Raw genomic sequence first — 72,089 nt, 5'->3', positions numbered from 1 at the left:
CTTCCGTCAGGAAAAAGATACCAAAGTTTGAGATCATGTACCAACCGACTCAAAAACAACTTCTTCCCTACTGCTATCAGACTTTTGAATGGATCTACCTCGTATTAAGTTGATGTTTTCTCTACTCCTTTCTATAACTGTAACATTATATTCTGCAGTCACTCCTTCCTTCCCTATGTACGGTATGCATTGTTTGTACAGCACGCAAGAAACAATACTTTTCACTGTATACTAATATATGTGACAATAATAAATCAAATAAAATCTTTGCTCTGTGCCTTTGGAAGGGCTGGGTCCATGACTGCCATGCTTGTGTTACTAGTCACTTTCTCTTTCGGTTCCTTGCATGATGCTGCTTGCTACTTGCGACTGTTTCCGTTGCTGGCTTGTTGGTGGAACTTCAATGGGACTGAAGAAATTGAAGAATGATTCTTTTGGCCCAGTTCTTGTCGCTGTTCTTGGTGTGCTCCGACCTCTGTACTTTGATTTTGTTCGAATTGTTCTGACTGTTACATTTTTGCCCTCTCTCCCGTCGACTGTGCCGCCTGTGCAGCCGTGGTTCAGCAAAGAACGATTTCAACGGCCGTCAGTCCAACTGATACACTTTAGTGATCACCTCATTTGTGAAATAATCATTAGGCCCGAATGTAAAGTCCAGAGTGAAGCTCCACGGCTTCCCATGCCATGTCCATTTAAGACTCACATCTCGCAGAGGCTGTAATACAGGTTCATCATGATCTTGCATCATGCCATTGAGTGAATGCACGTTCTTCAAGACTGTTAACCAGAATTGCGGAATGCTCACCGGCAGTTCCGTCCCTTGTCTGGTTGGATTCCTCCACTAGGATTTCTTCTGAATCTTCATACGCCGTGCACACCGAAATGCCTTGCAGGGATCCACAGTGCTCAGGTGACCAGCCATCTCCTAGGACACATAGTCACTCGACTAGATTCACATGATTTCCTACCAAGTACTGAGTTCACATCCACATCTCCAATGTGAAAGAGTATTGTGTGCCTCATTCCTGCCACCGAGAGCACTAATTCAAAACCTTCGAAGGTCCACAGAGTTCTAGTTCTGAAGGATATCATCAGCCCTGGCTGATCAGCGAAGCCCCGCTGCACGTTTAGCTTTTGCAAAGCAGATAGACTCACAAGGTTGGCTGTCGCTTTAGGGTCACGTATGAAAGAATTATTCAGTATCACCATCGATTTTAATGTGGACATAAAGGTTTTCGGAGCATTCTTATTATCTTCAGTGTTTCTTAAGATTTTGTTTTCATCTTTGTTTTTCAGACTGTTCTGGTTCCTCGCCACGATGAGATCGATGAAAAACTGTTCTTCTGTGTTCATCTCATCAACTGCATGCCCCACTCGTGCATGGTCCATCGTAGAACATGCAAAACATTGTTTTCCAAACTGCCCAACACGGCCGCACCTGGAACAAACTTTTCCAAAGGCCAAACATTGCCGTGGGCCACACTTCTGCCACAAGATGGCGGCGGTGACAGCTCTTGTCGGCCGCTTAAAATGGCCGCCCGCTCTGAGACCACATTTCTTCGTGACGTGCATCACAGCACTAATGGAACTGGCTGCTTCTTCCACGTTGGCACCAAAGTTATTCGATCAGAGTGCGCCTATTCTCTGTGCAGCCATCTCGCTCACCTGGAAAATCTTCATCGCCTTTTCCAGCACCAAATCTTCCTCTCACAATAATATCGCCTGAAGCGTATCATCAGCTATGCCAAAGACAATTCGGTCGGGGATTAACAAAGATTTCAGATTGCTGAAGTTGCATGACTGGGCCTTCAGCCTCAAATCTGTGACAAAACTGTCAAATGATTCACCAGGCCTTTGGGTACGCATATGGAACATGTATTCAAACGTTTCCTCCTCATTATCAAACCCAAACGAGTTATAGAGTTCGAGCGCTTGTGGACCTGCCACTGTTAACAGCAACGCGATTTGCTTTCATCAGGCTGGGCCTGTAGGTCCAAGGCCGAAACCTACAGTTTGTACTGCTCTTTGAACAGCTGCCAGTTCTCATCTACGTTACCGGACATCTGAAGCTGGTGGGGGGCCCTCAGACCGTCCATCTCCAGCTTCAGCATTTTCTTACACATTGGGTCGCCCCAGGCTACAGTTCATCACACTGGTCTTCACGCCGAATCCTAACGTTATCACTGCCGTCGTTATCTTTATATCTCCAGCACTCGTGTCACCATGTTGTGTTTGGTCTTTTATACCTCACAAAGGAATCCACCAAACACTTTGACTTATCCAAACCAGAATCTTTTATTGAGTCTCTTGTTACAGAGCACGTTATTATGGAATCTGCTTATTACGCCTCTGGAATCTGCACCTAGCACTGACCATTCATTTGTATGTCTGTCTTATTAAGATGGCTGGATGTGTCTCCTCTTATATGGGAGTCATTGGTCAGATGGCTTTGGTCTGAAGACCACATGGTGTGTCTACACCACCACCTGCTGGTTGGAGGTTGCACACAATCTATGATAAAGCCCATGAGCATATCACCACACCAGGGAGTACAGGAGGGGGTGTCAGCAACCATCCAGCATCTGCAGGTGCCGTTGGAGGAGTCCAATTGCTTGCAGAGGCAGGAGGTGGTGGCGACCATACATGCTACCCAGGCCAACACTGCACGACTGGTGTCCACACTGCAGGCCTCGGGGACGAAAGTATCAGCTATTTGGTCAAGTTGTCTGTAGCGCACAATGACTTACGAGAGAGCCGAATAGAGATGAAGTCAATGAGGCTTTATTAAGCGTGACTTGTTCCCCACAGTTCAGCAACAGACTGGAGCGGCGGGGAGAAGCCCGGGTTCTTATACTCCGCCTTCAGGGCGGAGCTAGGGGTCAACAGCCAACCAGGACCCGGGATCTGTCAGCCAATAGCATCACGGCTTCACAGTCCCACATGACCCCTAATACATACTACCACATTCACCCCTTGTTAAAAATGAACCCGGCGGGGTGGTGGTTCGCATGGTGGTAGGGGTTTACAAGGCTGGTCCTGGGAGGAAAACATTTTTGGCATGTCATTACAATCTTAGCCCTACACTGGGCTATGTACAAGGTTTGTGAACTATTTACAATATTCGTAAGAGGAAAAGAACATTTTCGTTACAGTCCAACAACATTCATGTGTTACACCGATGCCACGAGTCGAGCGGGCGGTCTGGTCTTCCTTGTCGATCGCCTCAGCCCCAGTGGTGGTGCAGGTGCTTGTTCCAGCGTTGTCGTCTCTGGGAGCGTTTCGGTGTCTGTTTCTGTTTCACTCCTGGTCGGACACGGGAGGAGGACCGATCCTCCCGGGAAGGGGGCGGTCGCGGGGTGCGCCGGTGGCAGGGAGGGGGTGATCGGTGTCGGGGGGGTGTGCGTGTTGCCAGCGGGCGCCAGGTCTCGCAGGGAGACCATGTCCTGTCGGCCGTCGGGGTACGCCACGTAGGCGTACTGCGGGTTCGCGTGGAGGAGGTGAACCCTCTCGACCAACTGGTCCGACTTGTGCGCCTGCACATGTTTCCGGAGCAAGATGGGTCCTGGGGCCGCCAGCCAGGTCGGCAGCGACGTTCCGGAGGAGGACTTCCTGGGGAGGACAAGGAGGCGCTCGTGAGGCGTTTGGTTAGTGGTGGTACACAGCAGCGACCGGATGGAGTGGAGAGCGTCCAGGAGAACCTCCTGCCACCGTGAAACTGGGAGATCCCTGGACCGTAGGGCCAGTAGGACGGTCTTCCAGACCGTACCGTTCTCCCTCTCTCTCCGTTCCCCCGGGGGTTGTAGCTGGTCGTCCTGCTCGAGGGTATACCCTTGCTGAGCAGGAACTGGCGCAGCTCGTCACTCATGAAGGAGGACCCCCTGTCGCTATGGACGTATGCGGGGCAACCGAACAGTGTGAATATGGTGCTAAGGGCTTTAATGACTGTGGCCGCTGTCATGTCAGGGCAGGGGATGGCGAAAGGGAAACGGGAGTACTCGTCCACCACGTTCAGGAAGTATGTGTTGCGGTCGGTGGAGGGGAGGGGCCCTTTGAAATCCAGACTGAGGCGTTCAAAGGGGCGGGAAGCCTTGATCAGGTGCGCTCTATCCGGCCTGAAATAGTGCGGTTTGCACTCTGCGCAGATGTGGCAGTTCCTGGTGACTGTACGGACCTCCTCCACAGAGTAGGGGAGGTTGCGGGACTTTATAAAATGGTAGAACCGAGTGACCCCCGGGTGGCAGAGGTCCTCGTGGAGGCCTTGGAGACGGTCTATTTGTGCGTTGGCACATGTGCCGCGGGATAGGGCATCGGACGGCTCGTTCAGCTTTCCGGGACGGTACAAGATCTCGTAGTTGAAGGTAGAGAGCTCGATCCTCCACCTTAAGATCTTGTCGTTTTTAATTTTGCCCCGCTGTGCATTATCGAACATGAAGGCTACCGACCGTTGGTCAGTGAGGAGAGTGAATCTCTTGCCGGCCAGGTAATGCCTCCAATGTCGCACAGCTTCCACTATAGCTTGGGCTTCCTTTTCCACTGAGGAGTGGCGGATTTCTGAGGCGTGGAGGGTTCGGGAGAAGAAGGCCACGGGTCTGCCTACTTGGTTAAGGGTGGCCGCTAGAGCTACGTCGGAGGCGTCGCACTCGACCTGGAAGGGGAGGGACTCGTCGATGGCGCGCATCGTGGCCTTTGCGATATCCGCTTTGATGCGGCTGAAGGCCTGGCGAGCCTCTGTCGACAGGGGAAAGGTAGTGGTCTGTATTAGCGGGCGGGCCTTGTCTGTGTACTGGGGGACCCACTGGGCGTAGTATGAAAAAAAACCCAGGCAGCGTTTCAGGGCTTTTGAGCAGTGCGGGAGGGGAAATTCCATGAGGGGGCGCATGCGTTCGGGGTCGGGGCCTATTATCCCATTGCGTACTACGTATCCCAGGATGGCCAGCCGGTTTGTGCTAAAGACGCACTTTTCCTCGTTGGATGTGAGGTTCAAGGCGTTAGCGGTCTGGAGGAATTTGCGGAGGTTGGCGTTGTGGTCCTGCTGATCGTGGCCGCAGATGGTTACGTTGTCGAGATACGGGAACGTGGCCTGCAACCCGTGTTGATCAGCCATTCGGTCCATCTCCCGTTGGAAGACCAAGACCCCGTTTGTGACGCCAAATGGGACCCTTAGGAAGTGGTATAGACGCCCGTCTGCCTCGAAGGCTGTGTACTTGCGGTCACCCGGGCGGATGGGGAGCTGGTGGTAGGCGGACTTGAGGTCCACGGTGGAGAAAACCTTATATTGGGCAATCCGATTTACCAGGTCGGATATGCGGGGGAGAGGGTACGCATCTAGCTGTGTGTACCTGTTGATGGTCTGGCTATAGTCTAAGACCATCCTTTGCTTCTCCCCGGTCTTTACTACTACCTTCTGGGAGGTGAGTAGTGTATTTAAAAAGCTCTTACCCTTACAGGAGCAGCCCTTTGGATTTCGGCGGCAGCGGTGCGCAGGGGCCTTCTTGGAGGTGAGTAGTGAATTTAAAAAGCCTTACCTTTACAGGAGCAGCCCTTTGGATTTCGGCGGCAGCGGTGCGCAGGGGCCTTCTGGGAGGTGAGTAGTGAGTTTAAAAGCTCTTACCTTTACAGGAGCAGCCCTTTGGATTTTGGCGGCAGCGGTGCGGAGGGGCCTTCTGGGAGGTGAGTAGTGAGTTTAAAAAGCCTTACCTTTACAGGAGCAGCCCTTTGGATTTCGGCGGCAGCGGTGCGCAGGGGCCTTCTGGGAGGTGAGTAGTGTATTTAAAAAGCTCTTACCTTTACAGGAGCAGCCCTTTGGATTTCGGCGGCAGCGGTGCGCAGGGGCCTTCTTGGAGGTGAGTAGTGAATTTAAAAAGCCTTACCTTTACAGGAGCAGCCCTTTGGATTTCGGCGGCAGTGGTGCGCAGGGGCCTTCTGGGAGGTGAGTAGTGAGTTTAAAAGCTCTTACCTTTACAGGAGCAGCCCTTTGGATTTCGGCGGCAGCGGTGCGCAGGGGCCTTCTGGGAGGTGAGTAGTGAGTTGAAAAGCTCTTACCTTTACAGGAGCAGCCCTTTGGATTTCGGCGGCAGCGGTGCGCAGGGGCCTTCTTGGAGGTGAGTAGTGAATTTAAAAAGCCTTACCTTTACAGGAGCAGCCCTTTGGATTTCGGCGGCAGCGGTGCGCAGGGGCCTTCTGGGAGGTGAGTAGTGTATTTTAAAAGCTCTTACCTTTACAGGAGCAGCCCTTTGGATTTCGGCGGCAGCGGTGCGCAGGGGCCTTCTTGGAGGTGAGTAGTGAATTTAAAAAGCCTTGCCTGGTCCCGTGTCTGTTCTTCTTTTCTGTTTTATTTGTTTTTATATAAGGCGGGAACCGGAAGTTCGACCTCTGGCAAGTCCCCCCCCCCCCCCCGCAACCAATAAATTCTGGTGGAGAGGAAACCCGAGACACTACACGTGTAGTGTCTCCCACCCGCCCTCCTCCTCTAACCTAATAATAAGACCCATTGGTGTAAGGTAAGTGCCATATTATATTATTATATTATTAGCATTGTGCAGGTCAAGGATCGGAGGTGGAGGAGCAGTCTCTGTCAGCGAGAGAACCTGAGAACATCTCAGACACTCAGAAGGTAAGAAGGTAAGTAAGTGATTTTTACTTTTATACCTTTTTTCAAATTGTGTGTGTCGGGGGGAAACTGAAGTGACATCACAGAAAAGCTGTGGCCAGAGTGGCTGGTTGGGATTCTAACCAAAATTTTAAAAAAATTTGAGTATTTGGGAACTAATTAAACATAATAACTTAATTATAATTTAGAGGATGTCTAAGCCAGAGATCGGAGAGTATTATAGTTAGCTATCGCATTTCTATTAGAAATCTAGTGCTAGGAAACAGATAGTTGACAGTAACTTTGCAATTTAAAAAAAAAGTATTTGAAAAAAAAAAGACAAATTTTAATTTTAATTAATTGACGCAATGTCAGTTAGAGGGGTGCTGTGCTCTGACTGTGAGATGTGGAAGGTCCGGGAGGCTTCCAGCGTCCCGGATGGCTTCATCTGCAGAAAGTGCACCCAACTGCAGCTCCTCACAGACCGCATGGTTCGGTTGGAGCAGCAATTGGATGCACTTAGGAGCATGCAGGTGGCGGAAAGCGTCATAGATCGCAGTTATGTAAATGTGGTCACACCCAAGGTGCAGGCAGAGAAATGGGTGACCACCAGAAAGGGCAGGCAGTCAGTGCAGGAATCCCCTGTGGTTGTCCCCCTCTCGAACAGATATACCCCTTTGGATACTGTCGGGGGGGATAGCCTATCAGGGGAAAACAGCAGCAGCCAGAGCAGTGGCACCACGGCTGGCTCTGATGTTCAGAAGGGAGGGTCAAAGCGCAGAAGAGTAATAGTAATAGGGGACTCTATAGTCAGGGGCACAGATAGGCGCTTCTGTGGACGTGAAAGAGACTCCAGGATGGTATGTTGCCTCCCTGGTGCCAGGGTCCAGGATGTCTCCGAACGGGTAGAGGGAATCCTGAAGGGGTAGGGCAAACAGGCAGAGGTCGTTGTACATATTGGTACTAACGACATAGGCAGGAAGGGGCATGAGGTCCTGCAGCAGGAGTTCAGGGAGCTAGGCAGAAAGTTAAAAGACAGGACCTCGAGGGTTGTAATCTCGGGATTACTCCCTGTGCCACGTGCCAGTGAGGCTAGAAATAGGAAGATAGAGCAGACAAACACGTGGCTAAACAGCTGGTGTAGGAGGGAGGGTTTCCGTTATCTGGACCACTGGGAGCTCTTCCGGGGCAGGTGTGACCTGTATAAGATGGACGGGTTGCATCTAAACCGGAGAGGCATAAATATCCTGGCCGCGAGGTTTGCTAGTGTCACACGGGAGGGTTTAAACTAGTATGGCAGGGGGGTGGGCATGGGAGCAATAGGTCAGAAGGTGAGAGCGTTGAGGGAGAACTAGGGAATAGGGACAGTGTGGCTCTGAGGCAGAGCAGACGGGGAGAAGTTGCTGAACACAGCGGGTCTGGTGGCCTGAAGTGCATATGTTTTAATGCAAGGAGCATTACGGGTAAGGCAGATGAACTTAGAGCTTGGATTACTACTTGGAACTATGATGTTGTTGCCATTACAGAGACCTGGTTGAGGGAAGGGCAGGATTGGCAGCTAAACGTTCCAGGATTTAGATGTTTCAGGCGGGATAGAGGGGGATGTAAAAGGGGAGGCGGAGTTGCGCTACTTGTTCGGGAGAATATCACAGCTATACTGCGAGAGGACACCTCAGAGGGCAGTGAGGCTATATGGGTAGAGATCAGGAATAAGAAGGGTGCAGTCACAATGTTGGGGGTATACTACAGGCCTCCCAACAGCCAGCGGGAGATAGAGGAGCAGATAGGTAGACAGATTTTGGAAAAGAGTAAAAACAACAGGGTTGTGGTGATGGGAGACTTCAACTTCCCCAATATTGACTGGGACTCACTTAGTGCCAGGGGCTTAGACGGGGCGGAGTTTGTAAGGAGCATCCAGGAGGGCTTCTTAAAACAATATGTAAACAGTCCAACTAGGGAAGGGGCGGTACTGGACCTGGTATTGGGGAATGAGCCCGGCCAGGTGGTAGATGTTTCAGTAGGGGAGCATTTTGGTAACAGTGACCACAATTCAGTAAGTTTTAAAGTACTGGTGGACAAGGATAAGAGTGGTCCGAGGATGAATGTGCTAAATTGGGGGAAGGCTAATTATAACAATATTAGGCGGGAACTGAAGAACATAGATTGGGGGCGGATGTTTGAGGGCAAATCAACATCTGACATGTGGGAGGCTTTCAAGTGTCAGTTGAAAGGAATACAGGACAGGCATGTTCCTGTGAGGAAGAAAGATAAATACGGCAATTTTCGGGAACCTTGGATGACGAGTGATATTGTAGGCCTCGTCAAAAAGAAAAAGGAGGCATTTGTCAGGGCTAAAAGGCTGGGAACAGACGAAGCCTGTGTGGCATATAAGGAAAGTAGGAAGGAACTTAAGCAAGGAGTCAGGAGGGCTAGAAGGGGTCATGAAAAGTCATTGGCAAATAGGGTTAAGGAAAATCCCAAGGCTTTTTACACGTACATAAAAATCAAGAGGGTAGCCAGGGAAAGGGTTGGCCCACTGAAGGATAGGCAAGGGAATCTATGTGTGGAGCCAGAGGAAATGGGCGAGGTACTAAATGAATACTTTGCATCAGTATTCACCAAAGAGAAGGAATTGGTAGATGTTGAGTCTGGAGAAGGGGGTGTAGATAGCCTGGGTCACATTGTGATCCAAAAAGACGAGGTGTTGGGTGTCTTAAAAAATATTAAGGTAGATAAGTCCCCAGGGCCTGATGGGATCTACCCCAGAATACTGAAGGAGGCTGGAGAGGAAATTGCTGAGGCCTTGACAGAAATCTTTGGATCCTCGCTGTCTTCAGGGGATGTCCCGGAGGACTGGAGAATAGCCAATGTTGTTCCTCTGTTTAAGAAGGGTAGCAAGGATAATCCCGGGAACTACAGGCCGGTGAGCCTTACTTCAGTGGTAGGGAAATTACTGGAGAGAATTCTTCGAGACAGGATCTACTCCCATTTGGAAGCAAATGGACGTATTAGTGAGAGGCAGCACGGTTTTGTGAAGGGGAGGTCGTGTCTCACTAACTTGATAGAGTTTTTCGAGGAGGTCACTAAGATGATTGATGCAGGTAGGGCAGTAGATGTTGTCTATATGGACTTCAGTAAGGCCTTTGACAAGGTCCCTCATGGTAGACTAGTACAAAAGGTGAAGTCACACGGGATCAGGGGTGAACTGGCAAGGTGGATACAGAACTGGCTAGGCCATAGAAGGCAGAGGGTAGCAATGGAGGGATGCTTTTCTAATTGGAGGGCTGTGACCAGTGGTGTTCCACAGGGATCAGTGCTGGGACCTTTGCTCTTTGTAGTATATATAAATGATTTGGAGGAAAATGTAACTGGTCTGATTAGTAAGTTTGCAGACGACACAAAGGTTGGTGGAATTGCGGATAGCGATGAGGACTGTCTGAGGATACAGCAGGATTTAGATTGTCTGGAGACTTGGGCGGAGAGATGGCAGATGGAGTTTAATCCGGACAAATGTGAGGTAATGCATTTTGGAAGGGCTAATGCAGGTAGGGAATATACAGTGAATGGTAGAACCCTCAAGAGTATTGAAAGTCAAAGAGATCTAGGAGTACAGGTCCACAGGTCATTGAAAGGGGCAACACAGGTGGAGAAGGTAGTCAAGAAGGCATACGGCATGCTTGCCTTCATTGGCCGGGGCATTGAGTATAAGAATTGGCAAGTCATGTTGCAGCTGTATAGAACCTTAGTTAGGCCACACTTGGAGTATAGTGTTCAATTCTGGTCGCCACACTACCAGAAGGATGTGGAGGCTTTAGAGAGGGTGCAGAAGAGATTTACCAGAATGTTGCCTGGTATGGAGGGCATAAGCTATGAGGAGCGATTGAATAAACTCGGTTTGTTCTCACTGGAACGAAGGAGGTTGAGGGGCGACCTGATAGAGGTATACAAAATTATGAGGGGCATAGACAGAGTGGATAGTCAGAGGCTTATCCCCAGGGTAGAGGTGTCAATTACTAGGGGGCATAGGTTTAATGTGAGAGGGGCAAGGTTTAGAGTAGATGTACGAGGCAAGTTTTTTACGCAGAGGGTAGTGGGTGCCTGGAACTCACTACCGGAGGAGGTGGTGGAAGCAGGGACGATAGTGACATTTAAGGGGCATCTTGACAAATATATGAATAGGATGGGAATAGAAGGATACGGACCCAGGAAGTGTAGAAGATTGTAGTTTAGTCGGGCAGTATGGTCGGCACGGGCTTGGAGGGCCGAAGGGCCTGTTCCTGTGCTGTACATTTCTTTGTTCTTTGTTTGTTCTACCACCTGTGCTTTCCAGGGACTATTGCTGGCCTGGATTATGCCTTCCTTCAGCAACCGCTGGACTTCGGACCGAATAAATATCCGGTCCTGGGCGCTGTACCGTCTGCTCCTAGTGGCGACGGGCTTGCAATCCGGGGTGAGGTTTGCAAACAAGGATGGCGGTTCAACTTTGAGGGTTGCGAGGCCGCAGATAGTGAGTGGGGGCATTGGGCCGCCGAATTGAAACGTTAGGCTCTGCGGGTTGCACTGGAAGTCTAATCCCAGTAATATGGGCGCGCAGAGTTGGGGAAGGACGTAGAGCCTGTAGTTTTTAAACTCCCTCCCTTGCACCGTTAGGGTCACTATGCAGAACCCTTTGATCTCTACGGAGTGGGATCCTGCAGCTAGGGAAATCTTTTGCGTCCTGGGACGGATGGTCAAAAAACAGCGACTTACCGTGTCGGGGTGGGTGAAGCTTTCGGTGCTCCCGGAGTCGATCAGGCATGGTGTCTCGTGTCCGTTGATCAGCACCGTTGTTGTCGTCGTCTGGAGCGTCCGGGGCCGTGCTTGATCCAGCGTCACCGAGGCCAGTCATGTTCGTAGTGTCTCAGCGTCTTCTTCCTACCCCGTGGAGCCGTCGATGCTGGGGTCCTTTGTTGTCATCCAAGGTGGCGGCGTCCATGAATCGCCCGCGGCCGGGGGTGGACAAAATGGCCGCCCCCACGGATCGCACGTGGTCGGGGGTGGACAAAATGGCCACCCCCATGCATCGCACATGGCTGGGGGGTCACAAGATGGCGGCGCCCATCCGCCCCTCATGGTGGCCGGGACCCAAAATGGCGACGCCCGCGGGTCGCACATGGGGCGCTGGGGAGTGTTTGGGATACGCTGGGCTCTTTCTTCTCCGGGGACAGCGGCGACCCCCCGGGACCGGCACACAGCCGCGAAATGGCCCTTTTTGCCGCAGCTCTTGCAGATCGCTGCGCGGGCCGGGCAGCGCTGCCGGGGGTGTCTCGCCTGCCCGCAGAAATAGCAGCGGGCCCCCCCCGGGATGATCTGGCGTCTTAACCGCGCAAGCCTGTGAGGGAGGGGCGGGTTTGTCGCGACGGGGGTCCACGGAGCCCACGGGTCTGCCGCGCGGTCGGGGCCGTAGGCGCGGGCGTTTTGTGAGGCCACATCTAGGGAAGCTGCGATGGCCCGTGCCTCTGAGAGTCCTAGCGACTCTTTTTCTAAAAGTCTTTGGCGGATTTGGGGAGAGTTCATACCTGCCACAAACGCATCGCGAATTAACATGTCCGTGTGTTCAGTCGCGTAAACCGGCGGGCAGCTGCAGCCCCGTCCCAAAATTAGCAGCGCGGCGTAGAACTCCTCTAACGATTCTCCGGGACTTTGCCGTCTCGTTGTGAGTTGGTAGCGTGCGTAGACCTGGTTCACGGGCCGAACATAGATGCTTTTTAGTGCTGCGAGCGCCGTCGGGTAATCCTCTGCGCCTTCTATGAGAGGGTAAATTTCCGGGCTTACCCTTGAGTGCAGGACCTGTAGTTTCTGGTCTTCTGTGATCCGGCCGGGGGCCGTTCGGAGGTAGCCTTCGAAACAAGCTTGCCAGTGTTTAAAAACTGCTGCCGAGTTCACTGCGTGGGGGCTGATCCGCAGGCATTCCGGGGCGATCCGGAGCTCCATAGTCCTTTAAATCACCTTAATAAATTGTAGCGCACAATGACTTACGAGATAGACGAGTAGAGATGAAGTCGATGAGGCTTTATTAAGCGTGACTTGTTCCCCGCAGTTCAGCAACAGACTGGAGCGGTGGGGAGAAGCCCGGGTTCTTATACTCCGCCTTCAGGGCGGAGCTAGGGGTCAACAGCCAACCAGGACCCGGGATCTGTCAGGCAATAGCATCACGGCTTCACAGTCCCACATGACCCCTAATACATACTACCACAATGTCTAAAGCCTTGGACACTCTGTGCGGGCATTGACCAAGGCCCAGGACAGGGCTGCCCCTGTAACAGGATCGGGTTGCAAGGGGGTGGGGGGGTGCGGGTGACACAGGAGGGTGTTCCTGGGCATGGATGATTGGCCAGGGCTGTGTGGGGGTGGGATGTCCATGCAGTTGGCGAGGCCCTGAGTCAGTGAACCTGGTGATTACAGCATTGTGCGGCTTCCTGTGCTTGCCTGGGCCCCATGTCCTGCCCATTCTCACTCTACCCCACGTCCTCCTCTTTGGACGAGGCCTGGGGATCATCCTCCTCTTCCAGCATTTCAACATCTGCTGCGCAATGTTATGGAGGACACAGCAGGCCACCACGACGTGGGAGACTCTCCTAGCACTATACTTGGTGGGCTCCTCCAGAGCGGTCCAGGCTTCTGAAGCGCCTCTTCAGTATGCTGAAGCATCGCTCGATCACGCGCTTGGTTGCTGCATGGGCATCGTTGTAGTGGGTCTCAGCACCAGTCTGTGGCCTCTGGATAGGCGGCATCAGCCATGACCGCAGTGCATAACTGCTATCACCCAGGAACCAACCACCCAGCTGGGGGGGGTCATCTCGAAGAGGTCAGGAACCATCGAGTGTGCCAGGATGAAGGTGTTGTGCACAATGCCTGGGTGGCGGATGCAGACGCGTACAATGTGTATCTCATGGTCACACACCAGCCGCATGTTCACCGAGTGGAACCCCTTTCAGTTTGGGAAGATCGACCAGTCATGCGCCAGTGCTCGTAGGGCGACATGCATCCTGTTGATCACCACCTGGACCCAGAGCACCTTGGCGATGACGGCGAACCCCGCTGCCCGGGCATCCTGGTGGGCTCAGTCCACATAGAAGTGATGTATTGTGCAGACCGGGCATACATGGCGCTGTTACGGCATGCATGCACCTTTGCACAGAGGTCTATGAGAGTCCTGACAGGTCCCCATTCGGAGCCTGGAAGGACGCTGCAGCATAAACCTTCAAGGTGACCGTCTCCTTAACAACCACCGGGAGCAGGTGTCCTCCCCCATTCCCCCACGGTGCCACGTGCGCCATGATGCGGCAGATAGAAGGGCTTGAGGTTCATAAGGAGGAGGGTTAGCAATTCTGGAAAGTGTGAAAACAGATAAGTCCCCTGGGCCGGATGGGATTTCTCCTAGGATTCTCTGGGAAGCTAGGGAGGAGATTGCTGAGCCTTTGGCTTTGATCTTTAAGTCATCTTTGTCTACAGGAATAGTGCCAGAAGACTGGAGGATAGCAAATGTTGTCCCCTTGTTCAAGAAGGGGGCAGCACGGTAGCATTGTGGTTAGCACAATTGCTTCATAGCTCCAGGGTCCCAGGTTCGATTCCGGCTTGGGTCACTGTCTGTGCGGAGTCTGCGCATCCTCCCCGTGTCTGCATGGGTTTCCTCCGGGTGCTCCGGATTCCTCCCACAGCCCAAAGATGTGCAGGTTAGGTGGATTGGCCATGATAAATTGTCCTTAGTGTCCAAAATTGCCCTTAGTGTTGGGTGGGGTTACTGGTTATAGGGATAGGGTGGAGGTGTTGACCTTGGGTAGGGTGCTCTTTCCAAGAGCCGGTGCAGACTCGATGGGTCGAATGGCCTCCTTCTGCACTGTAAATTCTATGAAATCTATGAAACCTAGAGACAACCCAGGTAACTATAGACCAGTGAGCCTTACTTCTGTTGTGGGCAAAATCTTGGAAAGGTTTAGAAGAGATAGGGTGTATAATCATCTGGAAAGGAATAGTTTGATTAGAGATAGTCAACACGGTTTTGTGAAGGGTAGGTCGTGCCTCACAAACCTTATTGAGTTCTTTGAGAAGGTGACCAAACAGGTGGATGAGGGTAAAGCAGTTGATGTGGTGTATATGGATTTCAGTAAAGCGTTTGATAAGGTTCCCCACGGTAGGCTACTACAGAAAATACGGAGGCATGGGATTCAGGGTGATTTAGCAGTTTGGATCAGAAATTGGTTAGCTGGAAGAAGACAAAGGGTGGTGGTTGATGGGAAATGTTCAGACTGGAGTCCAGTTACTAGTGGTGTACCACAAGGATCTGTTTTGGGGCCACTGCTGTTTGTCATTTTTATAAATGACCTGGAGGAGGGCGTAGAAGGATGGGTGAGTAAATTTGCAGATGACACTAAAGTCGGTGGAGTTGTGGACAGTGCGAAAGGATGTTACAAGTTACAGAGGGACATAGATAAGCTGCAGCACTGGGCTGAGAGGTGGCAAATGGAGTTTAATGCAGAAAAGTGTGAGGTGATTCATTTTGGAAGGAATAACAGGAAGACAGAGCACTGGGCTAATGGTAAGATTCTTGGCAGTGTGGATGAGCAGAGAGATCTCAGTGTCCATGTACATAGATTCCTGAAAGTTGCCACCCAGGTTGATAGGGTTGTTAAGAAGGCGTACGGTGTGTTAGCTTTTATTGGTAGAGGGATTGAGTTTCGGAGCCATGAGATCATGTTGCAGCTGTACAAAACTCTGGTGCGGCCGCATTTGGAGTATTGCGTGCAATTCTGGTCGCCGCATTATCGGAAGGATGTGGAAGCATTGGAAAGGGTGCAGAGGAGATTTACCAGAATGTTGCCTGGTCTGGAGGGAAGATCTTATGAGGAAAGGCTGAGGGGCTTGAAGCTGTTTTCGTTCGAGAGAAGAAGGTTAAGAAGTGACTTAATTGAGGCATACAAGATGATCAGAGGATTGGATCGGGTGGACAGTGAGAGTCTTTTTCCTCGGATGGTGATGTCTCGCATGAGGGGACATAGCTTTAAATTGAGGGGAGATAGATATAAGACAGACGTCAGAGGTAGGTTCTTTACTCAGAGAGTAAATGCGTGGAATGCCCTGCCTGCAACAGTAGTGGAATAAGGGCAACACTAAGGGCATTCAAATGGTCATTGGATAGACATATGGACGATAAGGGAATAGTGTAGATGGAATTTAGAGTGGTTTCACAGGTCGGCGCAACATCGAGGGCCGAAGGGCCTGTACTGCGCTGTAATGTTCTATGTTCCATGTTCTATGTTCTATATGTTGCACGGTCCCCCTGCTCAGCTGGAGACTTTGACGGCATACCCGGGTCCGGCAGGCCCTCGAACGGCAGGTGCTGCCAGTACACACAAGGCCTGATACAGCGCCTCCTTCCCACCTGCTCGGCGTGTTGGACAGCCATATCACCATCCTCTTCGGCTGCCCCCTGTTCCTCTGGGGCAGGCTCCACTGCTACAGGGTCCACCTCGAGCAGCTCTTGTTCGGATAGCCGCAGTGCATTTCCTCGGGCGGTGGCAGCCAGAGGCATGCCATCATTCCTAGTTGGATTCCGAAGTCCATTGTCTGCAGGGGGTGAAAGGCAGACATGTTGGCATGCTGCGTACCCCCGTGCCCAACCAGGTCCAACAGGCTACATGGTGGCCCGGACCTGCACTGCAGACCCTGCCCCAGCATGTCCCCATCCCCACACCCACACCCTGCCGCTCCCCCGAGTGCCCTCCGTACCCCTGGCCCATCGCTGCCCAGCACCGATGGGGCCTCTGGCCCTGGCACCCATGCCTGATGCCAGGGGTACCATTGGCTGACGCTATCCATACCAGCAGTACATTCCGTTGCACATGTCTGGTGCCCCCTGTAGGAGCTATTGTGGGAATTGCCCTTGGGTAGGCCATGTACTACCTCACCAGTGGGAGGGCAGCCGGTTGTGGGGTATGGGGTAGTTGTTGGGGTGGAGAGTGGGGGTTGGGAATGCGGGGTGGTGGGTGGGGGTGGTGAGGGCTCGGATGCAGGGCTGTTGGATGGAGGGTGAACGATGGCGTGCGGGGGTTGGTGTGGGTGCACCCATACGGGCAGTGTCACTTTGCGCAATCATGGGCCACTGTAGGCAGTCAGTGGGGTGTGCAGCAAGATGCCATCCTCGCAGACAGCGGCAATGGTGGTCCGTGCCTGGACACCCTCGTCCTGTGATGCGTCACCCCAATCCCACAGCCCATCCCCTGGTCACCTCCATCACCCCCGGCCTGCCAGGACAGGCAGCCCAATATTGGGCCTCTGCATGTCGTACCTCCTCGCTCTCTCTCCCCGGCCATGGTGCCTATTTCCTGATTTTTAATACCACTAGTGAAACATGCCATTTGTAATTCCTCCTGGTGGAGGCGGAGCATCGCAGAGGCCCCGGAGAATACCGGGTTAGGCCGCTAATGATATGTGGACAGTGTTTACTGTATGGAATAGAACGCATTGACGCCACTGTCGAGGCACCGGAGCATGGCATTCTGTCCGACGCTAGCCACGATTTTAGCCTCACACACGATTGTCCGCCCAATCGCCTTTCCTGATTCCGGCATCGGCCAACGGAGAATCCCACCCATTGTGTTTAGCTTTAGTCAGATGATGTAGTTATTGGGAGGAGCCAGAGGCTGATGCAGTCAGGTGTTGAGTTTCAGTTCAATTTAGATTGGGGATGTGAACAGACAAGTAGATTTTTGCCAGATGCTGGGAAGTTAAACAGTACTTTGACACAGACAAGAATCTGAAAGTTGGTTCCTGAAGGATCTCTCCCTCAAAGCAGTTTGTCCAAGACAACTCTTTACAGCAAGTATTCCTGGGTGGCTAACTGATTTAAAAGTGGATTTTGACCTGAGATGGGTTTTGCTTGAGTGGAGAAAAAGATAGCAGCTTGGAGTTAGTGCTTCATGTTATTCTTAAGCAATGTTAATGGGTAATTGTAAGCTATTTTCTTCATGATGTTAAAGTTATTTTAACCCTGTGTTGGTAATAATGTTTTTATTTTTTTACACCATATCCCTATCTGAGCCTGAGATCACCCCTGGAGCAACGGATCCTCTCCTTACAAATTAAATAACATATTGGGTTTCAGTTCGGTATCCTAGCAACTGCTGGGTCTGGTCCGGGATCTTAATATCATAAACTTCTTTGCCAGTGGTTCCTTCCAGTGCTTCACTAGGAACCTATGCAGCACCTCCCAGTCAGTGGTACACAAGTGTACCAGGGAGGAGATAGATGCCTTGTTCAGAAGAGTGCACTAATTCCGCTCGGCTCCAGGAAGCCAGACTGCAAGCACATTGGGTTTGGTGCAATCACAGGTTTCCCGCAAGCGCAAGTAGCTATTGATGACACACACCTTGAGAGCTCCCTGGAAACAGCCAGTCAAATTCATCAGTCGGAAATTTTTCCATGTTTGAAGGTGCAGATGAAATGAAATCAGAGAAGACAAATCCTGCATGATTGTGCTCAATTCCCAGGGAGCTCTCACATTGTCTACATCTGAGCAACAACGAGGTGCTTCAGGTTTTTGAAGGACCTCAGCAATTGCAAGGCTGGCACCTTGGTGTCAAGAGACACTGCAGAAGAGCTGGGTGAAAATGTCAGTTCGTCATCCGCAGAATGCTGTTGAGAAAAGCTACGTTGCTGTACACGCTTCTGAGCAAGTGATAGGCATCCCAAAGATGTGATTGAGATGTTTGACTCACTCAGGCAAGGTTGTGCAATACTCCCCACAAACAGTGTCCCGATGAACCCTGCCTGCTGCGCCCGGCACAACTTTGTGCTACAAAGGAGGAATGTCTTGGCTGAGGGAGACCTGGAGGACCGAGGTGTCTCCTCTGATGATGAGCACACTGAAAGGGATGAAATTGATGAGGGCCAGTACGTCACTGAACCACATGCAGCGGCCATAACAAGGGTGTGGCATGGCTGACAGGCCTGTGACAATCTGATAGCTAACAGATTCCTTTGGCTAATGGATTTTTGTTTGGATTAAGGGGGTACCCTGGGGAATATTTAATTACAGACCTTTGTGCTCAGTTGGTACGATGATATAACTAATGGGAGGTGTTAGAATACAAGGCATTTGGCAGTGTCTTTTCAAACAGTTCAGAGATAGTTCAGTTGTTTCCTGGAAGCTAAACTATGAAGACAGTTTCTAAAGACTTCAATTAAAGTTTCTGCATTGTTCTGACAGGATTCAGGTCTATCTCTTAAAATATTCTCAAAGAACATCTCTTGAACAAGTATATGTGAGTCTGCTAACTGTATTTAAAAGTGGATTGAGAGCTGCGATAGATTTGTTTCAATGGAAATAGAAATAGCAGTTAAGGGTTATTGTGTTACTGTAATGAGTAGCATTGTTTAAGGGGTAATTGTAAGTTATTTTCTTGTGTGATATTAAACATATTTTGCTGTGTTAGTAATAAAGATTGTTTTAATATACCATGTCCCTATTTCTTTGTGCAATCACTCCTAGAGCAAGTCCTCACAGTCTTACAAAATTAGAGTAAAATATTGGGGTTTCTGCCCAGTATCCTGGCCACTGTTGCGGGTCCGGTTCGGGTTCATAATGCTCATGATGCAACAATGGACCCCCTGCCTCTGAGCCAGAAGCTCTGGGTTTGAATGTCAATCCGGGACTTGATGGCCATGGAACGCGTGTTTGGAATCAGGCCAAACAGGTTGATTGTCTGCCTGTAAATCCTTCCAACACCAATGGCAGCAGTAAGAGTGGGAGTGGTTCCTGATCAGCCATTTGACGGAAAGAAACTGGAGCCTCTTCCATCACTATCCATAGTCATAACATGTATGGAAAAGTATATATTGCCACAGCAGCATGGACACTGGGTGGGGGCTGGACAGTCAGCATGGAACAGATTGGTGCCGTCATCACAGGGTTCGATCTTGGATCCACCTGGGGGGGATTTGGGACCTACAGGTAGTGGAGACCATGGACTGAGGGTGGATCAAACCAGCCTCCGGTCAATGAACGGAAGAAGATTACATTCTATTCTTACATTTATATTATTACAAACTTCCACTGAACCAACTTCTAGTTGTTACACCTCACATGTTATTACAAAACCCCTATTTATGAAATTAATGTTCTTGCACTATTTCTATTATTCCTGCCTTTCTATGATTATTGGTCATTAAGACACAAGTCCACACCCCAAAGATATGCAGGTTAGCTTTGGTTGTTAGAGTTTCATTCTCTCCTCTTGCTACTACACACCTATTATTAGAGTTTGACACTCTCCTCCTGTTATTACACTGTTATGGGCCAGGGTTTAGAGAACCTCAAAGTGTATCATGGAGTTCACATGACCCACAATTTTTAATAGATTGTGGTATGGGAAGCACACGGCCCACTCTACAGGTGTGGGACAGCACAAATGGAAAAGTATTTTTTAAAAGCAAAACAATGTTAATTCTATGAACTCAAGTTAACCCTTTTAAAACATACAGTGAACATCTTAGCAACCATCAATTCAAATGCAACCCCCAAAGAATACAACACTAAGTAATCCTTAATAACTTCCCAAACAACATCCAGACAAAAGAAAAACCTTTTAACAGAAGCACATAAGGTATACATTCACTACTAAAAACATTTATAATTCTGAATTCACCAAATGATTAAGAGATAGTCTTCTAATGGCAGAGAGAGAACAGCAGTACACCTGCTTGGTCTGGCCTCAGCTCCAACACTGAAAACAAAAAACACACACTGCAGCAAACAGCCTAAAACAGCCTAAGAGATTCCATTTTTGTTCTTCCTCCAACTGAAATCCTTCTCGATTGACAGTCTCTTTGGACAAGAAGGTCTCTGCACGACCTCTATGCCTCGGCATTTCTCTTTAAAGTCAGATACTTTAGTTCAATCTGATCACAGAGTCCCTTGCAATTCTCCAATACAGGAGCATTGGTTATCACAGCTTTCTGGCAGTCAAATGCCTGTTGAAAGTCCACTGTCCATTGAGATTTTCGACGTTTCTTCAGGAAGTCCATCAGTGGAGCAATCACGCTACAAAACGTTTGCACAAATGTTCGACCAAATCCACTCATGCCAAGAAATTGCATTATTTCCCTTTGTTTTGAGGGTATCGGAAACTCCTCAATAAGTGTTGGTTTCACATCCCGTGTGACCATTCGAGCCTGTCCAACTGTAGGGTCAAGGAGAGTGACTTGGACTTTTCCAAATTCACTTTTGGCTAGGTTTATCACCAAACCCGCCACCTGAAGTCGAATGAATAACTCCATCAGATGTTTTAAATGTTGTGTCCATGTCCGGCTGAAAATTACCAGATCGTCGATGTACACCACACAATTGGGTCATTCTGAAACAACTTTGTTAGGTAATCGTTGAAATGTGGCTGGGGCGTTTTTCATGCCAAATGGCATAACTTTGAATTGGTATATACCATCTGGAGTCACAAAAGCTGAAATCTCCTTCGCCTTTTTGGATAAAGGTACCTGCCAGTAACCTTTAAGTAAATCCAATTTGGAAATAAAAGCTGTTTGTCCCACTTTCTCAATGCAAACCTCCAAACGTGGGATAGGATAAGAGTCCGTTCTTGTAAATCAATTGACCTTTCTATAGTCCACACACAACCGTTGGGTACCGTCTGGTTTAGGTATCATCACTATAGGAGAGCTCCATTGGCTGCAACCCACTTCAATTATGCCATTTTAAGCATACTCTCAATCTCTTTGTTAACCTGTGCCAATTTTAAAGGATTAAGTCTGTATGGATGTTGTTTGATAGGAACAGCCTTTCCCACATCTACATCATGTATAGCCATTTTAGTACTTCCCAATTTATCTCCACAAACCTGCCCACGTGATGTCAAAAGGTCAGTTCCTTTTTCCTCTGGAAGGTAACTCAACAATTTATCTCAATTTTTAAGAACATCCTCATTTTCCAATTCAATTTGAGGTATGTCAAATTCACAGTCATCTGGATTTGGTTTGTCACTTTGAGTTAGAATCATTAAAACCGCCTTTTTCTCCCCTTCCCTTTCAAAATACCTTTTAAACATATTCACATGACACACTCGGTGAGTCTTCCTTCTATCTGGTGTTTTTACCACATAATTCACCTCACTTAATTTCCTTTCAATCTGATATGGTCCACAAAACCTAGCTTTTAAAGGTTCACCTACCACTGGTAACAACACTAAAACTTTATCTCCACTGGCAAAACTACGAACTTTGGATTTCTTGTCCGCTACCCGTTTCATCACATTTTGTGCAATTTTTAAATGTTGTCGAGCCAATTCACCTGCTCTATTTAATCGTTCCCTAAAATTTGACACGTAATCCAATAATGTAATTTCCGATTTCTCACTCACCAATTTTTCCTCAATCAATTTAAGTGGTCCTCTTACCTCATGACCAAAAATTAGTTCGAAAGGATTAAATTTGGTTGACTCATTAGGTGCATCCCTAATTGCAAACAGTATGAATGGAATTCCTTTACCCCAATCCTCTGGATAATCTTGACAATAAGCCCTCAACATTGTCTTTAATGTCTGATGCTACCTTTCTAATGCTCCCTGCGATTCTGGATGGTGCGCAGTTGATATAAATTGTTTTATTCCTAAGCTATCCATAGCTTCTTTGAATAACCTTGAGGTAAAATTTGATCCTTGATCCGATTGTATTTCTGTGGGTAGACCATATCTAGTAAAGAATTTAAGTAACTCCTCCATAATCCTTTTAGCTGTAATATTACGTACTGGAATGGCCTCTGGAAACCAAGTAGACACATCCATTATGGTCAAAAGATATTGATTCCCACTTTTTGTTTTCGGAAGCGGTCCTACACAATCAATTAGGACCCTTGTAAAAGGTTCCTCAAATGCTGGAATGGGTATTAAGAGTACTGGTTTTATCACTGCTTGAGGTTTCCCTGTCACTTGGCATGTGTGACATGATTGACAAAATTTAACTATATCCTTATGTATTCTTATGCCAATAAAAATGTTTCTGGATTTTTATTCATTTTTATTTTTATTACCTTTTCAAATTGTGTGGGGGGGGGGAAACTGAAGTGACATCACAGTAAAGCTGTGACCTGATTGGTTGGTTGGGAATCTACACTAAATTTAAAAATTAAGCATTGTTAAAGTAGAACATAGAACATAGAAAAATACAGCACAGAACAGGCCCTTCGGCCCACGATGTTGTGCCGAACCTTTGTCCCAGATTAATAATTACTTAATTATTTAATTATAATTTAGAAGGGTATCTAAGCCAGAGATCAGAGAGTACTGTATTTAGCTTTCACATTTATAGTAGAAATCTAGTGCTAGAAAACATATAGTTAACAGTAACTTTAAAAAAAAAAATGTAATTTACTAACTAATTGACGCAATTTCAATTAGAGGGGTGCAGTGCTCTGACTGTGAGATGTGGCAGGTCCGGGAGGCTTCCAGCGTCCCGGATGGCTTCATCTGCAGAAAGTGCACCCAACTGGAGCTCCTCACAGACCACATGGTTCGGTTGGAGCAGCAGTTGGATGCACTTAGGAGCATGCAGGTGGCGGAAAGTGTCATAGATAGCAGTTATATAAATGTGGTCACACCCAAGGTACAGGCAGAGAAATGGGTGACCACCAGAAGGGGCAGGCAGTCAGTGCAGGAATCCCCTGTGATTGTCCCCCTCTCGAACAGTTATACCCCTTTGGATACTGTCGGGGGGGATAGCCTATCAGGGGAAAACAGCAGCAGCCAGAGCAGTGGCACCACGGCTGGATCTGATGTTCAGCAGGGAGGGTCAAAGCGCAGAAGAGCAATAGTCATAGGGGACTCTATAGTCATGGGCACAGATAGGTGCTTCTGTGGACATGAAAGAGACTCCAGGATGGTATATTGCCTCTCGGGATTACTCCCTGTGCCACGTGGCAGTGAGGCTAGGAATAGGAAGATTGAGCAGCTAAACACGTGGCCAAACAGCTGGTGTAGGAGGGAGGGTTTCCATTATCTGGACCACTGGGAACTCTTCCGGGGCAGGTGTGACCTGTACAAGAAGGACGGGTTGCATCTAAACTGGAGAGGCATAAATATCCTGGCCGCGAGGTTTGCTAGTGTCACATGGGAGGGTTTAAACTAGCATGGCAGGGGGGTGGGTATTGGAGCAATAGGTCAGAAGGTGAAAGCATTGAGGGAGAACTAGGGAATAGGGCCAGTATGGCTCTGAGGCAGAGCAGACAGGGAGAAGTTGCTGAAAACAGCGGGTCTGGTGGCCTGAAGTGCATATGTTTTAATGCAAGAAGTATTACGGGTAAGGCAGATGAACTTGGAGCTTGGATTAGTACTTGGAACTGTGATGTTGTTGCCATTACAGAGACCTGGTTGAGGGAAGGACAGGATTGGCAGCTAAACGTTCCAGGATTTAGATGTTTCAGGCGGGATAGAGGGGGATGTAAAAGGGGTGGAGGAGTTGCGCTACTGGTTAGGGAGAATATCACAGCTGTACTATGGGAGGACACCTCAGAGGGCAGCGAGGTTATAAGGGTGGAGATCAGGAATAAGAAGGCTGCAGTCACAATGTTGGGGGTTTACTACAGGCCTCCCAACAGCCAGTGGGAGATAGAGGAGCAGATAGGTAGACAGATTTTGGAAACGAGTAAAAATAACAGGGTTGTTGTAATGGGAGACTTCAACTTCCCTAATATTGACTGGGACTCACTTAGTGCGAGAGGCCTGGATGGGACAGAGTTTGTAAGGAGCATCCAGGAGGGCTTCTTAAAACAATATGTAGACAGTCCAACTGGGGAAGGGGCTGTACTGGACCTGATATTGCGGAATGAGCCCAGCCAGGTGGTAGAAGTTTCAGTAGGGGAGCATTTCGGGAACAGTGACCACAATTCAGTAAGTTTAAAGTGCTGATGGACAAGGATAAGAGTGGTCCTAGGGTGAATGTGCTAAATTGGAGAAGGCTAATTATAACAATATTAGGCGGGAACTGAAGAACCTAGATTGGGGAAGGATGTTTGAGGGTAAATCAATATCTGACATGTGAGAGGCTTTCAAATGTCAGTTGAAAGGAATTCAGGACCGGCATGTTCCTGTGCGGAAGAAGGATAAATACGGCAAATTTCGGGAACCTTGGGTAACGAGAGATATTGCAGGCCTCTTCAGTAATACCCACATGTCCTGTGGCCATTTCATTTATTTAGCTACCTTCTCAAATGAAATGAAAAAGGCTTCTACCTCCTCTCGTCAAACCTTGGCAATGCTTGGACATATTTAAATAGATCCCCACCACGACCTCACTACCAGAGGAGGTATCTGGGACATATGAGGAGGTGAAAAAATCCATCTTAGGTGCATATGAGCTAGTGCCTGAAGCTTACAAAGGTTTACAAATTTAAGGAAAGAATTTGGTCAAACATACATGGAGTTTGAAAGGCTCAAACAGAGTAATTTTGACAGGTGGATAAGGGCTTTGAAAATAGACCAAATGTATGAAGCTCTCAGAGAAATTATACTTTTGGAGGAGTTTAAAAATTCAATTCCTGATGTAGTGAGAATTCATGAGGAAGAGCAGAGGGTTGAAACTGCGACATTAGCAGCGGAAATGGCAGATGATTATGAATTAGTTCATAAATCAAAGCTTGGTTTCCGACATCAGTTTCAGCCGGTAAGGGATAGAAACTGGGGACATGAGAAATACTCAAGTGGTAATGGTAAAGGTGATCTGATGGGAGATAATAAAGAGAGTGTACCTCAGATTAAAAAACAAATCCAGGAGGTGGAAGAGAAATGAAAAGTTTCAAATGTTTTCACTGTAATAAACTAGGCCATGTAAAGTCACAGTGTTGGTGGTTGAAGAAAGGCACTGGGAAGGCTGATGTGGTAAAACAGGATAAGACAGTGGGGTTTGTTAAAGTGGTAAAGGAAAGCCCAAGTGAAGCGAAGGAGGTGCAAACAATTGTACAGCCTGTTCAAGAAGTAATTGTTAAGAAGGTGCCAGATGTCTTTAAAGAATTTACTTGTGTGGGTAAAGTTTACTCATGTGTATCAGGAGAAGCAGGTAAAGAAGTCACAATTTTAAGAGACACAGGAGCTAGTTAATCTTTAATGGTAAGAGATGAGGAATTATGTAGTTTGGGAAGAATGTTGCCAGAAAAGGTGGTAATATGTGGAATTCAGGGTGAGAGGAGAAGCGTTCCATTATATAAGGTAAGGTTGGAAAGTCCAGTGAAGAGTGGTGAAGTGGTAGTAGGAGTAATCGAGAAACTATCTTGTCCAGGAATACAGTTTATCTTGAGTAATGATATAGCTGGATCGCAGGTGGAAGTGATGCCTACTGTGGTTGATAAGCCAGTGGAAAATCAGACAACTGAAGTGTTGAAGGACGAATATTTTGGGATTTTTCCAGATTGCGTAGTAACAAGGTCACAAAGTCACATGTTAAGACAAGAGGAGAAATCAAAGAGTGAAGATGAAGTGGAAGTGCAATTATCAGAAACGATTTTTGATCAAATAGTTGAAAAAGAACAAGAACAGGTGGAGGATGAGGCGGATATTTTTAGTTCAGTCTACCAAATTAAGTCCTTTTGAACTAATTTTTGGTCATGAGGCAAGAGGACTACTTAAATTGATTAAAGAAAAATTGGTGGAGAAATCGGAAATTACACTATTGGATTGCGTGTCAAATTTTAGGGAACGATTAAATAGAGTAGGTGAATTGGCGAGACAACATTTGAAAGTTGCACAAAATGTGATGAAACGGGTAGCAGACAAGAAATCCAACGTTTGTAGTTTTCCAGTGGAGCTAAAGTTTTAGTGCTGTTACCAATGCTAGGGGAGCCTGTAAAAGCTAGGTTTTGTGGACCGTATCAGATTGAAAGGAAATTAAGTGAGGTGAATTATGTGGTAAAAACACCAGATAGAATGAAGACTCACTGAGTGTGTCATGTGAATATGCTTAAAAGGTACTTTGAAAGTGAAGGAGAGAAAAAGGAGGTTTTAATGATTCTAACTCAAAGTGACGAACCAAATCCAGATGAATTTGACATACCTCAAATTAAATTGGAAAATGAGGATGTTCTTAAAAATTGGGAAGAATTTTAAGTAACCTTCCAGAGGAAAAACAAACTGACCTGAAAGAGTTATTGATATCACATGGGCAAGTTTGTAGAGATAAATTGGGAAGTACTAAAATGGCTATACATGATGTAGATGTGGGAAATGCTCTTCCTATCAAACAACATTCATACAGACTTAATCCTTTAAAATTGGCACAGGTTAACAGAGAGATTGAGTGTATGCTGAAGAATGGCATAATTGAAGTGGGTTGCAGTCAATGGAGCTCACCCATAGTGATGGTACCTAAACCAGACGGTACCCAACGGTTGTGTGTGCACGATAGAAAGGTGAATGCAGTTACAAGAACGGACTCTTATCCAATCCCATGTTTGGAGGATTGCATTGAGAAAGTGGGACAATCCCCTTTTATTTCAAAATTGGATTTACTTAAAGGTTACTGGCAGGTACCTTTATCCAAAAGGGCGAAGGAGATTTCAGCTTTTGTGACTCCAGATGGTATATACCAATTCAAAGTTGTGCCATTTGGCATGAAAAACGCCCCAGCCACACTTCCACGGTTAACTAATACAGTCGTTTCAGGATTACCCAATTGTGCGGTAGATATCGACGATCTGGTAATTTTCAGCCAGACATGGAAAGAACATTTGAAACATCTGATGGAGTTATTCGATCGACTTCAGGAGGCAGGTTTGGTGATAAACCTAGCCAAAAGTGAATTTGGAAAAGCCCAAGTCACTTTCCTTGGCCATACAATCGGACAGGGTCAATTGGTCCCAAGGGATGTGAAAACGAAAGTTATTGGGGAGTTTCCGATTCCCTCGACGCGACGGGAAGTAATTCGATTTCTTGGCATTAGTGGATTTGATCGAACATTTGTGGAAGAGTTTTGTAGCGTGATTGCTCCACTGATGGACTTGCTGAAGAAACGTAGAAAGATTTCAATGGACAGCGGACTTTCAACAGGCATTTGACTGCCTGAAAGCTGTGGTAACCGATGCTCCTGTATTGGAGAATTGCAAGGGACTCTGTGGTCAGATTTAACTGAAGTATCTGACTTTAAAGAGAAATGCCAAGGCATAGAGTAATGGATGGATCGTGCAGAGACTTTCTTGTTCAAAGAGACTGTCAATCGAGAATGATTTCGGTTGGAGGAAGAAGAACGTAAAAAAAAAGGACTATATTATTATACCTTTTTGCGTGTATTGTTTTTTTTGAACTGGTAAAGTGTTTTACTGTGTGCATTTCTTAATTGATGGTGCAAAGGTGAAAAATGAAACCATCTTGAAGTTGATGGTTTATATTTTTTTCTTGGGGTGAAGTGTCATGTGAGAGTACCTTTAAGAAATGGATGATTAAGCAATGTACCTTTAAGAAATGGAGCTGATCATATTACTGAAGTGATGTCAGAGGGTGGGGGAGCTGAGCTCACTTCTGCTTTTTTTGAGTTTCAGTTTGAGAACGCATCTCAAAGGAGTGCCTGGGTGTTTTGCTGTGAGCTGCAGGAAGAAACACAAGAGCTGGTCTGTTGATTTCTGCAATCCAAAGACTATAAATATATTGAATGTAACCTAATGTGTTTCTATTTTTGAAGGTTTGAAGTCTTTTGGATGTTTAAAGGAACAGTTTGAATGATTATTTAGTGTTGTAGTCTTTTGAGTTTATCTTTGAAGTAATGGGTGTTAAGATATTCAATGTTTGTTCTTAAAAAGTTAACTTGAGTTCATAGAATAAACATTGTTTTGTTTTAAAAACCACTTGTCCATTTCTGTTGGATCACACCCGGAGAGTACGCCGTGTGCTCCCCATACCACAATCTATTAAAAGTTGTGGGTCGGTTGAACTCCATGAAACACTTTGGAGTTCTGTAAACCCGGACCCACAACACTACTCCGCTCCGAGGTCCCCACCTGCTTCAAGAAGACCACTATCATACCGATGCCAAAGAAAAACCACGCAATGTGCCTCAATGACTACCGTCCGGTGCCCTTGCCTTCAGTCGTAATGAAGTGCTTCGAGAGGTTGGTCATGAAGCGCATCACCTCCATACTCCCAGAATGCCTAGATCCACTGCAATTCGCATATCGCCGCAACCGGTACATAGCAGATGCCATCTCCCTGGCCCTGCACTAATCCTAGAGAATCTCGACCACAAGGACTCCTACATCAGACACCTATTTATTGACTACAGCTCCGCCTTCAACACCATAATCCCAGCCAAGCTGATATCAAAGCTCCAAAACCTAGGACTTGGCTCCTCACTCTGCAACTGGATCCTCGACTTTCTGACCCACAGACCACAATCAGTAAGAATAAACAACAACACCTCCTCCACAATAATCCTTAATACCGGGGCCCCGCAAGGCTGCGTACTTAGCCCCGTACTACACTCCCTGTACACACACGACTGCGTGGCAAAATTTGGTTGCAACTCCATCTACAAGTTTGCTGACGATACGACCATAGTGGGCTGGATCTCCAATAACGACGAGTCAGAATACAGGAGGGAGATAAAGACCCTAGTAGAGTGGTGCAATGACAACAATCTATTCTTCGAAGCCAGAAAAACTAAAGAGCTGGTCATTAACTTCAGGAAGAAAAGTACTGTACACACCCCTGTCAGCATCAACGGGACTGAGTGGAGATGATTAACAGTTTCAAATTCCTAGGGGTGCACATCTCCAAAAATCTGTCCTGGTCCACCCACGTTGACTCTACCACCAAGAAAGCACAACAGCGCCTATACTTCCTCAGGAAACTAAGGAAATTCGGCATGTCCACATTAAATCTCACCAACTTTTACAGATGCACCATAGAAAGCATCCCATCTGGCTTCATCACAGCCTGGTACGGCAACTGCTCGGCCCAAGACCGCAAGAAACTTCAGAGTCGTGAACACAGCCCAGTCCGTCACACGAACCTGCTCCCATCCATTGACTCCATCTACACCTCCCGCTGCCTTGGGAAAGCAAGTAGCATAATCAAAGAACCCTCCCACCCGGCTTACTCACTCTTCCAACTTCTTCCATCGGGCAGGAGATACAGAAGTCTGAGAACACGCACAAGCAGACTCAAAAACAGCTTCTTCCCCGCTGTTACCAGATTCCTAAACGACCCTCTTATTGACTGACCTCATTAACACTATCCCCTGCATGCTTCACCCGATGCCGGTGTTTATGTAGTTACATTGTGTACCTTGTGTTGCCCTATTATGTATTAAAGAACATAGAACAAAGAAAATTACAGCACAGGAACAGGCCCTTCGGCCCTCCCAGCCTGCACCGATCCAGATCCTTTATCTAAACCTGTCCCCTATTTTCCAAGGATCTACTTCCCTCTGTTCCCCGCCCGTTCATATATCTGTCTAGATGCATCTTAAATGATGCTATCGTGCCGGTCTCTACCACCTCCGCTGGCAAAGCGTTCCAGACACCCACCACCCTCTGCGTAAAAAACTTTCCACGCACATCTCCCTTAAACTTTCCCCCTCTCACCTTGAAATCGTGACCCCTTGTAATTGACACCCCCACTCTTGGAAAAAACTTGTTGCTATCCACCCTGTCCATACCTCTCATAATTTTGTAGACCTCAATCAGGTCCCCCCTCAACCTCCGTCTTTCCAACGAAAACAATCCTAATCTACTCAACCTCTCTTCATAGCTAGTGCCCTCCATACCAGGCAACATCCTGCTGAACCTCCTCTGCACCCTCTCTAAAGCATCCACATCCTTCTGGTAATGTGGCGACCAGAACTGCACGCAGTATTCCAAATGTGGCCTAACCAAAGTCCTATACAACTGTAACATGACCTGCCGACTCTTGTACTCAATACCCCGTCCGATGAAGGAAAGCATGCTGTATGCCTTCTTGACCACTCTACCACCTGCATTGCCACCTTCAGGGTACAATGGACCTGAACTCCCAGATCTCTCTGTACATCAATTTTCCCCAGGACTCTTCCATTGACCGTATAGTCCGCTCTTGAATTAGATCTTCCAAAATGCATCACCTTGCATTTGCCTGGATTGAACTCCATCTGCCATTTCTCTGCCCAACTCTCCAATCTATCTATATTTTGCTGTATTCTCTGACAGTCCTCCTCGCTATCTGCAACTCCACCAATCTTAGTGTCATCTGCAAACGTGCTTATCAGACCACCTATACCTTCCTCCAGATCATTTATGTATATCACAAACAACAGTGGTCCGAGCACGGATCCCTGTGGAACACCACTCGTCACCTTTCTCCATTTTGAGACACTCCCTTCCACCGCTACTCTCTGTCTCCTGTTGCCCAGCCAGTTCTTTATACATCTAGCTAGTACACCCTGGACAATAAATGAGCCGAGCTCCCCTCCCCACCTTATCCCTTGTGGTAGTATGCATTAGGGGTCATGTGGGACTGTGAAGCCATGATGTCATTGGCTGACAGATCCCGGGTCCTGGTTGGACGTTGACCTCTAGCTCCGCCCTGAAGGGAAGGCGGAGTATAAGTACCTGGAGCCCTTCCCCACAGGTAGTCTACTACTGAACTGCGGGGGAAACAGTCACGCTTAATAAAGCCTCATCGACTTCACTCTATTCGTCTCTCGGAGTCTTTGTGCGCTACAATTTATTAAGCGTGACTAAAAAGGACTATGGAGCTCAGGATCATCCCGGAATGCCTGAGGATCAGCCGCCACGCAGTGAACGCGGCAGCAGTTTTCAAGCACTGGCAGACTTGTTTCGAGGCCTACCTCAGAACGGCCACCGGCCGGGTCACATCAGACCAAAAACTACAGGTCCTGCACTCGAAGTTAAGCACGGAGATTTTCTCTTTCATCGAAGACGCAGAGGATTTCCAGACGGCGTTCGCAGCACTGAAAAGTCTCTATGTCCGCCCAGTAAACCAGATCTACGCTCGCTATCAACTCGCAACGAGACGGCAAAGTCCCGGAGAATCGATAGATGAATTCTACGCCGCGTTACTAATTTTGGGACGAGCCTGCAGCTGCCCGTCGGTGAACGCAAATGAACACACGGACATGTTAATGCGCGATGCTTTTGTGGCAGGTATGAACTCCTCCCAAATCCGCCAAAGACTTCTAGAAAAAGAGTCGCTAGGACTCTCAGAGGCACGGGCCCTAGCAGCCTCCCTAGACGTGGCCGCGCGAAATACCCGCGCCTACGGCCCCGACCGCGCGGCAGCCCATTGGGCTCCGTACGTACCCGTCGCGACAAACCCACCCCCCCCGGACACCCCACAGGCTTGCGCGGTCCAAACGCCAAGTCGCACCAGGGGCGCCCGCTGTTATTTCTGCGGCCAGGCGAAACACCCCCGGCAGCGCTGCCCGGCCCGCGCAGCGATCTGCAAGAGCTGCGGGAAAAGGGCCATTTCGCGAGGTCGCCGCTGTCCCGGGAGAACAGGGAGCCCTGCACGCCGCTTACGCTCCCCAAACCCCCCCTGCGCCCCATGTACGACCCGCAGGCGCAGCCACTCTGGGTCCCGACCACCGCGGTCCCGGGAGAACAGGGAGCCCTACACGCCGCTTACGCTCCCCAACCCCCCCCACCGCACCCCATGTATGACACGCCGGCGCTACCACTTTGGGTCCCGACCACCGCTCTCCCCGGAGAAGAGGGAGTTCTGCGCGGCTCTAACGCCCCCCAACACCCCCCCCCCCCGCGCCCCACGTATGACCCGCCGGCGCTACCAATTTGGGTCCCGACCACCGCTGTCCCCAGAGATGAGGGAGCCCCGCGTGTTCCTAACGCTCCCCAACTCCCCCAGCGCCCCATGTGCGACCCGCAGGCGCAGCCATTTTGGGTCCCGGCCACCACGAGGGGAGGAAGGGCGCCGCCATCTTGGACCACCCCAGACCTGTACGACGCATGGGGGCGGCCATTTTGTCCACCCCCGCCGCCATCTTGTGACCCCCCCAGCCATGTGCGATGCATGGGGGCAGCCATTTTGTTCAACCCCGACGCCATCTTGGACGGCAACAACGGACCCCAGTGTCGACGGCTCCACGGGTTTCGAAGAAGACGCTCAACTACTACAACCACGTCTTGCTTCAATAACACTGGACCAAGCTCGGCCCCGGACACTCCAGACGACGACGACAACGGTGCTGATAAACGGGCACGAGACACCATGCCTAGTCGACTCCGGGAGCACGGAGAGCTTTATCCACCCCGACACGGTAAGACGCTGTTCTTTGACCACCCACCCCAGCGCACAAAAGTTTTCCCTAGCTGCAGGATCCCACTCTGTACAGATCAAAGGCTTCTGCATAGTTACCCTAACGGTGCAGGGGAGGGAGTTCAAAAACTACAGGCTCTACGTCCTTCCCCAACTCTGCGCCCCCACATTACTGGGATTAGACTTCCAGTGCAATCTACAGAGCCTTACCTTCAAATTCGGCGGCCCAATACCCCCACTCACTATCTGCGGCCTCGCAACGCTCAAGGTGCAACCCCCGTCCTTGTTTGCAAACCTCACCCCGGATTGCAAACCCGTCACCACTAGGAGCAGACGGTACAGCGCCCAGGACCGGACCTTCATTCGGTCCGAAGTCCAGCGGCTACTAAAGGAAGGCATAATCCAGGCCAGCAATAGTCCCTGGAGAGCACAGGTGGTAGTAGTAAAGACAGGGGAGAAGCAAAGGATTGTCATAGACTATAGCCAGACCATCAACAGGTACACACAACTAGACGCGTACCCTCTCCCCCGCATATCCGACATGGTCAATCGGATTACCCAATATAAAGTCTTCTCCACCATGGACCTCAAGTCCGCCTACCATCAGCTCCCCATCCGCCCAAGTGACCGCAAGTACACAGCCTTCGAGGCAGACGGGCGATTATACCATTTCCTAAGGGTCCCATTTGGCGTCACAAACAGGGTCTCGGTCTTCCAACGAGAGATGGACCGAATGGTTGATCAACACGGGTTGCGGGCCACGTTCCCGTATCTCGACAATGTAACCATCTGCGGCCATGATCAGCAGGACCAGGACGCCAACCTCCAAAAATTCCTCCAGACCGCTAAAGCCTTGAACCTCACGTACAACGAGGACAAGTGCGTTTTTAGCACCAACCGGCTATCCATCCTGGGCTACGTAGTGCGCAATGGGATAATAGGCCCCGACCCCGAACGTATGCGCGCCCTCATGGAATTTCCCCTCCCGCACTGCTCAAAAGCCCTGAAACGCTGCCTGGGTTTTTTTTCATACTACGCCCAGTGGGTCCCCCAGTACGCAGACAAGGCCCGCCCCCTAATACAGACCACGACATTCCCACTGTCGACAGAGGCTTGCCAGGCCTTCAGCCGCATCAAAGCGGATATCGCAAAGGCCACGATGCACGCCATTGACGAGTCACTCCCCTTCCAGGTCGAGAGCGACGCCTCCGACGTAGCTCTAGCGGCCACCCTTAACCAAGCGGGCAGACCCGTGGCCTTTTTCTCCCGAACCCTCCACGCTTCAGAAATCCGCCACTCCTCAGTGGAAAAGGAAGCCCAAGCCATAGTGGAAGCTGTGCGACATTGGAGGCATTATCTGGCCGGCAGGAGATTCACTCTCCTCACGGACCAACGGTCGGTAGCCTTCATGTTCGATAATGCACAGCGGGGCAAAATCAAAAACGACAAGATCTTAAGGTGGAGGATCGAGCTCTCCACCTTCAACTACGAGATCTTGTATCGTCCCGGAAAGCTGAACGAGCCGTCCGATGCCCTATCCCGCGGCACATGTGCCAACGCATAAATTAACTGCCTCCAAACCCTCCACGAGGACCTCTGCCACCCGGGGGTCACTCGGTTTTTCCACTTTATCAAGTCCCGCAACCTCCCATACTCCTAAGAGGAGGTCCATACAGTCACAAGGAACTGCCACATCTGCGCAGAGTGCAAACCGCAGTTTTTCAGGCCGGATGGTGCGCACCTCATTAAGGCTTCCCGCCCCTTTGAACGCCTTAGTCTGGATTTCAAAGGACCCCTCCCCTCCACCGACCGCAACATACACTTCCTTAATGTGGTGGACGAGTACTCCCGCTTCCCATTCGCCACCCCCTGCCCTGACATGACCGCGGCCACGGTCATTAAAGCCCTGAACACCATATTCACACTGTTCGGTTGCCCCGCATACGTCCACAGCGACAGGGGGTCCTCTTTCATGAGTGACGAGCTGCGCCAGTTCCTGCTCAGCAACGGGATAGCCTCGAGCAGGACGACCAGCTACAACCCCCGGGGGAACGGGCAAGTAGAGAGGGAGAACGGCACGGTTTGGAAGACCGTCCTACTGGCCCTATGGTCCAGGGACCTCCCAGTTTCACGGTGGCAGGAGGTCCTTCCGGACGCCCTCCACTCCATCCGGTCACTACTGTGTACTAGCACTAATCAAACGCCTCATGAGCGCCTCCTTGTCTTCCCCAGGAAGTCCTCCTCTGGAACGTCGCTGCCGACCTGGCTGGCGGCCCCAGGACCCATCTTGCTCCGAAAGCACGTGCGGGCGCACAAGTCGGACCCGTTGGTCGAAAGGGTTCACCTCCTTCACGCGAACCCGCAGTACGCCTACGTGGAGTACCCCGACGGCCGACAGCATACGGTCTCTCTGCGAGATCTGGCGCCCGCCGGCAACACACACACCCCCCCCGACACCAATCACCCAACCCCCCCCTTCCTGCCACCGCCGCACCCCGCGACCGCCCCCTTCCCAGGGGGATCAGTCCTCCTCCCAGGTCCGACCAGGAATAAAGCCCAAGCTGAAACCGTAAGGCTCCCGGAGAAGACAACACCGGAACAAGCACCACCACCACCGGGGCCGAGGCGATCGACACGGACGACCAGACCGCCCGACCGACTCGTGGCGTCGATCTAACAGTACAAAGTGGACTTTTAACAAGAACATTTTGTCTTTTCCTGACGATTACTCTAAATAGTTTGAAACAAAAAAAAAACCTTCTACATACTGTTATAACATGTGAAAGTTTTCCTCCCAGGACCAGCCTTGTAAACCCTTACCACCATGCGAAGCATCACCCCGCCGGGTTCATTTTTAACAAGGGGTGAATGTGGTAGTATGCAATAGGGGTCATGTGGGACTGTGAAGCCATGATGTCATTGGCTGACAGATCCCGGGTCCTGGTTGGACGTTGACCTCTAGCTCCGCCCTGAAGGCGGAGTATAAGTACCTGGAGCTCTCCCCTGCAGGTAGTCTACTACTGAACTGCGGGGGAAACAGTCACGCTTAATAAAGCATCATCGACTTCACTCTATTCGTCTCTCGGAGTCTTTGTGCGCTACATCCCTTTCCTTGCCCTCTGCCCTCTTGACCCCCTCCTGACCCTCCCCTTTCCTGACCTCTCTTTCCCCTCCCCTTCCAGACTCTTTCCCTTCCCTGTCCCTATCCTCCTCATCCACTACCCTCCCTCCCCTCCACTTGTCACCCTCTCCCCTCCCTCCCCCTTCCCCTCCCTCACCCTCTCCCACCTTCACCCTCTCCCCTCTCACCTCTCCTCCCCCTCTCCCCTCCTCCCCCTCTCCCCTCCTCCCTCTCTCCCCTCTCTCCCCCTCTGCCCTCTCTCCCCATCTCCCTTCCAGACTCCCTCCTCCCCTCCTCCCCCTCCCCTCCTCACCCTCTCCCCTCCCACCTCCCCTTCCCTCCTCGCCCTCTCCCATCCTCACCCTCTCCACTCCTCACCCTCTCCCCCTCCTCCCATCCCTCCTCCCCTTCCTCCTCCCCTTCCTCCTCCCCTCCCCTCCTCACCCTCTCCCCTCCTCGCCCTCTCCCCTCTCCCTCACCCTCTCCCCTCCTCCCCCTCTCCCCTCCTCCACCCCTCCCCTCCTCACCCTCTCCCCTCCCTCACCCTCTCCCCTCCCTCCCTCTCCCCCATCCTCACCCTCTCCCCTCCCTCCTCTCCTTCCCTTCTCACCTTCTCCCCTCCTCACCCTCTCCCCTCCCTCCTCCACTCCCCTCTTCATCCTCTCTCCCCTCCTCACCCTCTCCCCTCCTCACCCACTCCCCTCCCTCCTCCCCCCTCCTCGCACTCTCTGCCCTCCACACCCCCTCCCTTCCCTCCCCCTCTCCCCTCCTCACCCTTGAAGTGTTGGGTGCTCTGAGGTACAGACGAACCAACACGGTTGCGATTGGTACAACACAGTTTTATTCCTTTAAACTATTTATACAACAAACTTGGTACTCAGCACTTGTGACTGTGTGAGTGTCTTGCTTTGAGGTCCTGGCCCTGTGCCATCTCCAGATGGACTGCCCAGGAAGTGTTGTATTTCTTGTTTTATACTGTGTCTGCTCTTGTCTGTGATTGGCTGTCGTGTTATGTGTGCTAATTGGTCCGTTGCTCTGTCTATCATTATGTATGTGTTATGATGTATGTTCGAATATCATGACATCCCTCCTTTTTTTACAAGATTATGTGCCTACGTGGTTATAAATAGAAATGTGTACTGAGTGCAGCTAAATGTGTGTGTGTAATATTTACAGCATGTACATGGGGCTTAACTAGAGACAAGGGGCGATGTCGGGTGTGACATACTAACGAGGTTGTACCATAACAAAAAAAAACGTGGAAATGTGGAACGACAAAACGAATGCCTGTAACGAGAAGAACATAGACATGTTAAAACAGTGGTTGCATGAGTTCAATGTGTAAACAGTCTCATAAGTCCAGTCTAGTAGGTGGGTGACGAATTCGGGTTGACCGCCTCAAGGGTGGGTCAGGAACCACCGGCTGAGGAATGGGCCTGGCCACGGGCGGCGACGAAAGGGGCATGGTAGCAGGCAGCTCCACGAAGTCGCTATCAGGAACCACAGGAGTACACGGCGTCAGTGTAAGGTCTCGTAGCGAGCGTGGAAGTAGGCGAAGAGCCTGGCGATTGCGTCTACGCACGGATCCATCAGGCATGCGAACCAGGAACGAGCGGGGAGCCACGCGTCGGAGAACTTCGGCAGGTGCTGACCAGCCACCTTCTGGTAGGTGAATGCGGACGTTGTCTCCAGGGGCCAGGGTGGGAAGATCAGTTGCCCGTGTGTTGTATGACCTCTTCTGGCGACCGCGCTGCTGTTGCATCCTGTGCAGTACCGGAGCATGGTCTATTGTTGGTGCCAGGATGGAAGGCACAGTGGTCCTGAGGGCACGACCCATCAGCAGCTGTGCTGGTGAGAGACCAGTGGCTAGTGGGGCCGAGCGATAGGCCAGCAGGGCGAGGCAGAAATCCGACCCGGCAGCAGCAGCCTTGCAGAGGAGCCGCTTGATAATGTGAACGCCCTTCTCCGCCTTTCCATTGGACTGGGGATGCAGAGGGCTGGACGTCACATGTGTGAAGTCATACAAGGCAGCAACCAATGACCATTCCTGGCTGGCAAAACAGGGTCCATTGTCCGACATGACAGTCATCGGAATGCCGTGGCGAGCAAAGGTGTCTTTGCAGGCCCTGATGACAGCAGACGACGTCAAATCGTGCAGGCGTATGACTTCAGGGTAGTTTGAGCAGTAGTCAACTATGATGACATAGTCCCTGCCGAGCGCTTGAAATAGGTCCACACCCACCTTCGCCCAGGGAGACGTCACCAGCTCATGGAGCAGAAGCGTTTCAGGAGGTTGCGCCGGCTGAAACCTTTGGCAGGTTGTACAGTTGAGCACCATGTTGGCAATATCGTCACTGATGCCCGGCCAGTATACCGCCTCTCGGGCCCTCCGTCTGCACTTCTCGACCCCCAGGGGGCCTTCGTGCAGTTGGTCGAGAACCAGCTGGCACATGCTGTGCGGAATCACAATCCGGTCCAGCTTCAGAAGGACACCATCAATGACGGCCAGGTCGTCTCGGACATTGTAGAACTGTGGGCACTGCCCTTTGAGCCACCCTCCCGTCATGTGGCGCATCGCTCGCTGCAGAAGGGGGTCGGCCGCAGTCTCTCGGCGAATACGGGCCAGACTGGAGTCGTCAGCTGGCAGATTTGCCGATGTGAAGGCCACCTGCGCCTCGACCTGACATACGAACCCCTCCGCATCTGGCGGCGTGCTCACTGCTCTGGATAGGGCATCCGCCACGATGAGGTCCTTCCCTGGAGTGTAGACCAGTTGGAAGTCGTACCTCCTGAGTTTAAGTAGGATGCGCTGGAGCGAGGGGTCATCTTGTTCAGGTCCTTGTTTATTATGCTGACCAGGGGGCAGTGTTCAGTTTTGACAGTGAACCGGGGAAGACCATACACATAATCATGGAACTTGTCTAAACTGGTTAGCAAGCCCAGGCACTCCTTTTCGATCTGCGCGTAGCGCTGCTCTGTGGGGGTCGTGGCCCGCGAGGCATAGGCGACCGGGGCCCATGATGCCGTGTCATCCCGCTGCAGGAGCACTGCCCCGATGCCGGACTGGCTGGCATCAGTCGAGATTTTGGTGGCACGAGACGTGTCAAAGAACGCCAACACTGGTGCCGTGGTGAGTTTGACATCATCCACGTAGCCGTGCACCCCTTCGATGCCTTCCATCATCTGCTCCATGATCCTATGAAAGACCTCGGATGCCGAGATGATGCCAAATGGCATCCGGTTGTAGCAGAATCTGCCGAAAGGGGTATTGAATGTGCACAGCTTTCGGCTGGAGGGATCGAGTTGGATCTGCCAAAACGCCTTAGAAGCATCAAGTTTCGTAAATATTTTCGCCTGGGCCATTTCACTGGTGATCTCCTCCCGTTTGGGTATGGGATAATGTTCCCTCATGATATTATTATTGAGGTCTTTGGGGTCAATACAGTTGCGGAGCTCTCCGGAGGGCTTTTTGACACACACCATGGAGCTGACCCACGGCGTGGGCTCCGTGACCCTGGATAGGACCCCTTTGTCCTGGAGATCCTGCAGCTGCTGCTTGAGGCGGTCTTTAAGTGGTGCAGGAACCCTGCGAGGTGCGTGAATGACCGGGATGGCGTCCGGTTTGAGGCGAATTCGGTAGGTGTATGGCAGTGTTCCCATGCCCTCGAATGCCTCCTGGTTGTGGGCGAGGAGCAATTGGAGCTGTGCGTTGAACTCTGCATCCGGGAAGTCAGACGTTCCGTCTGGAGAGAGAGAGTGGACTCGTTGCACGAGGTGGAGAGCCTTGCATGCCTGTGCGCCTAGCAGGGAGTCCTTCGATGAGCCAACTATCTCGAACGAGAGTGTGGCCGTGTGTGTGTTGTGTGTCACCTGGAGCTGGCAGGATCCCATAGCCGGGATAACGTTCTCGTTGTAGTCGACCATCTTGCACCGGGATGGCTGGATTGGTGGTCTGACCTTCATGGCGTAGAAGGCTGACCATGCTATGAGGTTGGCGGAGGCGCCAGTGTCCAGGCGGAAAGTGATCGGCGATCGGTTGATCGTCAGGGTGGCACACCATTCATCACCCGGATTGATTGTGTTGACCCGGTTCCCATCAATGACCGCAACCCGGAAGGCGTCTTGGTCATCTGTGTCATCGGTTTGGATGTCATAATGTGGAGGCTGAATGGTCCGCACGTTCCTGCGAGGTTGTCGGAGATGTGGAAGATCAACAGGTTGAGCTGCTCGACAGTAAGCAGCGTAGTGGCCCACCTTGTCACAGCGTAGGCATTGTCGGGTTTTTGCGGGACATTTCCCTTTTAAATGTGCAGCTCTACAGTTGCCGCACGTCGTGACGTCATAGTGTTCGTTAAGCCACTGCGCATGCGCAGTTCGGTATTGCGCGAGCGCGTCTGCGCATCACGTCCCTCAGTGTTGCCGTAGGTTTTGGCGCGCACAAGCGCTGGAGGCCTCGAAAAACGCGCGAAACGGCCGCCCTCGTCCGGGCCGTGGGCCGGGAGGAACTCGATCGCCTGGACCCGTTCGGCCTCGTGGGGCACCTGACTCACCGATTCGGTCGCCTGAAATTGGGCATAATGGCTAGTCGCGTTCTCGTGCAGGACACAGGCTTCGATTGCGGAGGCTAAGGTTAGGCCTTTTATTTTTAGAAGCTGCTGGCGTAGGCTGCCCGAGGCAACCCCAAAAAACGATCTGGTCCCGGATCATGGACTCTGAGGTGGTGTCGTAACCGCAGGACTGCGTGAGTATGCGGAGGTGTGTCAGGAAGTACTGAAAGAGCTCATCCTTACCTTGCAGGCGCTGCTGGAAGACATACCTCTCAAAGCTCTCGTTGACCTCAACGTTAAAGTGTTGGTCGAGCTTGAGAAGGACCGTCTTGGATTTAGATTTGTCCTCGCCTTCCGCGAACACCAGGGAGTTGTAGATATGGATGGCGTGCTGCCCTGCGGTGGTGAGGAGGATGGCGATCTTTCTTTTGTCCGAGGCGCCCTGTTTTTCGTTGGCTTCCATAAAGAGTTCGAAGCGCTGTTTGAACGTCCAATTTATGCCAAGGTTCCCAGCGACTTGCAATGGCTGCGGCGTGTTGACGGTGTCCATGGCTCAGGATGGCAAATTTGTGGGTAGGTTTTGATTCACTTCTGGTACCATGAAGTGTTGGGTGCTCTGAGACACAGACGAACCAACATGGTTGCGATTGGTACAACGCAGTTTTATTCCTTTAAACTATTTATACAACAAACTTGGTACTCAGCACGTGGTGACAGTCTGAGTGTCTGGCTTTGAGGTCCTTGCCCTGTGCCGTCTCCTGATGGACTGCCCAGGAAGTGTTGTGCTTCTTGTTTTATACTGTGTCTGCTCTTGTCTGTGATTGGCTGTCGTGTTATGTGTGCTAATTGGTCCGTTGCTCTGTCTATCATTATGTATGTGTGTATGTGCTGTGATGTTCACTTGAATATCATGACAACCCTCTCCCCTCCTTGCCCTCTCCTCTCCTCACCGTCTCCACTCCCCTTCCTCTCCCCTCATCACCATCCCCCCTCCCTCCCCCTCTCCCCTCCCTCCCCCTCTCCCCTCCTCACCCTCTCCCCTCTTCCCCTCCTCCCCTCTTCTACCTCGCCTTCTCCCCTCCTTACCCTCCCCCCCTTACCCTCTCCGCTCCTCTCCTCCCCCTCTCCCCTCCTCACCCTCTCCCTTCCTCCCCCTCCCCCTCACCCTCTCCCCTCCCCCCTCACCCTCTCCCCTCCCCTCCTCACCCTCTTCCCCTCCTTCCCTCTCTTACCTCGCTCTCTCCCCTCCTTACCCTCTTCCCCTTACCCTCTCCGCTCCTCTCCTCCCCCTCTCCCCCTCACCCTCTCCCCTCCTCACCCTCTCCCCTCTTTACCCTCTCCCCTCCACACCCTCTCCCCTCCTCACCCTCTTCCTTCCTCGCCCTCTCCCCTCTTCACCCTCTCCCCTCCACACCCTCTCCCCTCCTCACCCTCTTCCTTCCTCGCCCTCACCCCTCCTCACCCTCTCCCCTCCTCACCCTCTCCCCTCCTCACCCTCTCCCCTCCTCACCCTCTCCCCTCCACACCCTCTCCCCTCCTCACCCTCTCCGCTCCTCCCCCTCTCCGCTCCTCACCCTCTCCCTTCCTCTCCCTTTCCCCTCCTCACCCTCTCCGCTCCTCCCCCTCTCCGCTCCCCTCCCTCTCCCTCTCTTGCAGAGTTCCAGCTCTCTGCAGCCTCTCCGCTGTGTTATGTGTCGCAGGCTCAGTCACTCTAACCACAATCCACTCTACCTCTGTCAGACGTGGTAACCAAATCCCTGAGTGGACATCCCAGCAGACCTCCCCAACAAGCCACAACACTTCCACAAAATTTACTGTAGCAGAAGTCAAAACCACCTCACCTGCAAAGTGACTGACTGGCCCCTGGAATAACACCCGTGGTGAGATCCCTCAAGCAGCTTGAGTGCATGGACAGCAGCAGCTGCTTAACAGCAGGGGTTTATGTGGATCTCTACTCTCCAGCCCTCAGAAAACTCTAGTAGAAAAAATAAAGTTAGAGTATCCAATTATTTTTTCCGATTTAGGGTTAATTTAGCATGGCCAATCCACCTCCCCTGCACATCTTTGGGTTGTGGGGGTGCAACTTACACAGACACAGGGAGAATGAGAATGAGTGATGCACTATCAATTACTACAAAGACGAGAGTAGTGAATAATCGAGGTTTTATTGAGCAAAGATGTTGTGCCTCCTGTAGCTGCTGCCAGAATTACCCACGTACCTCTAGTACAGGAGTCTTACCGTATTACATCTAATATACATCTAATACAGTTACTGGTGACTACCACATTCACCCCCTGTTAAAAAATGATCCGGCGGGGGTGGTGGAAAAATTTACAAGTCTGTCGGGGGCCTTGATCTTCCGCTGTGATCTCCTCCGTCCTGGTGGTGATGCGGGCGCCGACTTGGTCACCTGCGACTCCGGGAGCGTGTTGTCCTCGTCTTTGTCATTCCTGAGTGAATCCAGTGGGAGGACGGATCCTCCTGGGATGGAGGCTGTGGTGAGGTGCAAAGGGTGAGTGGCGCAGGGACAATCGGAGGCGGGGGGCATCGGGTGGTGGGCCATGGGTGGGGATCCAGCGGGTGCCAAGTCCCGGAGGGAGACTGTGTCCTGGCGCCCGTCGGCGTACTGTGGGTTCACGTGCAGTAGGTGGACTTATGGGTCCGCACGTGTTTGCGAAGGAGGACGGGTCCAGGAACTGCCAGACATGTTGGGAGCGAGACCCCGGAGGTGGACTTCCTGGGGAAGGCAAAGAGATGTTCATGGGGGGTTTTGTTAGTTGCGGTGCAAAGGAGCGATCGGATAGAGTGGAGCGCGTCGCGGAGGACATCCTGCCAGCGGGAGACCGGGAGATTCTTAGACCGCAGGGCCAGCAGGACGGCCTTCCAGACCGTCCCGTTCTCCCTCTCCACCTGCCTGTTTCCTCGGGGGTTGTAGCTGGTCGTCCTGCTCGAGGCAATGCCCTTGCAGAGCAGGAACTGATGCAGCTCATCACTCATAAAAGAGGATCCCCAATCGCTGTGGACGTAAGTGGGGAAACCGAACAGGGCGAAGATACTGTGGAGGGCTTTCATGACCGTGGCAGAAGTCACATCGGGGCATGGGATGGCGAAGGGGAACCGGGGGTACTCATCAACCACGTCCAGAAAGTACGTGTTGCAGTCGGTGGAGTGGAGGGGAGGGGCTCTTTGAAGTCCATGCTGAGGCGCTCAAAGGGGCGGGAGGCGTTCACCAGGGGCGCTCGATCTGGCCAGTAGAAGTGCGGTTTGCACTCCGCGCAGGCCTGGCAGTCTCTGGTGTTAGTCCTGACCTCCTCAACGGAGTAGGGCAGGTTGCGGGCCTTGATGAAGTGGAAGAACCGGTGACCCCCAGGTGACAGAGGCCATCGTGTAGAGCCCGGAGTTGGTCTACTTGTGTGCTGGCATATATACCTCGGGATAGGGCATTTGGGGGTGCTCGATGAGCTTCCCGGGGTGATACAAAATCTCGTAATTATAGGTGGAGGGCTCGAACCTCCATCTCAAGATCTTATCGTTTTTGATCTTGCCCCGCTGTGTACTATTGAACATGAAGGCAACCGACTGCTGGTCAGTGAGGAGAGTGAATCTCCTGCCGGCCAGGTAATGCCTTCAATGCCGCACAGCTTCCAAAATGGCTTGGGCCTCCTTTTCGACAGAGGAGTGCCGAATTTCAGAGGCATGGAGGGTGCGGGAAAAGAATGCCATGGGCCTGCCTGCCTGGTTGAGGGTGGCGGCCAGAGCTACGTCTGATGCATCGCTCTTGACCTGAAAGGGGAGGGACTCATCGACCGCGTGCATTGTGGCCTTGGCGATGTTTGCCTTGATGCGGCTAAAGGCCTGGCGGGCCTCGGCCATCAGGGGAAAGACTGTGGACTGAATGAGTGGGCGGGCCTTGTCCGCATAGTTAGGGACCCACTGGGCATAATAGGAGAAGAACCCCAGGCATCGCTTCAGGGCCTTGGGGCAGTGGGGGAGGGGGAGTTCCATGAGGGGGCGCATGCGGTCGGGGTCGGGCCCTAGGACTCCATTTTCCACGACATAGCCAAGGATGGCTAAGCGGTTGGTGCGGAACACGCATTTCTCCTTATTGTACGTGAGGTTAAGGGGTTTGGCGGTGTGGAGAATTTTTAGAAGGCTAGCGTCGTTGTCCTGCTGATCGTGGCCACAGATGGTGATGTTGTCTAGGTACGGGAAGGTGGCCCGCAGTCCGTATCGGTCAACCATTCGGTCCATCTCACGTTGGAAGACCGAGACCCCGTTAGTGACGCCGAAGGGAACCCTAAGGAAGTGATAGAGGCGGCCATCTGCTTCAAACGCAGTGTATTGGCGGTCCTCCTTGCAGATAGGGAGCTAGTGGTAGGCGGACTTCAGGTCCACTGTGGAAAAGACCCGGTACGGCGCAATCTGATTGACCATATCAGATATGCGTGGGAGGGGGTACGCGTCGAGCTGCGTGTACCGACTGATGGTCTGACTGTAGTCAATGACCATCCTGTGTTTCTCCCCAGTCTTTACTACGACCACTTGGGCTCTCCAGGGGCTGTTGCTGGCCTCAATGATGCCTTCCCGCAGAAGCCGTTGGACCTCCGACCCGATGAAGGTTCTGTCCTGGGCACTGTACCGTCTGCTCCCGGTGGCGACGAGTTTGCAATCCGGGGTGAGGTTCACAAACAGGGAAGGTGGATCGACCTTAAGTGTCGTGAGGCCGCAGACGGTGAGGGGGGGCAGGGGTCCACCAAATTTTAAAGTTAAGTTTTGGAGGTGGCACTGGAAGTCCAGACCGAGTAACAGGGCAGCGCAGAGGTGGGGGAGGGTGTAGAGCCGGAAGTTGCTAAACTCTATGCCTTGGACGGTGAGGGTCGCGATGCAGTACCCCCGGATTTCAGCGGAATGGGATCCGGGGGCCAGGGAGATTTCTTGGATCACGGGGTGTACCGCGAGGGAGCAGCGCCTTACCGTAGTTGGGTGGATGAAGCTTTCTGTGCTCCCGGAGTCAAGAAGGCAGGAAGTCTTGTGCCCATCGATTCTCACCGTAGTCGTTGCGGTTGCGAGGTTGTGAGGCCGGGACTGGTCGAGGGTGATTGAGGCGAGCTGTGGCCAATGCTGGGAGGCCCCAGGCTGATTAGCGGTGGTGGCAGGCGATGAGCGGCCAGACGAGCTTCCCGACTTACCGTACTACATATAATATACATCTAATACAGTTAGTGGTGACTACCACAATGTGCAAACTCCACATGGACAGTGACCCGGGGCAGGGATCAAACCTGGGACCTCGGCACTATGTGGCAGCAGTGCTAAACACTGCACCACCGTCCTCTCACCCTCAGAAAACCCCTGTAAAAAATGATTGGTTCTCTCCAGATGGTTCCAGAGGTGTTTGGGGGTTGGTGGGGTGGTGGGTAAACACACTTCACACTCAAGTTAATGCCATCCCCAGGGTAGGGCGTTCACATCTACTGTTCCTAAAGTGACTAGAAACAAACAGCTTCAGGCCTTCCGTAACTCTGGGACCAAGATGATTGTGGAGCAGAGTGACGATATTCCAGGAGATCTTTACAATCTGAACATGAGGCCAAAATCGATTGACCTTTGACCTGTCATTACTAAACTCGCGCACAATGAATTTTTTATTTTATTGTGGGTGCCACTCCCACCCTGATTGGTGACATTGGGTACCTTTGCGCTTTGTTAATAGCTATTAAAACTATTCAACTAGCTGTCTTCCAGCAGCAGGCAGCAACATTCCTTTTACCAAATTACCTCAAATTGAGTGACTCTCTCTGAAGCTACTTAACTTGAGTCAAGACCCTCGGTGGAAAGCTTTTTAAGTTTGGCTTTTCAGCTTTTTAATCAATATTTTCCGCCCAGCAAAAAAGCAAGAAGCTGGAAGCAAATGAGCTCCCAGTGTGGGCCTTGGTCTCTCTCAGGACTTTCTTTTCAGCCAGGGTTTGGAGAGTGTGGTAGTATGTATTGGGGGTCATGTGGGACTGGAAGCCCTAATGTCATTGGCTGACAGATCCCGGGTCCTGGTTGGCCGTTGACTTCATACTCCGCCCTGAAGGCGAAGTATAAGAAGCCGGTGCCTTCCCCCGCAGGCCAGTTTACTATCGGGCTGCTGGGGAACAGACACGCTTAATAAAGCCTCATCGACTTCACTCTTTTCGTCTCATGGAGTCTTTGTGCATTACAATTTATTAAGCGTGCCTAAAAAGGACTATGGAGCTCAGGATCATTCCAGAATGCCTGAGGATCAGCCCCCACGCAGTGAATGCGGCAGCAGCCTTCAAACACTGGCAGACTTGTTTCGAGGCCTACCTCAGACCGACCACTGGCAGGGTCTCAGACGAACAAAAACTGCAGGTCCTGCACTCGAGGGTGAGCACGGAGATTTTCACCCTCATTGAAGACACTGACGATTTCCAGACGGCGTTCGCAGCACTGAAAAGTCTCTATGTCCGCCCAGTTAACCAAATCTACGCTCGCTACCAGCTCGCGACGAGACGGCAAGCTCCCGAAGAATCGATGGACGAGTTCTACGCCGCGCTACCCGCGCCTACGGCCCCGACCGCGCGGCAGGCCATTGGGCCCCGTACGTACACGTCGCGGCAAACCCCCCCCCCCCGGACACCCCACAGGCTTGCGCGGCCCAAACGCCGAGTCGCACCGGGGGCGCCCGCTGTTATTTCTGCGGCCAGGCGAACCACCCCCGACAACGCTGTCCGGCCCGCGCAGCCATCTGCAAAAGCTGCGGGAAAAAGGGCCACTATGCGGTGGTGTGCCGATCCCGCGAGGTCGCCGCCGTCCCGGGGCCACAGGGAGCCCTACAGGCAGTCTATGCCTCCCAACCCCCCCCAGCACGCCATGTGCGACTGGCAGGCACAGCCGCTCTGGGTCCCGACCACCGCGGCCCCGGGAGAACTGGGAGCCCTGCACGCCGCCTACGCTCCCCAACCCCCCTCCCCGCAGTCCATGTACAACCCGCCGCCAGCGCTCCCGATTTGGGTGCCGGCCAACACTCTCCACGGAGAGGAATGGGTCTTTCGCGTCCCGAACGCCACCCTCACCCCCGTCCCGCGCCCCACGCCTGACCCGCCGGCGCCGCCGACTTGGGCCCCGACCGCCGCTGTCCCCGGTGAGGGAGCTCCGCGCGGTCCTAGCGCTGGCCGCCCCACGCCTGTCCTGCCGGCGCCGCCGACCTGGGCCCTCACCCCCGTCCCGCGCCCCACGCCTGACCCGCCGACCTGGGCCCTCACCCCCGTCCCGCACCCCACGCCTGTCCCGCCGGCGCCGCCGACCTGGGCCCTCACCCCCGTCCCGCACCCCACGCCTGACCCGCCGGCGCAACTTACCTGGGCCCCGACCACCGCTGTCCCCGGCGAGGGAGCTCCGCGCGGTCCTAGCGCCCGCGGCCCTGGCGCTCGCAGAGAGGGAGCTCCGCGCGGTCCTAGCGCCCGCGGCCCTGGCGCTCGCAGAGAAGGAGCTCCGCGCGGTCCTAGCGCCCGCGGCCCTGGCGCTCGCAGTGAAGGAACTCCGCGCGGTCCTAGCGCTCCCCAGACCCCCCAGCACACCATGTGCGACCCGCAGACGCCGCCATATTGGGTCCCGACCACCACGAGGGGAGGAGGGGCGCCGCCATCTTGGACCGCCCCCGACCTGTACGACGCATGGGGGCGGCCATTTTGTCCACCCCCAACGCCATCTTGTGACCCCTCAGCCACGTACGATGTATGGGGGCAGCCATTTTGTCCATCCCCGACGCCACCTTGGACGGCAACAACGGACCACACCCCACTACTACAACCACGGCTCGCTTCGGTTACGCTCGATCAGGCTCGGCCCCGGACTCTCCAGACGACGACGACAACGGTCCTAATTAACGGCCACGAGACGCCATGCCTAGTCGACTCCGGGAGCACGGAAAATTTTATACACCCCGACACGGTAAGACGCTGTTCCTTAACTACCTACCCCAGCGCACAAAAGATTTGCCTAGCTGCAGGATCCCACTCCGTACAGATCCAGGGATTCTGCATAGTCACCCTAACGGTACAGGGGAGGGAATTCAAAAACTACAAACTTAACGTCCTTCCCCAACTCTGTGCCCCCACCTTGCTGGGCTTAGACTTCCAATGTAACCTACAGAGCCTTACGTTTAAATTCGGCGGCCCCATACCCCCACTCACTATCTGCGGCCTCGCTACCCTCAAGGTGCAACCCCCGTCCTTGTTTGCGAACCTCACCCCGGATTGCAAACCCGTCGCCACTAGGAGCAGACGGTACAGCGCCCAGGACCGGACCTTCATTCGGTCCGAAGTCCAGCGGCTACTAAAGGAGGGCATAATCCAGGCCAGCAATAGTCCCTGGAGAGCGCAGGTGGTAGTAGTGAAGACAGGGGAGAAACAAAGGATGGTCATTGACTATAGCCAGACCATCAACAGGTACACACAACTAGACGCGTACCCTCTCCCCCGCATATCCGACATGGTCAATCGGATTGCCCAGTATAAAGTCTTCTCCACCGTGGACCTCAAGTCCGCCTACCATCAGCTCCCCATCCGCCCAAGTGACCGCAAGTACACAGCCTTCGAGGCAGACGGGCGATTATACCATTTCCTACGGGTCCCTTTTGGCGTCACAAACGGGGTCTCGGTCTTCCAACGGGAGATGGACCGAATGGTTGATCAACATGGGTTACGGGCCACGTTCCCTTACCTCGACAATGTAACCATCTGCGGCCACGATCAGCAGGACCACGACGCCAACCTCCAAAAATTCCTCCAGACCGCCAAAGCCTTGAACCTCACGTACAACGAGGACAAGTGCGTTTTTAGCACCGATCGGCTAGCCATTCTGGGCTACATAGTGCGCAATGGAATAATAGGCCCCGACCCCGAACGTATGCGCGCACTCATGGAATTTCCCCTCCCGCACTGCCCAAAAGCCCTGAAACGCTGCCTGGGATTCTTTTCGTACTACGCCCAGTGGGTCCCCAGTACGCAGACAAGGCCCGCCCCCTAATACAGACCACGACCTTCCCTCTGTCGACAGAGGCTTGCCAGGCCTTCAGCCGCATCAAAGCGGACATCGCAAAGGCCACGATGCGCGCCATCGACGAGTCCCTCCCCTTCCAGGTCGAGAGCGACGCCTCCGACGTAGCTCTAGCGGCCACCCTCAACCAAGCGGGCAGACCCGTGGCCTTTTTCTCCCGAACCCTCCACGCCTCAGAAATCCGCCACTCCTCAGTGGAAAAGGAAGCCCAAGCCATAGTGGAAGCTGTGCGACATTGGAGGCATTACCTGGCCGGCAGGAGATTCACTCTCCTCACTGACCAACGGTCGGTAGCCTTCATGTTCGATAATGCACAGCGGGGCAAGATTAAAAATGACAAGATCTTAAGGTGGAGGATCGAGCTCTCCACCTTTAACTATGAGATCTTGTACCGGCCCGGAAAGCTGAACGAGCCGTCCGATGCCCTATCCCGCGGCACATGTGCCAACGCACAAATTAACCGCCTCCAAACCCTCCACGAGGACCTCTGCCACCCGGGGGTCACTCGGTTTTACCACTTCATCAAGTCCCGCAATCTCCCATACTCTTTAGAAGAGGTCCGTACAGTCACAAGGGACTGCCACATCTGCGCGGAATGCAAGCCGCATTTTTTCAGGCCAGATGGAGCGCACCTGATTAAGGCTTCCCGCCCCTTTGAACGCCTCAGTCTGGATTTCAAAGGGCCCCTCCCCTCCACCGACCGCAACGCATATTTCCTTAATGTAGTGGACGAATACTCCCGCTTCCCTTTTGCCATTCCCTGCTCCGACATGACCGCGGCCACAGTCATTAAAGCCCTGAACAGCATCTTCACGCTGTTCGGTTACCCCGCATACGTCCACAGCGACAGGGGGTCCTCTTTCATGAGTGACGAGCTGCGCCAGTTCCTGCTCAGCAAGGGCATAGCCTCAAGCAGGACGACCAGCTACAACCCCCGGGGAAACGGGCAAGTAGAAAGGGAGAACGGCACGGTCTGGAAGGCCGTCCTACTGGCCCTACGGTCCAGGGATCTCCCAGTTTCACGGTGGCAGGAGGTCCTCCCGGACGCTCTCCATTCCATCCGGTCGTTATTATGTACAAGCACTAATCAAACGCCGCACGAGCGTCTCCTTGTCTTCCCTAGGAGGTCCTCCTCTGGAACGTCGCTGCCAACCTGGCTGGCGGCCCCAGGACCCATCCTGCTCCGAAAGCATGTGCGGGCACATAAGGCGGACCCGTTGGTCGAAAGGGTTCACCTCCTCCACGCCAACCCCCAGTACGCCTACGTGGAGTACCCCGACGGCCGACAGGACACGGTCTCCCTGCGGGATCTGGCGCCCGCCGGCACCACGCACACCCCCCCGACACCATCAACCCAACCGCCCCCCTTCCTGCCGCCGCCGCACCCCGCGACCGCCCCCTTCCCAGGAGGATCAATCCCCCTCCCCTTTGCACCGACAGCTGAAACCGTGCGGCTCCCGGAGGCGACAACGCTGGTACAAGCACCACCACCACCGTCGGGGCCGAGGCGATCGACACGGACGACCAGACCGCCCGACCGACTTGTGGCGTCGATGTAAAACAAAGATGGACTGTTCAATGAACATTTTGTTTTTCCTATACCCTCCGTAAATAGTTGTAACAAGACGATACTGTCCAATACTGTACTACCATGTAACTGTTCTATCCTCCCAGGACCAGCCCTGTAAACCCTTACCACCATACGAAGCATCACCCCGCCGGGTTCATTTTTGACAAGGGGTGAATGTGGTAGTATGTATTGGGGGTCATGTGGGACTGGAAGCCCTAATGTCATTGGCTGACATCCCGGGTCCTGGTTGGCCGTTGACCTCATACTCCGCCCTGAAGGCGAAGTATAAGAAGCCGGTGCCTTACCCCGCAGGCCAGTTTGCTATCGGGCTGCTGGGGAACAGACACGCTTAATAAAGCCTCATCGACTTCACTCTTTTCGTCTCATGGAGTCTTTGTGCGCTACAGAGAGTTTACTTCGAGGCGGGGCTGGAGTTGTCCGATCACTCGTTCCTTTATCTCCTGATTCGGCCGGCTCCTTCATTCGTTCTCAAACCTCTCTCTCCGAGTCTCAGGTCAGTCAAGGTTCGCTCGCCCTCAGGCTCAACGTGAGCCACAGTGGGAGACAAGTCGCGCAGGGCAACAAGCAGCAACATTTGTGTGCACGGTATATACACGTGGCCATGACCTAAACATTCTCCATCATCATGCAGGCTATGCCTATGTGGGGTGCTGCCTCGAGGCTGCCACTTATAACCCCCACAAAGGTCAAGGGGAAACTATTGTTGACCTTCCCGAAGGGCGAGTGGAGAACAAGCTTCCCAGATTGGTAGCTCCCGGGAACCTGACCCGGCTGCGAAGTTTCCCCTGGGGCTGTCCTTTAGGAGGTGATCTGGCTAGACTGGCATTGTCATGTGCTGCAGTGAGCGTTCGAAATGGATGGTGGGCCAAACTATGGATGCCATAATAGTGGGAATACTGAATAGTGGGAACCTGAACTTTTATGTCCCCACCCAGCTGGAGCTCATTACATAAAAGCCAGCCCAGGGCTGGGCCTAGTGTGGTTAGTTCTCCCAGAAAGGACTGTACTGGGAGAGAGTTATTGCCGTGAGCAGAATACCCTGTGGGCACCACAGTAGCACCGTGATTAGCACAGTTGCTTTACAGCACCAGGGCTGCAGGTTTGATTCCCGGCTGGGATACTGTCTGGGTGGAGTCTGCGTGTTCTCCCTGTGTCTGCGTGGGTTTCCTCCAGGTGCTCCCGTTTCCGCCCACTAGTCCCGAAAGACGTGCTGTTAGGTAATTTGAACACTCTGAATTCTCCCTCTGTGTACCCGAACAGGCTCCGGAATGTGGTGACTAGGGACTTTTCACAGTAACTTCGTTGCAATGTAAGCCTAGTTGTGATAATAAAAATTATTTTTAAAAATATTGTATATTGTTAAATAAACCTCTGATCTACTAACCCTGGCTTCCTCAAGTTACTAAACTGGCGACAAGGACAAAAGAAAACTCCAGACTCGCTCGTGGAACCGCTTAGCTGCCTGGTGGATTACACTCCCGGAACGTGGGGAAATAAAAGTTCAGGGGCGGGATTCTCCGCAATCGGCGCAATGTCCGCCGACCAGCGCCACAAACGGCGTGAATCAGTCCGGCATCGCGCCGCCCCAAAGGTGCGGAATCCTCCGCATCTTGAGGGGCCGAGCCCTAACCTTGAGGGGCTAGGCCCGCGCCGGACTGACTTCCGCCCCGCCAGCTGGCGGGAAAGGTCACTGGTGCCCCGCCAGCTGGCGCGAAACTGACTTTGCCGTGCGGCGCATTCGCGGGAGCGTCAGCGGCCGCTCACGGCATCCCCGCGCATGTGCAGTGGAGGGGGTCTCTTCCGCCTCCGCCATAGTCGAGACCATGGGGAAGGCGGAAGAAAAAGAATGCCCCCATGGCACAGGTCCGCCCGCGGATCGGTGGACCCCGATCACGGGCCAGGCCACTGTGGGGGCACCCCCCGGGGCCAGATCGCCCCGCGCCCCCCCCAGGACCCCGGAGCCCGCCCGCGCCGCCTTGTCCCGCCAGTAAGAGAGGTGGTTTGATTCTCGCCGGCGGGGCAGGCATTCCAGCAGCGGGACTTCGGCACATCGCAGGCCGGAGAATCGCCGGGGGGTGGGGGGCCGCCAACCGGCGTGGTGCGATTCCCAACCCCGCCGAATATCCGGTGCCAGAGAATTCGGCAACCGGCGGGGGCGGGATTCACGCCAGCCGCCGGCGATTCTCCGACCCGGCGGGGGGTCGGAGAATCCCGCCCCAGGTTCCCACTATTCAGTATTCCCATTATTATGGCATCCATAGTTTGGCCCGCCCTCCGTTTCGAACACCCACTGCAGCACGTGACAATGCCAGTCTAGCCAGATCACCTCCTAAAGAACAGCCCCAGGGGCAATTCCGCAGCCGGGTCAGGTTCCCGGGAGCTACCGCTGGCCGGTGGGATATTTCCCCGAGGATTAAGTGGAGCCGACTACATTGCCTAATGTGTGGTCGGAGGACACGTGATGGTGAGTGCCATCAATTTCAGTGCAGAGAAAGCTGTCCATGGTAGCCCTCGAGATCACCATGAACCAGAGCCTTGGGCCCCCCGAATGAGGAGGACTGTTTGATGCAGCTGAACTGTGTCATGGCCCTGAATGTAGCACCAATCTGGATCATGTTACAAGTGAAATGGTCACCCCATGGTAATGGAACTGGACATTGGAGCTGCCATCTCCATCGTGGACCATCGGCCATTTCGGCGACTCCGCGCAGGAATCATACCGCTGACATTGCGCAACACAAAGCAAGATTGGTGGCCTGTATCGGTGAGCCTTTGAACATTGTGGGAACATCGTAACTCCGGTAACACATGGGCACAGTTGATTTGTTTTCCCCTGATTGTGGTACAAGGACCGGGGCGGGTCTGGTTGTGAGTCCTCCGTTTAAACTGGCAACAGGTTTTTTAGATGGGCAATGGGACATACTGGGAAAATACCAGAAGTGTTGAAGGAGGATCTGGGCAGGATAAAGAGAGCCAAGGCCTATATCTACGTGGATTCTGATGTTCAGCTCTGGTATTTTAGGGCGAGGCCTGCCCCCTATGCATTGCTTGCTAAAGTTGACGTGTAGCTTTGGCGCCTGAAGGATCTAGGGGTCATACACCCTGTACAATTTGTGGAATGGGCCACACCCATGGTGCCAGTAATGAAGCCCAACAAATCTGTCCGACTCTGCGGGGATTTTAAGCTGGTGTGGTTTGTTCGCCCAGCAAGGACTGTACTGGGAGAGAGTTACTGCCTCGAGCAGAATATCATGCATAGTTAAACAAATATTTGTTCTGACTTCCCCAAGTAACTAAACTGGCAACAAGAACAAAAGGAAACTCTGATCTCTGGAATGACAGTGCAGGCTCGAAGGGCTGAATGTTCTACCCCTGTTCCTAATTTATATGTTCCTTTGTGAAATGCTGTTCTGTTAAATAGATTCTGGGGCTGTTGGGAATTAATCAATGGGAATCCTACCATTTGTAAATCTCCATGATTACTTTTTAAACAACTGCTGGGAGATTAAGAGCGATTCCGATCATTTCCTGGCCATCCTGGGATGGTTGGCAACCAAAAGTTTTTTTACAGGCGTTAATAAAAGAAAGAGCCCTGCGGGAGTTTCATATCTCCACACCCCTAGGAAGTTTAATATATAAAGGGTCTCTCCAGGCCCTTAGTGAACAGGGTACACTGTACATTGGCAGACTCACGATAAACACACACAAATACGCTTGACAGAGGTGAAAGTGGTCACAAATCCTCAGCAGCTTTGTGATTCAGGCTAAACCTGCAAGTTAATGGTGCCAGACACTGAACCTGTTTATTTAAATGATGTTCAGGCTCCATCCAGGCTCTTCCCTTTTGTTTAATTGCCCACACTCCAAGTTCTGCTCTTTGGAGGAAGTCTCTGGTCCATTGTGGCTTTGTTCTCTGAAATCAGAATTATTAAAAACATTTAGTTCCTCTCTCTCTCTCTCTCTCAGTCACCTTTACGCAGAAATGTACAGTCATGTCCTGCACATTATTTGATTCCACTCACTAAGCAATTAACCTCTTACATGCTGCATTAAGCTTACTGCTATTTCTTGCTAGTTATCTCCTTCAATATTCTGATCTTTGGATTTTGATGATGGAAAATTAGTAACTGACCCAGTAGGCATGGTGATAGAGTGGTTAGTACTGCTGCCTCACAGCTCCAGGGTCCTGGGTTCAATTCCAGCTTTGGGTGACTGTGTGGAGTTTGCACATTCTCCCCATGTCTGCGTGGGTTTCCTCCGGGTGCTCCAGTTTCCTCTCACAGTCCAGAGAGGTGTAGGTTAGGTAGATTGGCCATGATAAATTGCCCTTAGTTACAAAGATATGCAGTTTAGGTGGATTGGCCATTATAAATTGCCCCTTAGTGTCCAAAGGTTAGGTTACGGGATTATTGGAATAGGCGGGAGGGGGCTTGGGTAGGGTGCTCTTTCAAAGGGTTGGTGCAGACTCGATGGGAAGAATGGCCTTTCTTTGCACTATCGTGATTCCATGGTCATCGCTTCTCTTAGTTCGGCCTGAAATCACAAGCACCTCATCCCTTCATAAATGTCCCTCTTCAGTACATTTCTGGGTCACCCTTCACTTCCCTAGTCCAGAGGCCAGTGTTTTACATTCTATTGGAGAAAAGTATGCCTCCGAGCAGTGACTTGCATTGCCTACTTGGCCCTGCCTCTCCCTAGCTCAGCAATCTCCACCAGCACCTCAACCCTCGGGGATATCTGTGCGCCTCAATTTCTGGCACTGTCAGCACTCCCCATCTTGAACACTTGCTGCCAAGGACCCGAAACTCTTCTTATATCGTTATATCCCTGAGATCTCTCTTTTTATATCTTTCTACCTCTCTACCTCACCTCAGGTGCGTAGATGTTTAAAATGCCAGGAACAAGCACAGAAAGTAATTGAAAAGGCTAATGAAATACGAGCCTTTATTCTAGAGGATTGGAATATAACGACACAGGCATTATGCTACAACAATACCAATGCTGATTCGACCTGACCTGGAAGGATATTTTGGCCTTGGGGGGCGTGTAATATAAGTTTACAAGAATGATACCTGGAGTTCAGGGGTTAAATTATGAGCACAGATTATGCAAATTAGGTCTGTTTTTTCTAGAATTTTGAAGGTCAAGAGGTGATCTGATCCAAATCTTCAAGGTATTAACAGGAAAAGGCAGGGTGCTGGCTTCTCCGTTTCAGGGACTACGTCCCCACACCGTTATGAAAACTGTGGTCTTTTACGCCACAAAATGGGCGTCAAAAGGCCACAGATTCACAGCCCTGCAGGGGGCTAGAAGACAGCTATCGTGAAGCTCGCAGCTCCAGTTACAGATACGGCCCTCCCACCACTTCCGGGTCAGAGGCCGCGCATGCGCATGGCAGCGGCCGCGCCATGCTCCATGGCGGACTCAGACCGCAGAAATAGTGCCCCTAATCGGCTGCGTGCCCCACCCGGACCGCCCGCACAATCAAGGCACAGTCCCGTACGAGGCCCCCCTGCCCTCCGATCGGCACGCCCCCGTCCATGGTGGCCGCGGACTGAGTCCGCAGCCGCCTCGCGAGTTTCCAAAACGGCTGGGAACATATTAGAAATATGCCGTCGGGACTTCGGGCGGTCGGGGTCGGAGAATAGCGGGATGGTCCTCAGGCAATGGCCGCAGGTGGGGGATACGCGACACGATGTACTCCCCGGGTATGCCGCTTTTCGGGGGCCGGAGAATTGAGGAACCAGCGCCAGTCCCGATTCCATATCTGGGGCGGGATTCTCCGCAATCGGCGCAATGTCTGTCAACCGGCGCCAAAAACGGCGCGAATCAGTCCGGCATTGCGCCGCCCCAAAGGGGCGGAATTCTCCGCATCTTGAGGGGCCGAGCCCTCACCTTGAGGGGCTAGGCCCGCGCCGGACTGATTTCCACCCCGCCAGCAGGTGGGAAAGGCCTTTGGTGCCCCGCCAGCTGGCGCGGAAATGACTTTGCCGTGCGGCTGCTAGCGCGGGAGCGTCAGAGACCGCTCACGGCATCCCCTCGCATGCGCAGTGGAGGGGGTCTCTTCTGCCTCCGCCATAGTGGAGACCATGGCGAAGGCGGAAGGAAAAGAGTGCCCCCACGGCACAGGTCCGTTCGCGGATCGGTGGGCCCCGATCGCGGGCCAGGCCACCGTGGGGGCAGCCCCCGGGGCCAGGTCGCCCCGCGCCCCCCCAGGACCCCGGAGCCCGCCCTCGCCGCCTAGTTCTGCCGGTAAGAGAGGTGGTTTGATTCTCGCCGGCAGTACAGGCATTCCAGCAGCGGGACTTCGGCCCATTGCGGGCCGGTGAATCGCCGAGGGGGGCCCGCCAACCAGCGCGGCGCGATTCCCACCTCCGCCGAATATCCGGTGCCAGAGAATTCGGCAACCGGCGGGGGCGGGATTCATGCCAGCCCTCGGCGATTCTCTGACCCAGCGGGGGGTCGGAGAATCCCGCCCCTCATCACTAAAATGGCAAACCGAGGTGAGTGCCTCTGCGGTGGCGGAGGGTGTGGGAGACAGCTGCGACGCAACCTCTGTCTTCATTGGACCTGTGGTCGAGGGTCCCCTGGTGTGCGGTGTCCCCTCCGTGTTGGTATTGTGTTGCGTTCTTGCATGTCTGTCAGTCCCCTGTGTGCTGGTGTCCCGTGTCGTTGTGTCGTGTCTGTCAGTCCCCTGTGTGCTGATGTCCTGTGTCGTTGTGTCGTGTCTGTCAGTCCCCTGTGTGCTGATGTCCTGTGTCGTTGTGTTGTGTCTGTCTGTCCCCTGTGTGCTGATGTCCTGTGTCATTGTGTTGTGTCCATCTGTCCCCTGTGTGCTGGTTGTCATGATATTCAAACATACATCATAACACATACATAACAACAGACAGACCAACGTACCAATTAGCACACATAACACGACAGCCAATCACAGACAAGAGCAGACACAGTATAAAACAAGAAACACAACACTTCCTGGGCAGTCCATCTGGAGACGGCACAGGGCCAGGACCTCATAGCAAGACAATAACACAGTCACAACGTACTGAGTACCAAGTCTGATGTATAAATAGTTGAAAGGAATAAAACTGCGTTGTACCAATCGCAACCGTGTTGGTTCGTCTGTACCTCAGAGCACCCAACACTTCATGATACCAGAAGTGAATCGATACCTACCGGCAAATCTGCCATCCTGAGCCATGGACACCCGCAACAAACCGCAGCCGTTGCAAGTCGCTGGGAACCTGGGCACAAATTGGAAGCTCTTCAAGCAGCGCTTCGAACTTTTCATGCAAGCCCATGAAAAACAGGGCTCCTCGGACAAAACAAAGATTGCCATGCTCCTTACTACCGCAGGTCAGCACGCCATCCATGTCTACAGCTCCTTGGTGTTCGCGGAAGGCGAGAACAAAGCTCAGTATGACACGGTCCTCCTCAGGTTCGACAAGCACTTCAACGTTGAGGTCAACGAAAGCTTTGAGAGGTATGTCTTTCAGCAGCGCCTGCAAGGTAAGGATGAGCTCTTTCAGTCATTCCTGACGCAAACCCGCATACTCGCGCATTCCTGCGGTTACGACACCACCTCAGAGTCCATGATCCGGGACCAGATCGTTTTTGCCGTTGCCTCCGGTGGCCTACGCCAGCAGCTTCTAAAAATTAAAGGCCTGACCTTAGCATCTGCAGTTGAAGCCTGTGTCCTGCATGAGAATGCGACTAGCCGCTATGCCCAATTTCAGGCGACCGAATTTGCACGGAGGGGGTCCCACGCGACCGAATCAGCAAGCCAGGCCACCCACGAGGTCGAACGCGTCCAGGCAATCGAGTTTCTCCCGGCCTGCGGCCCGGACGAGGGCGTTCATTTTTCCACGCTTTTCAAGGCCTCCCGCGTTTGTGCGCGCCAAAACCTACAGCAACACTGAGGGACGTGCTGCGCAGGCGCGCCCGACGCAAAACCGAACTGCGCATGCGCAGTGGCATAACGAACGCCATGACATCATGATGTGCGGCAACTGTGGAGCTGCACATTTAAAAGGGCAATGTCCTGCAAAAACCCGACAATGCCTACGCTGTGGCAAGATGGGCCACTACGCTGCTTACTGTCGAGCGGCTCAACCTGTTGATCTTCCACATCTCCGACAACCTCGCAGGAACCTGTGGACCATTCAGCCTCCACATCACAACATCCAAACCGATGACACAGATGACCAAGACGCCTTCCGGGTTGCGGTCATTGATGGGAACCGGGTCAACACCATCAATCCGGGCGATGAATGGAGTGCCACCCTGACGGTCAACCGATCGCCGATCACTTTCCGCCTGGACACTGGCGCCTCCGCCAACCTCATAGCATGGCCTTCTACGCCATGAAGGTCAGACCACCAATCCGGCCATCCCGGTGCAAGATGGTCGACTACAACGGGAACGTTATCCCGACCATGGGATCCTGCCAGCTCCAGGTGACACACAACACACACACACGGCCACACTCTCGTTCAAGATAGTCAGCTCATCGAAGGACTCCCTGCTGGGCGCACAGGCATGCAAGGCTCTCCACCTTGTGCAACGTATCCTCTCTCTCTCTCCAGACGGCACGTCTGACTTCCCGGATGCTGAGTTCAACGCACAGCTCCAATCGCTCCTCGCCCACAACCAGGAGGCATTCAAAGGCATGGGAACACTGCCATACACCTACCGAATTCGCCTCAAACCGGACGCCATCCCGGTCGTTCACGCACCTCGCAGGGTTCCTGCGCCACTTAAAGACCGCCTCAAGCAGCAGCTGCAGGGTCTCCAGGACCAAGGGGTCCTATCCAGGGTCATGGAGCCCATGCCATGGGTCAGCTCCATGGTGTGTGTAAAGAAGCCCTCCGGCGAGCTCCGTATCTGTATTGACCCCAAAGACCTCAATAATAACATTATGAGGGAACATTATCCCATACCCAAACGGGAGGAGATCACCAGTGAAATGACCCAGGCGAAGATATTCACGAAACTGGATGCTTCTAAAGGATTTTGGCAGATCCAACTGGACCCGTCCAACCGAAAGCTGTGCACCTTCAATACCCCTTTCGGCAGGTTCTGCTACAACCGGATGCCACTTGGCATCATCTCGGCATCCGAGGTCTTCCATAGAATCATGGAGCAGATGATGGAAGGTATCGAAGGGGTGCGCGTATATGTGGACAATGTCATCATCTGGTCCACCACACCGCAGGAGCACATATATCGTCTCCAACGCGTTTTTGCCCGCATACGGGAAAACGGCCTGCGCCTCAACCGAGCCAAGTGTTCCTTTGGCCAGAGTTGAAGTTCCTGGGGGACCATATCTCCCAGTCAGGGGGGGTCCGGATGCAGACAAGGTGAGCGCCATCACAGCCATGCCGCAGCCGGCCGACAAGAAGGCTGTCCTACGCTTCCTTGGCATGGTCAACTTCCTAGGGAAATTCATTCCCAACCTTGCCTCCCACACAACGACTCTGCGCCACCTCATCAAAAAGTCCACAGAGTTCCAGTGGCAACACACACACCAGCTGGAATGGGAGGAGCTCAAATGCAAACTCACCACGGCACCAGTGTTGGCGTTTTTTGACACGTCTCGTGCCACCAAAATCTCAACTGATGCCAGCCAATCCGGCATTGGAGCAGTGCTCCTGCAGAGGGATGACACGGCATCATGGGCCCCAGTGGCCTATGCATCGCGGGCCATGACCCCCACAGAGCAGCGCTATGCGCAGATCGAAAAGGAGTGCCTGGGCTTGCTAACCGGTTTAGACAAGTTCCATGATGATTATGTCTATGGTCTTCCCCGGTTCACTGTCGAAACTGACCACCGCCCCCTGGACAGCATAATAAACAAGGAACTGAATGAGATGACCCCTCGCCTCCAGCGCATCCTACTTAAACTCAGGAGGTACGACTTACAACTGGTCTACACCCCAGGGAAGGACCTCATCGTGGCAGATGCCCTATCCAGAGCAGTGAGCACGCCGCCAGATGCGGAGGGGTTCGTATGTCAGGTCAAGGCACAGGTGGCTTTCACAGCGGCAAATCTGCCGGCTGACGACACCAGTCTGGCCCGTATCCTCCGAGAGACTGCGGCCGACCCCCTTCTGCAGCGAGTGATGCACCACATGACGGGAGGATGGCTCAAAGAGCAGTGCCCACAGTTCTACAATGTACGAGACGACCTAGCCATCACTGATGGGATCCTTCTGAAGCTGGACCGGATTGTGATTCCGCACAGCATGCGCCAGCTGGTTCTCGACCAACTACACGAAGGCCACCTGGGGGTCGAGAAGTGCAGACGGAGGGCCCGAGAGGCGGTATACTGGCCGGGCATCAGTGATGATATTGCCAACATGGTGCTCAACTGTAAAACCTGCCAAAGGTTTCAGCCGGCGCAACCTCCTGAGACGCTTTTGCCCCATGAGCTGGTGACGTCTCCCTGGGCGAAGGTGGGTGTGGACCTGTTTCAAGCGCTCGGCAGGGACTATGTCTTCATAGTTGACTACTTCTCCAATTACCCAGAAGTCATACGCCTGCACGATTTTACGTCGTCTGCTGTCATCAGGGCCTGCAAAGACACCTTTGCTCGCCACGGCATTCCGATGACTGTCATGTCGGACAATGGGCCCTGTTTTGCCAGCCAGGAATGGTCGTCCTTTGCGGCCTCGTACGGCTTCACACACGTGACGTCCAGCCCTCTGCACCCCCAGTCCAATGGAAAGGCAGAGAAAGGCGTTCACATTGCCAAGCGGCTCCTCTGCAAGGCTGCTGCTGCCGGATCGGACTTCTACCTCGCCCTGCTGGCCTATCGCTCGGCCCCACTAGCCACTGGTCTCTCACCAGCACAGCTGCTGATGGGTCGTGCCCTCAGGACCACTGTGCCTTCCATCCTGGCACCAACATTAGACCATGCTCCGGTACTGCATAGGATGCAACTGCAGCGCGATCGCCAGAAGAGATCGTACGACACACGGGCAACTGATCTTCCCTCCCTGGCCCCTGGAGACAACGTCCGCATCCACCTACCAGACGGTGGCTGGTCAGCACCTGCCGAAGTCCTCCGACGCGTGGCTCCCCGCTCGTTCCTGGTACGCATGCCGGATGGATCCATGCGTAGGCGCAATCGCCGAGCCCTTCGCTTACTTCCACGCTCGCAACGGGACCCTACACAGACTCCGTGTCCTCCACTAGTTCCTGATTGCGACTTCGTGGAGCTGCCATATACCATGCCCCTTTCGTCGCCGCCCGTGGCCAGGCTCGCACCTCAGCCGGTGGTTCTTGACCCAACCTTGAGGCGGTCAACCCGAATTCGTCGCCCACCGACTAGACTGGACTTATGAGACTGTTCACACGTTGAACTTTTGCAACCACTGTTTTATAACATGTCTCTGTTTTATTGTTACAGGCATTCGTTTGATCGTTCCAAGTTTCCACGTTGTTCTTCTTTTGTTATGGTACAACCTCGTTAGCATGTCACACCTGACATCGCCCCTTGTATATAGTTAAGCCCCATGTACATGATGTAAATATTACACACACACATTTAGCTGCACTCAGGACACATTTATATTTATAACCACGTAGGCACATAATCTTGTAAAAAAGGGAGGATGTCATGATATTCAAACATACATCATAACACATACATAATGATAGACAGAGCAACGGACCAATTAGCACACATAACACGACAGCCAATCACAGACAATAGCAGACACAGTATAAAACAAGAAACACAACACTTCCTGGGCAGTCCATCTGGAGACGGTACAGGGCCAGGACCTCATAACAAGACACTCACACAGTCACAACGTGCTGAGTACCAAGTCTGATGTACAAATAGTTTAATGGAATAAAATTGCGTTGTACCAATCTGTGATGAACGGTTACTGCGTTATCATCATGTAAGGTGATGTCCCCTTTAAGACCAGGCTTGGAACCCTGGGGACTCCGCCTCTGGCTCCGCCCATCTGGGAGCCATACATAAAGGCCTGCCTCATGGTCTGTATAGCAGTCAGCTCTCGTCCAAATCTGTAGCATAGTTATTAGCCTAATAAAGCCTTCTTTCCAGTTTAATCTCTAAGCATCATTATTGAGGGTACCTCAATTTATTAGGCTAAACTAGATTCAGGATGGACGCAGGCCTAAAACCAGAGAAGCTCAATCTGGAAGCACGAACGCCGGAGGCAAAGGAAATTTTAAAATACTGGCTGCGGTGCTTCGAGGCCTACCTGGACTCCGCAGAGACTCCCATCCTGGGGCCACGCAAGCTGCGTCTACTCCACGCCCGGGTGAGTCACAGAATCTCCGCCACGCTCGAAAAGGCGACGATTTATGAGGAAGCGATTGAGTTGCTCCGCAAGCGGTTTGTCAAACCCGTCAATGAGGTGCACGCCCGGCATCTGCTCTCTACCTGCCGGCAGCGCTCGGGGGAATCGCTCGACGAGTTTGTTGAGAAACTCACCGCACTGGCCAGGGACTGTGACCATCAGGATGTGACAGGGAAAGTCCATATGAACCTGCACATCAGAGATTCTTTCGTGTCCGGCATCCGCTCGACCTACATCCGGCAGCGACTGCTCGAAAACGGGGCAAAAGACCTCCAGGAGACGCTAACGCTCGCCTCCTCGCTGGAGGTAGCCCGACATAACTTGGGTACGTACCCCGCGGACTCTGCCAGCCCCCCCTGGACTTCCTCAGACTTGCCCGTATTACAGGCCTGCGCCACGCGGCGACCCGCTCACCATGGGGGCACACCTTGCTACTTCTGCGGGCAGGGCCAGCACCCACGCCCACGCTGCCCATCCCGCTCCGCGATCTGCAGCGACTGCGGGAAGAAAGGACACTTTGCGAAGGTCTGCCTGGCCAGACCCAGGGGCCAGAAAAACAAAGACCAGCCGGCCCGAAAATCAGGCTCTCAGGCCCGCAGGCCTCGCAATGCTGCTGCGCACCGACCCGACACGCCCTCTTCTGATCCGTCATCAGCCTCGTGCGAATCATGGGAGCGGCCATCTGGTCAGCGGCCATCTTCTCGACCCGACACGTGCGACCAACGGCAGCGGCCATTTTACGATTCCGACTACCCGCGACTGGGTGCGATCACCCTCGATCAAACTCGGCCAAAACACCTGCAGAACTCCATGATGCAGGTCCAGGTCAACGGGCACGACACTGCATGCCTCTTCGACTCCGGGAGCACGGAGAGCTTTATCCACCCTGAAACGGTAAGGCGCTGCTCCCTACGCACCCACCCCACATCCCAAACCATAGCCCTCGCATCTGGGTCCCACTCGGTACAAATCACGGGGTACAGTATTGCGGAGAAGGCTAAGGGGAGAGGGCTGAGGGGAGAGGGCTGAGGGGGAGGGCTGAGGGGAGAGGGCAGAAGGGAGAGGGCTGAGGGGAACAGGGCCAGGCAGGGGGATCTCACTTGGTGGCACCACCCCCCCCATACTGTTATGGGTGCTCTTCTCCTGGGGGAGGGCACACAAATAACAGCATTGTTAGGCGGTCCAATGCATGCAGCCCGGCAGTTGGGCCTATGTTGGCATGGGTGCACAGGGCACACGGCCAACACGCCTTGCATGGGTGGCTGCAGCCATGTGGGTCACGGTTGTGGTTGTACCATCCCCCGGGGGAGGGGGTGGGTGTCACATGTGTGGAGGGTAGAGGGGTTGGTGCCATGGGCACATTGCTCGGTACCCACCATGGCTGCCTTCAGTAGGTCGTTCATCTTTTTGCGACACTGCTCGCCAGTCCTGGGTGTCACCGCGATGGCACTGACAGCGGAGCCCACCTCCCTCCACAGACGCCGGGCTAGGGTGTTTGGGACCCTCTGGCCGTGTCCGGGGTACAGGCATCTCCTCAAGGGCGTCCAGGAGCATCTCCAGGTCATGGTCCATGAACCGGGGCGCTGCTCAGCGTGGCGCCAGCTTGCTGCATCGGCGGTCTGGGTGCTCGTGTCGCCCTATGTGCACCACGGCACTGCGTCGATTGTGGGGCGCCGGGTCTCCGATGCTCCTCTGCGGCCGCGCCCCCGCGCTTCCCGCTGCGCCCGTACTAGCCCACACGTGGACCGGAGAATGGGGCCCCGAAACGGCCATTGATGCCTGCGTGCAACACTCCCGTTTTGACACCGGCGTCAACACGTAGCCGGTGTATATGAGAATCCCGGCCAGAATATGAGAGTAAACTAGCTGGAGCTATAAAAGCAGAGTGTAAGTGCGTTGATCAGTATGTGAAATAGGAGAGTGGCACAAGTAAATGTGGGTCCTGAGAATTTATAATAGGGAATAAGGAAACAGAAGAGACACTAACCAGGACCTCATGGACCGGAAATGCAGGAGGAGGCACCGGATGAGCCGGGAAACCGTGGCACACATCTGCCACCTGCTGGCACACCTGGCACCGCGTGGCACTGGGGGAGGATGCCCTCTCCCCGGGTCCGTCATGGTTACAGTGGCCCTGAACTTTTATGCCATGGGGTCATTCCAGACGCCAGGTGGGGACCTGTCCGGCATCTCGCAGACATTGGTGCACCGGTGCATCCGGGCAGTGACAGATGCCCTATATGCCATTGCGCACCGCTACATCCGCTTCCCTGTGGACCGGGCCAGCCAGGATGCCCGGGCCGTGGGCTTCTCTGCCGTGGCCGGGTTCCCCATGGTCCAGGGTGCGATCGATGGGATGCACGTCGCCGTGAGGCCAGCTGCAGATAACAGGGCCGTGTTCACCAATAGGAAGGGGACCTATTCGATGAACATACAGGTGGTCTGCGACCACCGCATGATTATCCTGCACGTCTGCAGCTGGTACCCGGGAAGTCTACATGACTCATACGTGTTGTCGCGGTCTTACATCCCCGGCATGTTCGAGGGACTCCACCCCCGGCTGAGGGGCTGGTTGCTGGGCGACAGGGGTTACCCGTTGCGGTCGTGGCTGATGAAGCCTATATGGAGGCCACAGAATGACGTGGAGAACCGCTACAATGATGCCCATGTAGCGACAAGGGGTGAGATAGAGAGGTGCTTTGGCGTGCTCAAAATGCGTTTCAGGTGCCTGGACCTCTCTGGAGGGGCCCTCCAGTATCGGTCAGATAGGGTCGGCCGCATCATTGTGGTGTGCTGCGTCCTGCACAACATAGCCCAGCAGAGGGGCGATGTGCCGCAGGCAGAGGAGGGCGGAGTGGAGGAGCAGCAGGAAGAGGCGCAGTCCTCCCCAGATGAGGGGGATGGGGGCAATGGTCAGGACAGATGGGCTAGACACAGGCGGGTGGCTGTCCACCGTTACCGGCTGGGCCAGGGGGCACAGGACAGGCTGATAGATGCCCGCTTCACTGACTAGGGGGCGTGGGAATCGGCGAGTATGGCCACATACCGCACACCATGGCAACTCCCGAACACCCTCACCCCCCCTCACCCACCCAGCACCCTCACCCCCCCCTAACCAAACCCACCCCACCCACATGCACACCACCCCCCCATTGCCGATCCACATGCGGCACAACGGCCGGGCTCTCACAGTTGCCGGTGGACGCGTGTCTATTGCAGGCCATGGGGGATGATGACAACCCGCCCTGCGATGAGCTCCTGGCTCCACATCGTTGGACAATGTCTGACCCATGGCCACGGTACCACCATCCACCCGGACCATCCCTGCATGCGGCTGTGACACTGCAGCGCACGGTCCCGTCCTCTGCCCGGGGGGGATGGTGAGGGCGGCCCAGGGGGAAGGGGGCAGACTCACCTGAGGCCGACGTAAGACCACCCCTCACACACACATTGGCGCTCAACGTACATGACACCCCCGCACGCTTTGGAGAGAGCGCAAAGGCAGCTTCTGTAGGTGTGAAAGTGATTTTAATAACAAACAGTGCATACACGTGCCCTAGCCCCAAAAACCCATCTGTGCCCTGCACCCGTGCCAACTTCCTCAGTGTCGAATTGTTTGTCCTTACGGGCCCTTTGACTATGCCTAGGTGGTTCCCCAGATGGTACAGCAGAACTGGAGGTGGTCTCCTGCGATTCCTGCCCTCTGACTCGGGATCCCTTTGGCGGCCGTTTCCTGGGGCGACCTGGCCTAGATGGGCCAAGCTGCGGCCCGGGCGAGTGGGATGGCGAGCTGCCAGCCTGTCCTGCCCGTTGCCCACCCGATGCATCTGGGACGGAAGGGGGGGAGTCCGAGGTGCTGCAGTGATCCTGGACCTCCCCTACAGGAGGACCAGGGACGGGCGCCAGCAACTCCTCCTTCCTCGGGGTGCCCAATGGCCCCCAGGCCTCTACATGGGTCGGGGGTGCGAACAGACCGGCCATCCGATGCCCCTCCGACATCTGGCGTTGCCAGTCCTGGAGGCCGTGCTGGTATCGACAAGGGTTTGCAGGTTTGCAGCCATGGAGCCCAGGGAGTTGGCCATCCCTGTCTGTGACTGTGCGACGCCGGCCAGCACCTGGGCAACGGTGCCGATGCCCTCAGCGATGGCCTGCAGAGACTGGGCCATAGCCTGCAGAGACTGGGCCATGGCCTGCTGAGACTGGGCTATGGCGTTGAGCGCCTCTGCCATCTGGCGCTGGCACTGGCTCATGGCCTCCTGTGAGAGGGCAGCCATGTCCTGGGCCACAGACGCCACCTGCACGGAAAGCCCCAGGCCTCGCATACTGGCTCTCCATGTCTGACACCGTCGCACCCATTGCCTCCACCACGGACGCCACCCGTGCGGTGTCAGCCTGGGTGGCACGCATGACCGGCACCACTCCCAGCTCCTGGACGCGGGTGGACTCCTCCACCTGCGACTGCAGCCGCCGCAAGCCGGCCGTCACCCTCTTCGCTTGTCCCAGGTTCGGTGGTTGCATCGGACCTATGGGTGGGTATGGTAACTCCAGGAACCCGGGATCCATCTGGGCGGCAGATGTTCGCTTGGGCTGGGCTGCCCTCCGACCGCCCAGCCCCTCTGCTGCTCCTAATTCCACCTGCTGTACCGGGACAGCTGTGTTGTGCGCACCAGTGAGTGTACCAGACGCCTCATCACTAAAGTGCCCAACTGAGGTGAGCGTCTCTGCGATGGTGGAGGGTGTTGGTGACAGCAGTGGCGTTGTGTCGTGCGCATCGTCCGACTCTGATCCATGGCACTTTGGGGTCGCAGTTCATCTCCACCCATCCAATCTTTGTCACTGTCCTGTATTTCAGTTTCCTGGGTAGGGGTCTCCTGGGTAGTGGTGTCCTGGGAAGGGGTGTCCTGGGTAGGGGTTTCCTGGGTAGGGGTCTCCTGGGTAGGGGTCTCCTGTGTGGTGGTGTCCTGGATAGGGGTCTCCTGGGTAGGGGTGTCCTGTGTAGGGGTGTCCTGGGTAGTGGTTTCGTGGCTCGGCTACGACGGGGGCCTATGGCTGCCCCGCTCGTCGCTGGATGGCACACGCCTGCATCGCCGCACCCGCATGATACGGGGGCGTCGTCTCCCTATTGCTCCAGGTCTCTCCGTCTCCCATGGTCTCCCTGGGGCATCCTGCGGGCGTCGCGTGCCAGAGGGTCCGGGTCTCTCCATATCCCGTGGTCGCCCTGGGGCATCCTGAGGGCGTCGCGTGCCAGAGGGTCCGGGTCTCTCCGTATCCCGTGGTCACCGTGGGGCATCCTGCGGGTGGTCGGCATCTGCTGGGATGGATGCCTCGACGTTTGCTCCTGCGATACACAATGAAGCATGCATGGTTAGACACACAGGCGGTGATCAGGTGATATGGGGGAGGGGGGATATGGGGGATATGGGGGAGGGGGGATATGGGGGAGGGGGGTTCTGGTGGATATGGGGGAGGGGGATATGGGGAGGGGGGACATGGGGAGGGGGGATGTTGGGGATATGGGGGAGAGCGGATATGGGGAGGGGGGATATGGGGGAGGGGGGATATGGGGGAGGGAGGATCTGAGGGATATGGGGGAGGGGGGATATGCGGCTACGGGGGAGGGGGGATATGGGGGATATGGGGGAGTGGGGATATGAGGGAGGGGGGATATGAGGGAGGGGGGATATGGGGAATATGGGGGAGGGGGGATATGGGGGATATGGAGGAGAGGGGATATGGGGACGGGCTGTCGGTGGCTCACTTGCTGGTGGGCCCCCTGTTATGATATTCAAGTGAACATCACAGCACATACATACATACATAATGATGGACAGATCAACGGACCAATTAGCACACACAACACGACAGCCAATCACGAACAAGAGCATACACAGTACAAAACAAGGAACACGACAATTCCTGGGCAGTCCAGCAGGAGACGGCTCAGGGCACAGACCTCATTGCCAGCCACTCAGGCAGTCACCATGTGCTGAGTACCAGAGTTTACTATGTCAATAGTTAAATGAAATAAAACTGCGTTGTACCATTCGCAACCGTGTTGGTCCGTCTGTGTCTCAGAGTACCCAACACTTCATGGTACCAGAAGTGAATTAATACCTACCCACAAATCTGCCATCCTGCGCCATGGACACCGTCAACACACCGCAGCCGTTGCAAGTCGCTGGAAACCTTGGCGGAAATTGGACATTGTTCAAACAGCGTTTCGAACTCTTTCTGGAGGCCAACGAAAAAGAGAGCGCCTCGGACAAAAGGAAGATCGCCATCCTCCTCACCACCGCTGGTCAGCACGCCATCCATGTCTACAACTCCCTGGTGTTCGCGGAAGACGAGGACAAATCTAAATATGACACGGTCCTCCTCAAGCTCGACCAACACTTTAACGTTGAGGTCAACGAGGGCTTTGAGAGGTATGTCTTCCAGCAGCGCCTGCAAGGTAAGGATGAGCTCTTTCAGTCATTCCTGACGCACCTCCGCATACTCGCGCAGTCCTGCGGTTACGACACCACCTCAGAATCCATGATCCGGGACCAGATCGTTTTTGGGGTTGCCTCGGGCACCCTATGCCAGCAGCTTTTAAAAATAAAAGGCCTAACCTTAGCCTCTGCAGTTGAAGCCTGTGTCCTGCACGAGAACGCGACTAGCCGCTATGCCCAATTTCAGGCGACCGAATCGGCGCGGAGGGGGTCCTACGCGACCGGATCGGCGAGCCAGGTGCCCCACGAGGCCGAACGGGTCAAGGCGATCGAGTTCCTCCCGGCCCGCGGCCCGGACGAGGGCGGCCGTTTCGTGCGCTTTTCGAGGCCTCCCACGTTTGTGCGCGCCAAAACCTACGGCAACATTGAGGGACGTGATGCGCAGGCGCGCCCGACGCAAGACCGAACTGCACATGCGCAGTGGCACAACGAACGCCATGACGTCACAACGTGCGGCAACTGTGGAGCTGCACATTTAAAGCGGCAATGTCCCGCAAGAACCCGACAATGCCTACGCTGTGGCAAGGTGGGCCACTACGCTGCTTACTGTCGAGCAGCTCAACCTGTCGATCTTCCACATCTCCGACAACCTCGCAGGGACGTGCGGACGATTCAGACTCCCCATTACGAATCGGGCCCAGACGACATCCAAACCGGTGACACAGATGACCGAGACGCCTTCTGGGTTGCGGTCATTGATGGGAACCGGGTTAACACGATCAATCCGGGTGATGAATGGTGTGCCACCCTGACGGTCAACCGATCGCCGATCACTTTCCGCCTGGACACTGGCGCCTCCGCCAACCTCATAGCATGGTCAGCCTTCTACGTCATGAAGGTCAGACCACCAATCCAGCCATCCCGGTGCAGGATGGTCGACTACAACGAGAACGTTATCCCGGCTATGGGATCCTGCCAGCTCCAGGTGACACACAACACACACACGGCCACACTCTCGTTCAAAATAGTTGGCTCATCGAAGGACTCCCTGCTAGGCGCACATGCATGCAAGGCTCTCCACCTCGTGCAACGAGTCCACTCTCTCTCTCCAGACGGCACGTCTGACTTCCCGGATCCAGAGTTCAACGCACAGCTCCAATCGCCCCTCGCCCACAACCAGGAGGCATTCGAGGGCATGGGAACACTGCCATACACCTACCAAATTTGCCTCAAACCAGATGCCATCCCGGTCATTCATGCACCTCGCAGAGTCCCTGCGCCAGTCAAAGACCGCCTCAAGCAGCAACTGCAGGATCTCCAGGACCAAGGGGTCCTATCCAGGGTCACGGAGCCCACGCCGTGGGTCAGCTTCATGGTGTGTGTCAAGAAGCCCTCCGGCAAGCTCCGGATATTGACCCAAAAGTCCTCAATAACAATATCATGAGGGAACATTATCCCATACCCAAACGGGTTGAGATCACGAGCGAAATGGCCCAGGCGAAAATATTTACGAAACTGGATGCCTCTAAGGGGTTTTGGCAGATCCAACTCGATCCGTCCAGCCGAAAGCTGTGCACCTTCAACACCCCTTTCGGCAGGTTCTGCTACAACCGGATGCCATTTGGCATCATCTCGGCATCCGAGGTCTTTCATAGGATCATGGAGCAGATGATGGAAGGCATCGAAGGGGTGCACGGCTACGTGGACAACGTCATCATCTGGTCCACCACACCACAGGAGCACATATATCGTCTCCAACGTGTTTTTGCACGCATACGTGAAAACGGCCTGCGCCTCAACCGAGCCAAGTGTTCCTTTGGCCAGACCGAGCTGACGTTCCTGGGGGACCATATCTCTCGGTCAGGGGTCCGTCCGGATGCAGACAAGGTGAGCGCCATCACAGCCATGCCGCAGCCGGCAGACAAGAAAGCTGTCCTACGCTTCCTAGGCATGGTCAACTTCCTGGGGAAGTTCATTCCCAACCTTGCCTCCCACACGACAGCTCTGCGCCACCTCGTCAAAAAGTCCACGGATTTCCAGTGGCAGCACACACACCAGCAGGAATGGGAGGAGCTCAAACTCAAGCTCACCACTGCACCGGTACTGGCGTTTTTCGA

The sequence above is a fragment of the Scyliorhinus torazame genome, chromosome 10, assembly GCF_047496885.1.
Source record: "Scyliorhinus torazame isolate Kashiwa2021f chromosome 10, sScyTor2.1, whole genome shotgun sequence".
Taxonomy (NCBI): domain Eukaryota; kingdom Metazoa; phylum Chordata; class Chondrichthyes; order Carcharhiniformes; family Scyliorhinidae; genus Scyliorhinus; species Scyliorhinus torazame.
The sequence above is the reverse complement of the archived record's forward strand: the minus strand, read 5'-3'. Positions refer to the sequence as shown.